Source organism: Puma concolor, chromosome A3, assembly GCF_028749965.1.
Source record: "Puma concolor isolate L17-30 chromosome A3, mPumCon1.1.hap2, whole genome shotgun sequence".
NCBI lineage: Eukaryota > Metazoa > Chordata > Mammalia > Carnivora > Felidae > Puma > Puma concolor.
In genome coordinates, this window is record NC_141669.1 from 132773296 (window position 1) to 132845073 (window position 71778).

The 71778-nt window shown below is 47.3% G+C and overlaps 1 long non-coding RNA gene across 2 annotated transcripts; it reads left to right on the forward strand.

The window, feature by feature from the left end:
- The first annotated feature begins 8785 nt into the window (after window positions 1–8785).
- LOC147582819 (uncharacterized) lies at window positions 8786–36586 on the forward strand. Of its 2 annotated transcripts, XR_015249545.1 has the most exons (4): window positions 8786–8914; window positions 24939–25044; window positions 28414–28468; window positions 35354–36586. It is a non-coding gene; the product is annotated as an uncharacterized LOC147582819 (long non-coding RNA). The 2 variants fall into 2 exon arrangements; XR_015249546.1 differs by lacking the exon at window positions 35354–36586 and having other exon boundaries at window positions 28414–32195.
- The last annotated feature ends 35192 nt before the right edge of the window (window positions 36587–71778 follow it).

Sequence of the window (71778 nt, forward strand, 5' to 3'; positions counted from 1 at the left end):
GCTGAACCAATAGGGATTTTCTTAGGAAGGAAGACACGGGTGATGGCTATTGGGTACCAGGGAAACGGTTGCGATCTAACCGAATTTGACATGGAACGATTCCTAGGTTATTTCTGGCAGGGGCGAGCGTTTCCACACGACCTAGCTACAAGTTACCATAAAATCCAGTCTGTCCAAATTTTGCTACCCTTATAACCAAACACTGATCAGCAAAGCGCGCGCCAAACAGTTTATACAACGTGTCGCGGAAGCTCCATGAAGCCTCAGCACTCCATTCCTTCATGGGCCCTGGTCGTGCCTTAAATGAAAGGTTCACGCAAGGCAGGCGTAACAGTACATCAAAAGCAGGATTCTGTGCTGTCTGCTTGGCATGATGAGGTCAGAAATCCTCCTGTCCAGTGGCTGGACACAGGCTCAATCGCGGAAGGAGAGGGGAAGGGTAGTGGTGGGTAAAGGGTGGATTGTTGTAGCCTATGAAGCATGCTGGTCGGCTCACATGTCTTGAATACCTTTAATTTCACCAATGCAAATAAATACACGTCTTTCTTCCCCCCTCTTACAAATCTATTTCTAATGTCAGTGTGCTCATGCTAGTTGTCATCAGTCCCTAGTTTCATCAATAAAAACCCTATTTCTGGGGCGCCTGGGTGGCTCAGTCGGTTGAGCGTCAGACTTCAGCTCAGGTCATGATCTTGAGGTTCCTGAGTTCGAGCCCCGTATGGGGTTTTGTGCTGACAGCCCAGAGCCTGGAGCCTGCTTCGGATTCTGTGTCTCCCTCTCTCTCTGCCCCTCCCCCACTCACGCTCTGTCTCCCTCTCTCTCTGTCTCTCTCAAAAGTAAAATAAACATTAAAAAAATTAAAACAAAAAAGCCCAAATACCCCATTTCTGAATTGCAAAAAGCACCTGTCATAGCTGCTGCTGGAGTGTGGTCCTTTCTGCCTTGGTGTTTGCCAGCTATCCCCAAACGATGCATTCTTGCTCGCCAGTTAGCTAACCACACTCCTGCTGAGTTTCAACTAACTGGACTTTGTGGACAGCTTATTGCACTGATCATACTGAAGTATTTCTCAAGTACAGACTGTGTAATGAAAGGTAACCACCTGTGTCTGCTACAGGACTCATTGCGGGAAGAGAGATGATACATTTAAAGTCATTTCGTTTTGTGAACCTTCAGCCCCGTGGCCTCCCGCGCTTATGTAAGTTTCTCACTTTCCGAGGTGCAGGTACAGATAAGGAAAATGCAGCACAGACGGAATAAAAAAACTTATCCCAGCCTCTGCCGTCAGTGAACCCGGGTTCAAACCTAGTCTGCACACTAGCTGTGTGCACCTAGGTAAAGTTGCAAATGCGCTCAAGGGGTGCCCTCGGGTAGAATATAGTGCTCTACGTTTTGCTGTCTGGAGGCCAAAGCGATGGCCTCATCCATAAAATGGGTGTAACGGTGATCGTGGCAATTAAGGAAGCCGGGCATGGGAACCAGCCCAGCACCCACGCATAGCGAGCTCTCTCCGTAACTTGTCTGCCGGTACCTAATTCTTCATTGGTTTTCAGATAAGATCCAGAGCTGAAGGCATCTTCCTGAAGACAGAGGCAGAGCCAGTGAAAATAATAGCCCACACAAAAGTCATATTCCAGGGGTTTGGGTGAGTCTTTTAGCTTAGGTTTTTCTAGAAAGTGAAGACCAGCTATCAGAGGTTCACGTTTTGCATTTGGAGGAGAAAGCTGGAACAATATCTAACGTGGCGTTTGGCCGGTAGAGACGGAGTCAGGTCGAAGAGCCAGTCATCAGAGTTCTTGGTCTTCTGTGTCCAGCAGAGAAAGTTCCGAGATTATGTGTCTGCGTCAGGTAGAGTGTGTTTATCATTCTTGTCTTTCCTCCACCATCTGAACCTGCTTCCTAAACCTGGGGAGTTGTTCCCCTTTGATTTCTGGAAAGCAGAACCCACCTATCACGGCAGGAGGGAAAAATGTAGATCGATTCCCAGGGCTCCTTGCAGCCAGGGTGTGGACACATGGCCTAGGGCTTGCCAATCAGAGGCAGCCGCCCCAGACTTCGGTTTGGAACCCAGCGATGCCAAGAAGGATGGACTGGGTGGAGCCCGCATTAGTGACTTGTGACGCTCACATTCCTTCATCCCTGGTGGCCTTGACTGTGGTTCTCATAGCAGAACCCGACATCCACAACCGGTGTGGGTGGTGGGTCTGGTGCAGACAGCAGGGTTTAGGCCGGGGGCTGGCAAACTTTTCTGGGAAAGGGCCAGATAGATATTTGAGGCTTTGCTAGGCAAGACGCAGTATCGGGCTGATGATGCAGATACTTACACAACCATTTAAAAATGTAAAACCATTCATAGCTCATGGGCCCTTAGACAATATGGCAGCCCGATTCGGTCCATGGCTGTAGTCGGCTGGCCCCTGATCTGGAGCCCTGAGAGGACATCAGTGCCGTTTTCACAAGATCATGTCAGTGTGGCTCCAGACGTAATTCCCAGCTGCCCCAGGAAAAGGACCTTTGCAGATGTAATCCACTTAAGATGAGGTGATACCGGACTGGGGGAGGGGGTTCTAATTCAGTGACTGGTATCCTTATAAGAAGAAGGAAATTCAGGGCCGCCCGGGTGGCTCAGTCGGTTAACTGTCTGACTCCGGCTCGGGTCAGGATCTCGCGGTTCGTGGGTTCAAGCCCCGCGTCGGGCTCTGTGCTGACAGCTCGGAGCCTGGAGCCTGCTTCGGGTTCTCTGGATTCTGTGTCTCCCTCTCTCTCTCTCTCTGCCCCTCCCCAGCTAAGAAACAAGGGGGAAATGCTATGGAAGATGGAGACAGAGATTAAAGTGATGTAGCCATAAGCCAAGGAAGCCAAGGTCTCCCTCTCAGAACCTACAGAAAGAAACAACCCACAGCAGCACAGTGGGCTGGGGCCCAAAGGCAAAATGCTCTTTGCTGTTTCCACCCTCATTGTTCCAGAAGCTGAAGTGGGTTTCCAGGGAAGGTATGACGTGTGAAATTCAACTATCTGAAAGAAAAGCTGCCTTGGGAAGCTGAATGCTAAAGGCATTTGTAAAAATGTAAAAACAAAGTCACTCTACTTGCTAAATTTGGGGGCAGGGGTGGAAATAGTTAATTTTCACGAAAATACGTTATTGATGTTAATATGTAAGATGTTATTTATTTATTTATTTCTAATGAACACTTATTCATTTTTGAGAGTGAGAGAGACAAGAGTGTGAGCGGGGGAGGGGCAGAGAGAGAGGGAGACACAAAATTGTAAGCAGACTCCAGGCTCCGAGCTGTCAGCACAGAGCCTGGCACAGGGTTTGAACTCACGGATGGTGAGATCATGACCTGAGCCAAAGTCGGATGCTCAACCAACTGAGCCACCCGGGGGCTCCTGTTATTGTTATTTTAAAATGATTTTAAAAAATTAACATTTCAAAAATGTCTCAGATTTGGTTTTGAGCAGGTAAACATAAATAGGTCTAACTTGCGTAGATAAAAGCTCCTTGGGGTTATCCGTGATTGTGAAGGGGGTTCAGGGGTCCTGAGACCAAAACATTTGAGAACTGTTGGCTTAGGGCAATGTCTTGCCTCCTTTCTTGGACATTTTACTGAAGGGAGACGATTTCCTGTCATTTCCCACAAAGCAAGAAAAAAAAAATTATTAAGAGTGCAGGCTTGGGATTCTGAAGGCTTGAGTCTAAAACTTTCTTCCAGAGCACGCAAAGCTGGTGATACGAAATCAGTGGCTTAAACCCTCGGAGCCTCGGTTTTCTCGTCTGTGAAGTGGGTATCATAAGACCCACCTTTTAGGGGAGTTCTAAAGATTAAAAGTCCTCCCTGACTGTGAGCCCAGTAGAAAGCCCTGTTCTGTGGAAGAAGGGGGTGGCCCAGACCAGCACTTTTGAGACTTTAAAGTGCACACAGATCACCTGCAGATCTTGTTAAATGCACATTCTATTTCCTTTCAATATCCATCATGATCAGACTGGCCATTTCCTTTTATTATTTGATTCGTTGACTGTCTTCTGCATTCAAATGCAAGTACCCATGCAGAGCTCAAGTCATGTCCGTCTTGGTCAGGGGCTCATTAACTACAGCTTGTGGTCCAGATTTGGCCTCTTGTCTCCTTTTTTGTAAATGAAGTTTTATTACAACACAGACCTGTTCGTTCTTTCCTGCTTTTGCTCTCTAACAGCGAAGGAGAAGTGTGAGAGCGACTGTATTGTTCACAGAGTGAAGATATTTACCCTTTCCGGGGCGCCTGGGCGGCTCAGTCGGTTAAGCATCCGACTTGGGCTCAGCTCATGATCTCACTGCTCGTGAGTTCGAGCCCTGCTTCCAGCTCTGTGCTGACAGCTTAGAGCCTGGAGCCTGGAGCCTGCTTCCGATTCTGTGTCTCTCTCCCTGTTCCTCCCCTGCTCGTGCTTCTCCCCCATCTCTAATATAAAATAAAATAAAATACAAAATTTAAAACAAGAGATATCTACCCTTTTCAGAAAACCCGTGCTGACCTTGGCTGTCGTCAGCTGCTCTAGTACAGTCTGGCCATAGTGGACACTCAGCAAATACTTACTGAGCATGTATTAAGTACGCTTTCCAGGTATCGTCCCATTTAATCCTCCGTGAGGCAGATGCCAGTAAGGGTCCACAAGCCTGAAATTCCAAAAGCTGTATATACTTTTAAAAAACAGCTTTGGCAGCAAAGTGAGCTGACCTCCCTCATCTGGCTACAGAACACGACTTGAATGAAGGTGAGGCTGTTGACCGTGGGCATCCATTCTCCCGAATTCAGTCTTTGCAGGTTTCTCTGCAGACTTGTGGATGAGGCAGATCCCCGGGCCCCGGCCGGAGATCCTGTGTAACAGGGCCGAAGCCCCACCTTACCTTTTTAAAATCTGAAAATTCTGAATTCCAAATCCTATTCGGCGCTGAGGATTTGGATGAGAGATTTGGACGTGTACTTTCCCTTATTTTAAGGCTGAGGAACTCAGAGGCTGAATAACAGTGCTCGTGTGTGGCAGAGCCCCGCTTTGAATCACGGAATCCGATCCCTAGGATGCATCCGTAACTGGGAGGCTATCTTAGAAGAGGCGGGTGCTGGTGCTCGTCGACTGGTTGAATTAACCAGTAAATGCAGCTGACTGAGCCTTGTTCCAAACCCTGGGCTGTTTACCTGCTGCTGGAGAGACTCCTGCTTTTTCCGGGAAAGAACGTCTTTCCAGGCCAAGCGCTGCCGCTGTAAATGTGCATGCGAAACACGCACGCATGCACGCTTGCGCACACACACGCGCACGCACGCTCATGCACGCGTGCAACACATTCACGCACACCCCCACACGCATGTGTGCACACACACATGCACGCGTGCACACACCCACACACGCACGCGCATGCGCACACACATGCTTGCACTCACACGCACACATGCATGCACACACACTCATGCACGCGTGCAACACATTCACGCACACCCCTACACGCATGTGTGCACACACATGCACGCGTGCACACATTTTCATGCACACACCCACACATGCACGTGCATGCGCACACACATGCTTGCACACATGCACGCACACACACTCATGCACGCGTGCACGCACACACACATGCACACACACAGACACACCAAGACTCAGAAAGGAGCTCTATGCTACTATATTTCCTAGAGCCTTGTGGCCGCCTGTTGTTGCCAGCAATCTCATCTTTATGAATCAGGTGACAAAACCCACTAGTTACCAGGCGGGGGAAAGAAAACAGGCGCTTTTCCAGCCAGGCAGCGTTGAGCTGAGCAGTTTGTCATTGTGGTTAAACCTCTTCTGCCTCCATCAGGGCACGGCACCTTGTAAAAAAAAACAAAAACTATTACTGCTTTCTCTCTCTGGGTTCGGGGGCTGCCCTGGTCCTGAAAACTCAAAGCCACGGCCAACAGGAAGAGTGTAATTTGTCTGTTGGGTACTCAGCCTGGAATAGGGCATTGGGGTATATAGTAATGCTGTTTCCAAAGCGTGAAAGCATTATTTCCTCTAGTCGAGAGAGGAAGTGAGCCCTCCCCTTGCGCGCTTGAAAGCTTCCTTGAGAAGATGTGAAGTTGCCTCTAGAAGGCAGTGGAAAATTAATGTGGTTCTAAGTGAGCCAGAGTGCCTTCAAAAAAGGCTTGGAGGCGTGAGATGGGCTATATAGCTTCACAGAGGCTGATGTTGATTAAAACATGGTTATAGACAGGTGACTACTATAGGATTTCCTTAAAAAGGCATGTATCTGCGTGTGTGTGTGTGTGTGCGCGCGTGTGTGTGTGTTTCTGTAAAAATATAGAAAAAAGAATAGGAAAAATACACTCCCCGTTAACACAGGAAGTAGATGAGAAGCAGCGGGGGCGGAGGAAGGTGTGTGTGTCAGAGAGAGAGGAGGGCAACTTTCTATTTTCACTCGTATATATTGCAATATTCTTCCTTTGGTTGTGGACTCTAAAAAAAAAACAGATTAAAATTAACTTGCAACAACAAACAAATAAAAAGCCCTCAAGGAATCAGCTTTATAATAATCAGAAAGCCCTATAGCTTCTAAGAATTAGAAAGCCCCAGGCACAATGACTTCCTGGTTTGGGCATTCCTAGTTACATCATGTTTGGAAAGTTGACAGAATTCTACCTTGTCCCTAGACGGTAGATTACTTAAAACGGTTATCGGCACTTCCTTGTTGAACAAAAGGGACACATTCGGTTCCCTCGCTCTCTGTCCTCTCTCCCTCTCTCGTACTCGGCTTAAAGTTATTAACCTTCTTTTTTTGAGAAATAAGAAGCATCTAAAATGATGGATGGTTTTTATAATGTATCTTTCAGAATACACATCCCACTCGCTTAAGGCCTCCAATTATATCTTTGCGGATATAATTCCGCAAATAATATAAATCCGATATAAAATCGGATCTCTTTCAAAGACCAAGACAGGGAGGCAGTAGATCCTGGAGGGGCCTTTTGATTAGGCACAAAAATATTTGGCCTTTGGTTAACCTGCTGTAAAGCAACCTGTTTGCCTTGTCACTTTCAGATGGTCATTTCGTAGAAGTTTCGCTAGATTGTTTGTGGCTTTTTTTTTTTTTTTTTTTGGATTGTCAGTTACTTTTGTCTGATTTATTCCTCATAAATCTGTTAAATAGAAAATAGGAGGTGGGTGAGGAGCCTGGGGAGGGTGGGATGGTGAAAGGGAGGAGCACACCCACCGCTATTTGCAAGATATCAGGAACTCAACACAAGGTGGCTGGTGACAAGCCCCGGGTTGAGAAGCGTTTCCAGCTTGCGGGTGTGAAACTGGCGTCTCGCGGGAGAACAGCATGCTTCATTACTGGAGCTTTAATCGTCAGCGCTGGAAGAATAAATGACCAGCATGGGTGGATCTTGATTAGGATTTGTGGAGCGGACACATTATTCTCTCAAGGCTGGGATTTCTAACTATATAGGATGCACCACTGGTCGGAAAAAGTTTGTCTGTGTCCCTCGGGTTTCCAGACTTACAGAATAGTACCAGAAAAGCTTATTTGCACCCACCTTTTGGCACATGCTTCTATTAAATGAGAATCTTGCACGAAACTTTGCTTTTATTCATCAAATGAGATGAAGATGTCCTTTGAAATGATCTTAATATTAGATTTGGTTGCTTTTTCCAAGCATTATTCTCCTATTATTTCTTTAAAAAAATTTTTTAACGTTTATTTATTATTGAGAGACAGAGAGATACAGAGCGTGAGCAGGAGAGGGGTAGAGAGAGGGAGACACAGAATCGGAAGCAGGCTCCAGGCTCCGAGCTGTCGGCACAGAGCCCGACGCGGGGCTCGAACTCACAAACTGTGAGATCATGACCTGAGCCGAAGTCGGTCACCCGACCCACTGAGCCACCCAGGCGCCCCTCTTTTTTTTTTTTTTAATTTTTAAAAGTTTATTTATTTTTGAGAGAGAGAGACAGAGTGTGAGCGGGGGAGGGGGAGAGAGAGGAAGACACAGAATCCGAAGCAGGCTCCAGGCTCCGAGCTGTCAGCACAGAGCCGGATGTGAGGCTCGACCTCACGGACCACGAGACCGTGACCTGAGCCGAAGTCGGAAGCTTAGCCGACTCAGCCACCCAGGAGCCCCTCCTATTATTTCTTATTGGATCATCATAGCAACCCGGAGGTGGTCAGAGTTAGCAACCTACACGCCATAGAAACTAAACTCATGCATGTAAACCATTGGCCAGAGAGCAGTTAGAATTCCCAATCTCTTTTGCTCAACACTTTCAGTAAAGACAGGCATACATTTTTTTTTTTTTTTTTTTTTTTTATCGGATGTTATGCAGGTGGAGTTAGGCACCTCCAGGGTTCCTGTCATGCTAAAGGTTCTGGAAAAGTCCCAAGAGCACACTAAAATCCAAAGAAGAGGTTTACCGAAGCATGAGTCACCCTAAAACACCTACTTCGGACTTTGAGGAAGGGACTCATTTTCCCTCTGTCGTCAGGTACACAGCGGCAGCGTTTGCAAAGCCCCGGCAGCGTTTGCAAAGCCCCGCCAGCAACGTGTCTATTTATACTTTGTTTACTACCCTAGGTGGCTGTACAGCTGTGCATTTTTGAGGACCGCACGAGGCTGCTGTGAGTTAATAATCCCAGAGAACCACAGGCTCTCTTTTCCTCCAGGGGTGTGGCCCTTCGTTTACAGAAAGGAAGGCTGAATCACAGAACGGAAAACGGTGACACATAGCCCATCTCCAGCAGAGCGGGAAAACAAAAGTATGGCCGTTCCCTGCTTCACCTTGAGTCGGCATTGTCTTAAAGGTAGACTTTGATCCCAAACTTGAGTCCTTTTGCATTGCGACGCTAACTCGAAGGACAGGATGTCCAGGTCTCTGTGGATGATCTCCCTGTCTCTGCTTGAGAGAAAACAGGTAACAGCGATCTGGTTCCTATGCAATTTAGGGAGGGCAAGGGATCGGTTTCCAGCATGCACAAAAGCGAGGTAAAGTGAACGATGATGACAAAATGTATGATAAGTAACCATCACGGCTCACTTACAGCTGTATGTTAGGTGCTGTAGGCGCTTTGCGGGTACTCATTCACTTCATGCTCGCATCAAACCCTCAAAGGGAGATGCTGTTATTTTTTAATTTTTATTTTTTTTAACATTTACGTATTATTGAGAGACCGAGAGAGACAGAGCACGAGCAGGGGAGGGGCAGAGAGAGGGGAAGACGCAGAATCCGCAGCAGGCTCCGGGCTCCGAGCTGTCAGCCTGGAGCCCGACGAGGGGCTCAAACTCACAATCTGAGAGACGGTGACCTGAGCCGAAGTCAGATGCTCAACCGACTGAGCCCCCCGGGCGCCCCAGGACATGCTGCTACTACCCAACTTTACAGTTGAGATAGCCAAAGTTCAGAGAGGCTAAGAAACTTGTCCAAGGCTGGTAATGTCCTCATCTTTGCCCTGGAGATGATTAGGAACATAAGTTTTGGCATCTACGATCGCAGTTTTAGTTGGCCGGGCCCATACTGGTCCATTTGGTGGCTTTGTGCTGATGAGCACAAATGATGTGCTGATGAGAAAAAGCGGCTCCCTCAGGGCAGGTGGGCTGATGGCTCCCACTTGGCAAGCGGAGGAAGGACGAAGTTTGGGCAGAAACTCACTTCTCTGCCCTGGGTGTCCTTGCGTAGGGCCACCCTGTATGCCTGCGGGGGCGTGTGGCTCCCGCACATGCTAGCTCTGAGACCACGAGCGGCACCCTCTGTGTCTTTGAGTCTCTGTTTCTTCATTTAAAAATCAGGTGGATGGGGCGCCTGGGTGGCGCAGTCGGTTAAGCGTCCGACTTCAGCCAGGTCACGATCTCGCGGTCCGTGAGTTCGAGCCCCGCGTCAGGCTCTGGGCTGATGGCTCAGAGCCTGGAGCCTGTTTCCGATTCTGTGTCTCCCTCTCTCTCTGCCCCTCCCCCGTTCATGCTCTGTCTCTCTCTGTCCCAAAAATAAATAAAAAACGTTGAAAAAAAAAAAATTTAAAAATCAGGTGGTGAGGGTCCGCACTGAATCTACCTGGCCTGTGGGAAGAACTAAGCAGGCAAAATCAAACATGAGATGGTTACATTGCACCTTCTGTGGGATCATAAACTCCTTGGCAACAGGAAGGAGTCATTTAGAGACTCGTTTTGAAATGCCATGGACTGTATATCACAGGAAAGGCTGTGGTGCTTCCTAAGAAGCAGATCATGTCTTCCATTCTTTTTTTATTTTATTTTATTTTATTTTATTTTATTTTATTTTATTTTTTATTTTTTAAAATTGACATCCAAATTAGTTAGCATCGAGTGCAACAATGATTTCAGGAGTAGATTCCTTAGTGCCCCTGATCCATTGGGCCCATCCCCCCTCCCACAACCCCTCCAGTAACCCTCAGTCTGTTTTCCGTATTTAAGAGTCTCTTCTGTTTTGTCCCCCGCCCTGTTTTTATGTTATTTTTGCTTCCCTTCCCTTATGTTCCTCCGTTTTGGCTCTTAAAGTCCTCATATGAGTGAAGTCATATGATTTTTGTCTTTCTCGGACTAATTTCACTTAGCATAATACCCTCCAGTTTCATCCACGTGGTTGCAAATGGCAAGATTTCATTCTTTTTGATTGCCGAGTAATACTCCATTGTATATATATATATCCCACATGTTCTTTACCCATTCATCCATCGATGGACACATGGGCTCTTTCCATACTTTGGCTACTGTTGATCGTGCTGCTATAAACATGGGGGTGCATGTGTCCCTTCGAAACAGCACACCTGTATCCCTTGGATAAATGCCTAGTAGTGCAATTGCTGGGTCGTAGGGCAGTTCTATTTTTAGTTTTTTGAGGAATCTCCATACTGTTTTCCAGAGGGGCTGCACCAGTTTGCATTCCCACATGTCTTCCACTCTTACCATTGAAAGATGTTGGTGCTTGAATCACTTGTACAATTAAGCTACGTTCCCAGGAAACTGCCTTCCTTGGATTGCTGCCTTGAATGCACTATATTGAAGTAACAGGGTCAATAACACTAAATTTAGGAATTGTCTTCAGAATGGCTTTCAGTGAGTCTGAATCCTTACAGATATTATGTGGGAAGCTACACGCGAGAGTGTGGGAGTATCAGATGGCCCCCTGTGCATTGCAGAGCCGCCCCTTAATAGCTGTGGGATTTTGGACACCTTTCTTTTTTTTTTTAATTTTTTTTAATGTGTATTTATTTTTGAGAGAGAGAGACAGACAGACAGACAGAGCATGAGCAAGGGAGGGGCAGAGAGAGGGGGAGACACAGAATCCGAAGCAGGCTCCAGGCTCCAAGCTGTCAGCGCAGAGCCCGACTCGGGGCTCAAACTCATGAACCGCGAGATCATAAGCCGAAGTCGGACGCTCAACCAACTGAGCCACCCAGGCACCCCTGGACACATTTCTTAGCCATGCTCTGTATTAGTTTCCTCTTCTGTGAAATGGGGATAATAACAGCCTCTCTCATAGACCTATGAGGGGTAAATGAGAAAAATTCATCTAAGATGTGTCACATCATCCGTGGCAAATAGTAAGTGCTCAAAAAATGTTAGCTGGAAGGGGCACCCGGCTGGCTCAGCCGGTGGAACATGCGACTCTTTTTAATTTTATCTGAAGTTCATTTATTTATTTTGGGAGAGAGAGAGAGAGCACGAGAAGGGCAGAGAGAGAGGGGGAGAGAGAGAGAATCCCAAGCACTGTGACAATGCAGAACCCGAAATGGGACTCAAACCCACAAACCGTGAGATCATGGCCTGAGTCAGAATCATGAGTTGGTTGCTTAACCTACTGAGCCACCCTGCACCCTTGCTTTATAGAATATTTGTACCGGCTCCCGAAAGTGGGTTCTAATTAGCTTAAACTATTTAGAGTGGTCCATTTCTTCTTATCAGTGATTAATTTATGTGATATATGACATCATTGATATATGACATCATTTTGGGCAATGAGATTTGAGGGAAAGTGTGACAAGGGTCTCAGGGAAAAAGTACTTTCTTCGTAAAGAGAGGCTCAAGAAACTGAAGAAAAAAAGAGTAATTTCTCTGCCTCTGGATGTGGTTGTGTGAAGACGTGATGGCTGGAGCCACGCAACAGTATTGCGAACATGAGGGGGGCTGGCTTGGTAAGACCAGGCCCATCTGCTGGGGTTTGTAGAACAGAAAGATGGTAGGGGCGCCTGGGTGGCTCAGTCGGTTGAGTGTCTGACTGCGGCTCAGGTCATGATCTCCCGGTTCCCGAGTTCGAGCCCCGCATTGGGCTCTGGGCCGACAGCTCGGAGCCTGGAGCCTGCTTCGGATTCTGTGTCTCCCTCTCTCTCTGCCCCTCCCATGCTCACACTCTGTCTCTCTCTCTCAAAAATAAATAAACATTAAAAAAAATTTTTTAATAAGAAAAAAAAGAACAGAAAGCTGGTAAAAACCCATGTTATTCAAGAGGCCACTGAGCTGCTGAATTAGCTGAAGCTTCTTCCAGTTCTTCCAGATTTTTTTTTTTTTTTTGTCAGCAGACAGAGTCCATACTGCTTCTCTCTTTATTTCTTTATTTTTTTATTTTATTTTTTTTTTATTTTTTTTTTTCAACGTTTATTTATTTTTGGGACAGAGAGAGACAGAGCATGAACGGGGGAGGGGCAGAGAGAGAGGGAGACACAGAATCGGAAACAGGCTCCAGGCTCCGAGCCGTCAGCCCAGAGCCCGACGCGGGGCTCGAACTCACAGACCGCGAGATCGTGACCTGGCTGAAGTCGGACACTTAACCGACTGCGCCACCCAGGCTCCCCTATTTCTTTATCTTTTAATTAAAAAAATTTTTTTAAGTTTATTTTGAACGCAGCACAAGTGGGGGAGGGGCAGAGAGAGAGAGGGAGAGAGAGAATCTCAAGCAGGCTCCCAGCAGCCAGCACAGAGCCTGATGCTGGGCTTGAACTCCTGAAACCATGAGATCGTGACCTGAGCTGAAACCAAGAGTTGGTCGCTTAATCCACGGAGCCACCCAGGCGCCTCTATTTTTTAAATTTTTACTAAGTTTATTTTTATTTATTTTGAGAGAGGGAGTGTGTGTGCTCATGTGCGTGAGGGAGGGGCAGAGAGAGAAGGAGAGAGAGAATCCTAAGCAGGCTCCACACTGTCAGCACAGAGCCCGTCTCGGGGCTCAAACCCACGAACCGTGAGATCATGACCTGAACTGAAATCAAGAGTCAGACGCTTAGCCTACTGAGCTATCCAAGTGCCCGTCTTTTTAAATTTTTATGAATTTATTTATTTATTTATTTATTTATTTATTTATCTTCTCCTGCTTCTTATTTTTCTTTTCTTAAATGCCTATTTTTGAGAGAGACAGAGAGACAAAGTGCGAGCCTGGGAGGGGCAGAGAGGAAGACGCAGAATCCGAAGCAGGCTCCAGGCTCCGAGCTGTCGGCACAGAGCCCGACGCGGGGTTCGAACTCACGAAGTGTGAGATCGTGACCTGAGCTGAAGTCGGACGCTCAACCGACTGAGCCACCCAGGCGCCCCTTGAACTTTTTATTTTTAAAGTAGTCTCTGTGCCCAGTGTGGGGGCTCCAACCCACAACCCCGAGATCACGAGTTGCACGCCCCACTGGCTGAGCCAGCCAGGCGCCCCTCTTTACTTCTCGACTGCCTCATTCTGTAGCATGTAAGGTTCATGAGAGCAAGAACTTTTTGGTTCCTGTTGATAGATAGGTCTAGCTCCCCATATAGTGCCTGGTACACAGTGGTTGTTTTCTCTCTCTCTCTCTCTCTCTCTGCATAATGAATGTATATACTCTGGTGATTGAGTGCAGAATTAATTTGGTTCAAACACACCTGACTTTGAACTCTGACCCTGCCACTTGCTAGCAATGTGGGCCTGGTCAAGGGTGCTGCTGGGCCTCAACTTCTTCATCAGGAAAATGTTTTCCCAAAACCTGTCTCGGGGCGCCTGGCTGTCTCCGTTGGTCGAACGCGCGACTCTCGATCTCACGGTTGTGGGTTCAAGCCCCACGTTGGGTGTAGTGGTTGCTTTAAAAAGAATCTCTGGGGTGCCTGGCTGGCTCAGTCGGTTAAGCAGCTGACTCTCGATTTCCAAGTAGGTCACGATCCCATGGTTTGTGAGTTGGAGCCCTGCGTCGGGCTCTGTGCCGACAGCACGGAGCCTGCTTGGGATTCTCTCTCTCCTTCTCTCTCTCTGCCCCGCCCCCGCTCGCGCTTTCTCTTTCAAAATAAATAAATAAAATAATAAATACAACAATAAATTTAAAAAGGGATAAAATAAATAAATAAAAATAAAAGAAGTAAAAAAATTGGGATGCCCGGGTGGCTCAGTCAGTTAAGTGTCCAACTTCGGCTCAGGTTCCTGAGTTCAAACCCTGCGTCAGGCTCTGGGCTGATGTTCAGAGCCTGGAGCCTGCTTGGGGTTCTGCGTCCCCCTCTCTGCCTGCTCCTCCCCTGCTTGTGCTCTGTCTGTCTCTCTTTCTCTCTCTCTCTCTCTCTCAAAAGATAAGTAAACAATAAAAAAAATTAAAATAAGGAAATGAAACTTAAAAAAGTATTAAAACAAATCTTCACAACAGCCTGCCGCATCCCCGAGTCGTTCGAGGTGTTCGAGACCAGGGTTAAGGAGTGTCAAGTTCTGAGGTGTCCTGGGGCCCCGCACCTGCTCGGCAGGAGCGTGACTTCTCAACAGGCAATAGTTAAAGGCACTTGCCCTGGACCCAGGAGCCGCCCTCTTTGCTTTTCCCAAAGTGAGTGTTTTGAAATATTTCATCGGGCAAAATGTGGGAGAATTGAGAAAAAGATGTAAACCTAAACAAATATCTCAAAACTGCTGTCCGCCCAGGTCAGCGGTAAGAAGCTGTGTGCATTCCGCACAAACAGATGTTAGTACAGCGTGGGGCCACCGGCCGTCTGCACCGCAAATCTTGGAATTCCTCTCAAGAAAGGTATTGCTGTCTCTCCCCCCCCAACCCCCCCCACCTCCCCAGGTTGACCAGCAGAAACACTGCTGACAGCAATGAGGGGAAAGGTTTATCCCACTTGGCTATTTTTAGCTCCCCCTTGATGTCTTGCATTTCACATATTGAGCTTGTTTGCAAAGTTCCCTTCCAACCCAAATAAACCAGGTTCAGTGATGAAAGGACGCAGGTTACTGCTTTCTGATTCTCCAGGGAGCAGGCAAGGAAGCCAGGTTCCCTGTGGAATGTTCTGGGAGGGTGTCGGCCTCCGAGAGGATCCTGTAAGAGGCCAAGCTTCCTTCAGCACCCAGCTTTCTCCGGCCCCCCAAGATAATCCTCTGGACCATAATCTTTCAGGACTTTCTATTCAGATTCCATAAAATCTTTTTTTGGGTTTTCCTGTCCCCTGCTGGGAGTATCACTGCCATACCTGGTGAAAGAAAATACACCATTTTTATTCATTCATTCATTCATTCATTCATTCTGCAAGTCAGCAAATAATTATCAGGTGCCTACTGCATGCCAGATACTGTGTTCAAGAGTCCCTGTTCTCAGAGCGCCTGGGGGGCTCAGCCGGTTGAGTGTCCGACTTCGGTTCGGGTCACGATCCCGTGGTTCGTGGGTTCGAGCCCCGTGTTGGGCTCTGTGCTGACAGCTCAGAGCCTGGAGCCCGCTTCGTATTCTGTGTCTCCCTCTCTCTCTGCCCCTCCCCCGCTCAGACTCTTTCTCTCTCTCTCTCAAAAATAAATAAACATAAAAAAAATTTTTTTTAAAAAGTCCCTGTTCTCATGACACCTCTTTCTTTTTTTTTTAATTTTTTAATTTTTTAAATGTTTAAAAAATTTTTATTAATTTTTTTATTTAACTATTTAACTTGTTTTATTTTTTATTTTTTTTAAATTTACATCCAAGTTAGTTAGCAACATGGCACCTCTTTCTAATAGGAGAGCTAATCAAGCACTAATAAGTAAAAAAAAATTTTTTTAATCAATCCCAAATTGAACAGAATACCGTTATATTTATTCTAATTACAATGCATAAAATAACTATTATTAATACACGACAACCTCAATATAGGACTTATTACCTGCTGGGTCGTATCCGAAACTCTTCATATACCAACTCATGTCATGCCATTTATAAAATAGGGGAAATTAAGAAACCAAAACCTAAGTATCTTTAAAAAAAAGTTTTTAATCTTTATTTATTTTGGAGAGAGAGAGAGAGTGAGTGGGGGAGGAACAGAGAGAGAGGGAGACACAGAATCCAAAGCAAGTGTTAAGTATCTTTTAAACGTCCTACGGCCGGTTTACTAACCAGTGGGATTTGAAGGTCAGCCGCGTGGATTTTAGAGTGCACCTTGAACCCCTACCACACACTCCCTATGATCTTGAAGACAGCACGTTGAATAAGTGACAAGGTGGAGTCAGGACCTGCCACGTCCCGTGAAGACGTCAGAGGGGTGATGACGGGGACTTGGCTTATGGATGGGGAGGGGGCCAGGCACAGACCGCAAAGATAAGAAGGGGTCAGAGGAGAGCCCTGCAGGTGCAGAGAGAGAACAGCAGATGCGAACACCAGAGGCAGGCAGGTAGGAGCCAAGCAATTTCAGGCACAGCGGCAGGCTCACGTGACCGGTGGGTGTGATGGGGACAAGCCGTATTGTGGGGACCCGAGGCTGCACAGGTAGGCAAGGGGATCTAATTCAAATACCACTCCTGGAAGAAAGCTGCCCGATGAATCGTCTTGCTCAGGCTTTGCGTCAGCTCGTGGGGGCTGGCCTTTGGGGCACCGCTCCAGGAGATGCAGAAAACCTGTTTCACATCATCTCTTGTGGTTGAAAACCTTTTCGAATCTTTCCTTTCTGAGCATCTGAGCATAATCGGGTCTCTCTGGAGTGATTGGTGGTCTGCCCTGGGCGACAGCTCCGGACCCGGTGACCTAAGATTAGCTCTAAAGAACTTGTAACGGTTTGCGCCACACTTAAACGCTAACCTCAGGACTTCCCCGAAGCGATGTTTTCTTGGTTGTGGTTTAAAGACAAATTCTGAACCCCAGGTTATTTTCCTAGTATTTCTCTCCATCTCTCTCTCTCTCTCTTTTTGAAGTAGGCTTCACGCTTAGCACAGAGCCCCACGGGAGGCTCGAACTCACGACGCTGACCTCGAGACCTGGGCTGAGATCAGGAGTTGGAGGCTGAACCAACTGAGCCACCCAGGTGCCCCTAATTTACATGATTTCTAAAAATGGGGCCCAGGGGCCAAAAATAGGAAGAAAGGAAGGTGAACTTCATACAGTTGGTTTCCAGTGAATCACGATTTTACTGTCAGCTGTGTATGCTTCCGGAGCGGGGACTCCTTGTGGACCTCTGGCTGTCACAGGTAGGTAACAGGTGTGAATGCAGGAAAAATAAATAGCCCGGCCGATGATCAAATATTTTGCAATGAAGAAATTATTCACTGGCCCTGCTTGGAATTGATGTAATTGGTTAATAGTCTGAGGAGAACAGCTGGAAAACATTGGCGGTCCTGACAGCCCATTTTGGTTGCTCTTCAGAGGGTAATATCTGGGGATTTTCACAGCACATTTGTTAAGAGGAAATGAAGAGTCCAGGCAGCCTGAGTGAGAATCCCCAGATTCCTGATTCTCAGCTATGTGACCTTGGTAAGTTACTTAACATCTCTGTGCTTCCATTTCCTCATTTGCAAAATGGGCATGAAAACAGCAGGGTTGTCCTGGGGATAATTGATACATCAGTTCATAACTGATTAAACTGATCTAAAGAAGGGGGGGGGGTGCCTGGCTGGCTCAGTCAGTGGAGAATGTGACCCTTAGTCCCGGGGTGATGGGTTCAAGCCCCACGCTGGGCATAGAGCTTACTTAAAAACAACAACAACAAACAACAACATACTGATGTAAAGAAGTTAGCTCAGAGCCTGGTATGAGACCTCAATAAACATTTCTATGTGTGTGTTTTTTAAAAATTTTTTTAATGTTTATTTACTTTTGAGAAAGAGAGAGACAGACAGACCGAACATGAGACAGGGAGGAGCAGAGAGAGAAGGAGACACAGAATCCGAAGCAGGCTCCAAGCTCCGAGCTGTCAGCGCAGAGACCCACACGGGGTTCGAACTCACGAAGGGTGAGATCATGACCTGAGCCGAAGTCAGACGTTCAACCGACCGAGCCACCCAGGCGCCCCTGTATGTTTCTTTTTCCATCTCACCCCTTCCGGCCCTCCGTCTGTGGCTGTAGCACTGCTGTCCCATGGCACGTCTCTGGATGACCTCGGGAGGGGGTGGAGTGGTGATCTCAAGGTCCACAGAGCAGCAACCAGGGAGGCCCTTGCAGAGAATTGCCCCCTTACAAAAGGGGCTTTGCCCAATGGCAGGGTTTCTATCGACATTCTGGGACAGACGATCCTTCGTTGTGGGGTGTCTTGTGACCTGTAGGGTGTTTAGCAGCGTTCCTTGTCCCTACCTGCCGGATGCCAGTGGTACCCCTGTCCCCACAATTATGACAGCCAGTTGTCAAGTGTCCCTTGGGGGGCAAACCACGTGATACCTTTTAGCTTTATTGTTAAAAACAATATTGAATTATATACCCTTCTCGCAGGGCAAAAAGAGAAAGAGAGCAGGAGAGTGAAGGATGAAAAGGGGAAGGGGTGGGGAGGAAGGAAGAAAGGAAGGAATCGTACACAAATGGGCAGGGTAAAACCAAAACGAATTAGAACAAAGCACTCGTATCTATCACTACACAAGTTTTATGAAATACCCTTGAAAACTAGTTTTCTTACGTGTGAGTTTGTAGATCGAAATATCCGTGGACCCAACCATGGCACGGATACTAAGAGCAAAGCCTCCTAGATCAGCAATGATGGGGGGGCGCCTGGGTGGCTCAGTCGGTCAGGTGTCCAACTTCAGCTCGGGCCGTGATCTCACAGTTCATGAGTTCGAGCCCTGCACCGGGTTGTCTGCTGTCAGTGCGGAGCCCGCTGTGGATCCTCTGTCCCTCTCTCTCTCTCTGCTCCTCCCTCGCTGGTTCTCTCTCTCTCAGAAATAAATAAATAAAAACAAATTAAAAAAAAAAATGATAGACTTGAATCTGAGCTATGTGACGGTGGCCAAGATACTTCACACCCCCAAACCTCAGTTTCCTCATCTGTAAATGGGAGTTACCATTCGTACCTAACTCAGCACAGTGCCTGCAACATTCACTTACTGTGGGCTCTTCGTATTTGCAAAAAATATTGCCAAGCACAGTGCTTTCCACAAATTAACTCAAGTACTGATCAAATGACCCTACGAATAACTATTGTTTTGTTCCCATTCTGTGGGTAATGAACCTGAAGCTTAGAGAGTAATGTTGGGGGTAGAGGGTTGGTGGGGGGGGGGGCGGCCACACAACTAGGAGACACGAAAGCAGGAGAAGAGCATGGCAGTTAGCCCTCTCAACCGTTCTGCTATCCTGCCATCTTGTTTGCTTTATATTATTCAGAATTCTTTTTTTTAAATTTTTTTTATATTTATTTATTTTTGAGAGACAGAGTGAGAGTGGGGGAGGGGCAGAGAGAGAGGGAGACACAGGATCGGAAGCAGGCTCCAGGCTCTGAGCTGTCAGCACAGAGCCCGACACGGGGCTCAAACCCACAGACCGTGAGATCCTGACCTGAGCCGAAGTCAGATGCTCAACCGACTGAGCCACCCAGGCGCCCCAGAATTCTTTTTTTTATTTAAACATTTTTTTTAATGTTTATTTATTTTTGAGAGAGAGACAGAGCATGAGCAGGGGAGGGGCAGAGAGAGAGAGGGAAACACAGAATCCGAAGCAGGCTCCAGGCTCTGAGCTGTCAGCACAGAGACCGACCCAAGGCTCGAACTCAGGAACCTCAAGATCATGACCTGAGCTGAAGTCCGATGCTCAACCGACTAAGCTACCCAGGCACCCCCGTAGAAAGCTTTTTAAAAGTTTTTATTTCAGGGGCACCTGTGTGGCTCAGTTGGTTAAGCATCTGACTTCAGCTCAGGTCATGATCTCGTGGTTTGTGAGTTCCTGCCCTGCGTCAGGCTCTGTACTGATGGCTCGGAGCCTGGAGCCTGCTTTGGATTCTGTGTCTCTCTCTCTGGCCCTCCCTCACTCATGCTCTGTCTGTCTGTCTCTCTCTCAAAAACAAATAAACATTAAAACAAAAAGTTTTTATTTCAATTCCAGTTAGTTAACATACAGTGTTGGAGAAAACTTTTTTTTTAATTGGAGAATAATTGACACACAATACAATATTAGTTTCAGGTGTAGAATGTAGTGAGTTAATATTCACATACATCATGGAATGATTACCCCAGTAAGTCCAGTTATGATCTGTCACCATACAACTTGTTACAATATTATTGACTATATTCCTTACGCTGTACATTACATCCCCATGTCTTATTTATTTTTGTACCTGGCAGATTATAGTCTTCCTCCCTTCATTTGCTTTATCCATCTCCCCACCCCCTCCCCTTTCCACGTTGTCACAGATGGCAAGATCTCATTCTTTTTTTTTTTTTTATTAAAATTTTTTCAACGTTTATTTATTATTGAGAGACAGAGAAAGGCAGAGCACGAGCAGGGGAGGGGCAGAGAGAGAGAGGGAGACACAGAAGCCAAAGCAGACTCTGGGCTCCCAGCTGTCAGCACAGAGCCGGATGCGGGGCTCGAACTCACAAACGGTGAGATCATGACCTGAGTCGAAGTCGGAGGCTTAACCGACAGAGCCACCCAGGTGCCCCGATCTCATTCTTTTTGATGGCTGTCTACTATTCCGTTGAATATATCTACCACATCTTCTTTGTCCGTTTGTCTATCGATGGACACTTGGGTTGCTTCCTGCCATGCCTTGGCTATTGTAAATAAAGCTGCGACGTAGGTGGGCTTTCAGTGTTTTTGTCGTAGAAAACTTTTATTTTTTGTATCTTAAAATTTTTTACATGTTGATTTATTTTTAAGAGAAGGAGAGAGAGAGAGAGTACAAGTGGGGGAGGAGCAGAGATAGAGGGAGTCAGAGGATCCGAAGCGGGCTCTGTGCTGACAGCAGTGAGCCCAATATGGGGCTTGAACCCATGAACCATGAGATCACGACCTGAGCCGAAGTAGGACACTTAACTGACTGAGCCACCCAGGCGCCCTTTGTTGTAGGAAACTTTTAACAGAGTACAGACATCGACTACAAAGTCCATTTTCATGACAGATTTAACCTCACATCGCAGATGATTAGCTCACTTGGAGAGGCGCTCTCGGGAAATATTATAAACTCCTTTCATGTAAAAGATAAGAAACACAGCCTATTAGGTCAGCCTCTACTTGAATTTAGATCTTAAAAAGCACATTAGCTAGAAGCCTCGACTCTGGTGAACAGAGATCAGACATGTGGTTCTAGAATTTACCATATGTAATGTAAGAATATGGTAAATTAGTAAACATTAGTATATCTGAATCCTTTAAAAGTACATGTTTGCTTACCCTTTGAGAGTCTTCCCTCTGCTGATAGGAAGACATGAATTTTTGATGATGACATTTACTTTTTTAGAAAGTTGTATTAGCTACAAGGCCTTGCATAATCTCGCTCCTACGCGGTGTTGTGACATAATCCCATGTATCACCGTCTAGGTGCCACAGGAGACTTTCTGACGCTCACATACAAGCCCTTTCCTACCTCAGGACCCTTGCACGTACCGTCCCTCTGCTTGGAATGCTAGTCCTGCAGACCACGTATCAGTGGCCGGGGACTCCTTGAATTTCTGTACGCTCATAATTTCTCCAGATGCCTTCTCCCAGCCCCTTCTTTTTCATTATCTGCTTTCGCTTTTCATAGCATCGCCACAACCTGATCTATCTTTACCTTTTAAATTGTTTATTGCCCATTTGCCCTAAAAACGTAAGCTCCTTGTCAAACATGTTTGCGTATCCCCAGGATCCCGGCACAATGTCTTGCGTACAGCAGGTGCTAAATAAATAATCTCTGACTTTGTTTTTGACTCTGTGAGTTTACACATAGGTGACCCACTTTGGGTTGCGATCACCTTTGATTTATAGGCAGCTGAATCTTGCTTATTTCCGGTTGCCAAGGGTTGCCTTCCTTGGCGTGACAGCACCAAAGCATTTGTCGTCTTGTGCAGCATGAGTGGGAAGCTGAAATGTCAGGTGACACCAGAGAAAGGATCGGTCCTGGCAGCTCCTTGGACATAGACACATATTAAACATTCAGGGCGTCAGTAGAGGGCTGGCTCGGAGAGAATTCCATCGTTAACACATGACAAGTTGGGGTTTGCAGTCAAAGTCCACTTAGCAAATGTTTATTCTACCACGCACTTTTCTTTTGTTTCCTGTAAGTATAGCTTCCCCCCCCCCCCCCCTTCCAGGATTTGAGGTCAGAAAAACACGAGGAGGCTATTAACATATCAATGGAGGGATCGCTTCGGAATCTAGAATTGGGAATAATATTTGCATCTCGAGCTCAGAAGCCGCCCAGGCAAGCCTGCTCATTGATGGCCTCTAATTTCCCCTTAAAACAGTGCCTGTTTCCGAATAAAAGATTAATACAGGAGGAGAGCTCCGTTTGTCGCGTGATTTATACTCAAATGCTGTCTCCTTTCCTTTCAGGAGCACGATGCATACGCGACCCCACCCCTGAGCCGCTTGCATTCAGTTCCTCCAGAAAGATAGCTGCTGGTCACCAAAGCCTGCCGCTTAATTGAATTTGTCTTTGTCCCCTTGATCTTCACGCTGACAAAAATGTGGGGTGGGTGGGATGTATCCAGAAAAACCAGACCTGAAAAACACAGCCGATCGCTAGGAGACGGAGCTGAGGAAAGAGATACAAAGTGCACTTCACAAAATGAAACTCAGGGATGCCATTTGGAAGGTGGGTCTCTGCTGTACTTCTCTTTGCGTTAGGCATTACCAGCTTCTCCAGTATGGCCCCAGTAGAAACAGGGCGACCTAAGAAGTAAACTACTACTCTAGCTTGGAGCCCTTCTACCATTTTTTGTCTTGGCTGGAATTTCCATGTCGTTTTGGGGAAGAAAAACCCATGAGAGGAGAGGGAAGATTTCTGTTTTGTGGGAAGTTTGGGAAACCTCTTTCTAGAAATGAATGGATGTGAGTAATACCAACCATCGCTACTGGCAACGGGTTATCAAACGACTATTTTTTTTAACCATCGCACTAACTGCCTTCTAGTCTTTATCTCGTTGGATATGGGCCCCGACACCGTGAGGAGGTCCTATTAATATTCCCATGCAGACAAGGCTTGGAGAAGTGCTGTCCAAGTCTGTAAAGAGGCAGAGCCAGATTTTGAAGCTGGGTGCATTTGATTCGAAAAATCTAAGGAGAAGTGGATGCAGGCAGGCGTGCCTCCAGGGACGTTTGTTTCTTTAACGTGGCAGACGGAGGAAGTGTTAGCTTTTCAGGCAGGCAGCCAGTTGGGACTAAAGGTCTTGAGCTTTGAATCCTAGGTGTGGATCCCGTTAACCTTGGCTTACCGACTAGGCACCACCATGTCCCATGGCCAGGTAGGATTCCTAAAGGCAGGTTTCTCGTAACGTGTTGACTTTGGTCATCCTACGTGGTCACGTGGTGACTGACGACACGGCAGAGATGCCCTGAGCAGAGAGGGAAGCTAGGTCGGTAAGAATTGGAATATGACAGTGACCCAGAGCAGAACTCCCTCTGACCCCGGCCGACAAGGACTACATCCCAGGGACTGATCAAAGGAATGACACTCCCAAGACGTCACTCACTGACAGTTCACAATTCTGCTCTGATCTTGGATAAACCCCACGATCCCCAAGGTTGGAGCTGCGTGTGTGAGAGGCAGCCACTGTGTCCTGTTTCCCTCCTTGGTGGGGGACACGTAGAAGAGTTTGCGATCTAGGGATCACAGTCGAGCTAGAATCGAGGCTCTGGTAGAAAGAATGAAATCAGATTTGGGAAGCTTAAAAGGGAACGCGCCTGCTTTTCTAGTTTGGGATAATGATTCCTAACTCCCTAAGTTTGTGACTCTCTGTACTTGCCATTCGCCTTTCCATTGATTGCTTCATGGACTCAAACCGGAAAAAAAAAAAAACAACAAAAAACAAACAACCCAAAAGCAAAACGAGATATTGGTGGAGCTTTGATATGTGTACCCTCTGTTACAGATACTGGGCCTAAGACAGGAGGAGAGACCAAGCTGTAAACAGATAACACAGAACAAAGAATTCCACAAATAAGAACTTAACGGCCATTTTGATGCATGCTTTGAAAAGAAATGAATACAGGATGCGGACTCTATTTGAGCTGCATCTAAACCTCTGTTTATACGTCCTGTCTGCCTGGGGTCCCTTTTCTGTTTCCCTCCCTGAAGCATGTTGCCTAAACTCGTAGACTTACTGTTCAACCGCAGGGTTTTGAATCCTGTATTCTCACTCCGTGGCTGCGTGACCTTGGAAAAGTTACTGAACCTATCTGAGCCTTAGGTCCCTTAGGTGTAGAGTGAAAATAATAGAAATACTTCCAGAGTTATCATTAACAGCAGATGAGATGACTTAAGTAAAGCACTTAGCCTCCGAAACGGGCACAAAGAGGGTGTTCATTAAGTCTAATCGTTGTCCCCGGTCTCTGAATGTGATAACCATGTTGTTTTCCCTCCCCCGGGCTGAAAGGCACCAGACTGCTTGCTCAAGATGTGACGAGGAGGGGGATTTAGACAAGAGGGTCCAGAAGCCTGGACCCTGCCCAACAGCTGTGTGTCCTTGGGCAAGTCAGATGGCCTCTCTGGGCCCCCGTTTCCTTCATCCATAAAGGGAAACTCATAAATCTACTGGAGAATTCGAGTTAATTTAGCTCAGTAAGCGGCAGCTGCTATTATCATGACTTCTTATTACTGTTTGACTCCGTGCAAAACATAATAATGCCCGACTCTGCCTTTTAATCCCACAGTTTGGGTGGTGTTTATGCATCAGTCTACAAAATGAGATTCTGAAAATCCTTCTCCGTAAAGTGAATTGTCTTTACCCCTGACGCTTCTCCTGAGACCTCTTATTCGGTGAGTGAATTGACAAGAGGGGTGTTAGATAAGGGATTTCGTCCTTCAAACACTTCCTTAATCTCCACAGTTGCCATGGAATTTGTGTCGTTTTTGCTTGGGCGATCAGATTACGTTTCATAAACAATATCTCCTATGTTTAAAAATCTTTAAACGGCCACTTGTAAGCGGCTTGACGTGGACTACAGTTAATGCCTTGTTTGACTTGGCTCTTCCTTTGTCCGTGGGGCTGACGGTCAACTGGTTATGCCAGCGCCGGACTCCTAAGCAGAGACCCACGTTTTCCAGAAGCTTCTTGCTTGAAATAGTTCCTTCGTTTTCAGCACATCAGCCATCCCTTGTAACTTTCCAGAGATGGGCGTTTTTGGTGCTTTCGTAGATTTCTTGTTTTCCCCGGTATTCACCCTCAGTGTCCTTCTCCCGGCACTTTCCAAGTCAAAATTGTCAGCTCACCTGACCCGTCAGCACCCTGGGGCCACTGGGCAGAAGTGGGTATCTGAAGGTGCGTTTGTCACTGCAATTTTCACTAAGTTTTAATTTTCAAACTGAGGGATTAACCCCCCTTTTGTTTGGGGCGCCTGGGTGGTGGCTCAGTCGGGTAAGCCTCCGACTGTTGATTTCGGCTCAGGTCACCATCTCACGGTTTGTGGGTTCAAGCCCCGTGTTGGGCTCTGCGTGGACGGTGTGGAGCCTGCTTGGGATTCTCTCTCTCTCCCTCTCCCTCCGCCTCCTCCTGTTCTTTCTCTCTCTTTAAATAAGTAAACATTTAAAAAAAAAGTCCCCTTTTGTTCATTGGAGCTCGTGTTTATGGGCTTCTCCTGTATGTGACTCGCTGGATCTGAGCTATCCACTTAATTCTCCAGTTCTCGACAGCATCTAGCGGGTTCTACCTGCAAAAATATGTCCCCCCCCCCCCACTCCGCTCCCACTACCGTGATCCGCTCTCAACCTACCTGCTTCGTGCTGACTCTCCTCGATCCATCGCTCACAGAGCAGCCCTAACGGCTCTGAAAAACGCACAGCAGATCATGCCAGCTCAGTGTTGAAAACCTTTCCATGGGTCCCCATTGTACTTCAGGCAAAAATGAAAATTTCTCTCCAGGAGGTCGGGCCCTTGCTCCCTCGACACACGGATTCCAGCCACCCCTGTTCCCGCTTGGAGCCACACTCCCCTCCTCTCTCCTGGACAAGTCAGACTTGTCTTGGCCTCAGGGCCTTTGCCCTTGCTTTTCTTTGAGCCTCAAGAGCCCTTGTCCCAGACACTAGCTTGCCGGGCTCCCTAGTACCTGTTAGCCGTCAGCAACACTGGCCTGTCCTCCGAGAGCCTTCTCTGGCACGGCCTGTCCCTGCCCCAGCTCAAACAGCTGCCCTGGTCATTCTGTCCCAGAGCACCGAACAACACGTGGCATTGCCATTTATTTGTTTTATTCTGGCTTCGTTTTCTCTCGGAGCGAGCTCCGAGCCTCAGCCCTACTGACATGGGGCGCGGGCTAACTTTTCGTTGGAGGGACCGTCCTGTGTATCGTGGGGTGTTTAGCTGCTTGCGTGGCCCGCTAGGTCCTCCCACTAGATCCCAGTGGCACTTCTCCTGTGCCCCCCACTCAACCCCCCCCCCCGACTTGTGACAACTAAAAATGTCCCCAGACATTGCCAAATGTCCTCTGGGGGGCAAAACTGGTCTCGGTGGAGACACGCTGGTCTAGAATCTGAAGTCTTACCTTGGCCTAAAACAACGCCTGGCACAGAAATGAGTAGGCAGGAGTTTACTTGTCGGAGCGAAAGAGCGTTCCTACCCGGTACGGTAGGTGATCCCGTCTCCACCACACAGAGCTGCGGAGGCCCCGGAACCCGCGTGACCTGCCTGGGGACACAGCCGACAGGTGTTGGAGCTGGAGGCCACCCAAGGCGGTCAGACATCTAAGTTCAATCTCTTTGCTTCAGGCCACGTGAACACGCAGCCAATACGATGATAATGCTTTCTAAGCCTCTCCTTACCAAGCACCACGGAGTGCCACCATCAATGGCCTCAATTTACCCTACATTCTGTGCAGGAGAGACCATTCTCAGCACCTTCTTCAGCGGATTTCATCTACTTTGTACCTAGTGCCGAGAAATAAAAATAGTGTTTTGACATCTGGTAGCAACACCCTCTTACAGAGAGAATTATTGTGGTTGTAAACACGTTGCTAGCTCTTTAAAACAATTCAAGCTTTGGAATAGTTGTCACATCCACATGGTTTGAAAAGAAAACAGTATAAAGAGGAATATAGTGAGAAGCCCCATTCCTGTTTCCATCGGACCCATCCTCTGATTCCTTTTGATGAGTTTGCTGGGTGTCCTTCAGAGCTGTCTCTTCGTTTTTGTTTTTTTCAGATTAAAAAAAAATTTTTTTTTAACATTTATTTATTTTTGAGAGACAGAGAAAGGCAGAGTATGAGCAGGGGAGGGGCCGAGAGAGAGGGAGACAGAGAATCCGAAGCAGGCTTCATCCAGGCTCCGAGCCACCAGCACAGAGCCCGACGCGGGGCTCGAACTCACGGACCGCGAGATCATGACCTGAGCCGAAGTCGGATGCCCAACCGACTGAGCCACCCAGGCGCCCCTGTTTTTTTTAAGATTTTATTACTTAAAATTGTTTTTTATTTAAAAAAATTTTTTTTAAAGTTCATTTATTTATTTTGAGAGAGAGAGAGCGTGGGGAAGGGCAGACAGGGAGGGAGAGAGAGAATCTGCACGGTCAGCACACAGCCTGACGTGGGGCTCGAACTCACAAACCGTGAGATTGTGACCTGAGCTGAAACTAAGAGTTGGACACTTCACCGAATGAGCCACCCAGGGGATCCTTCCTTCTTTTTTAGAGCTGCAGAATATTCCACATAGGATCACAGTCAAATGTATTCAACCAGTTTTCTGTTGCGGGGTATTTGGGTTGTTTCTTTCTTGTCTGTGATGAACAGTGCTGACACGAAGAACCTCGGTGTCCATTATTTTCCCGAACCTATCGGAGAGACACGTGTGCGCGTGAGCCGGGAGGGGCAGAAAGAGAGGGAAAGAGAATCCCAAGCAGGCTCTCCGCTGGGGTTCGGTCTCATGAACCGTGAGACCGTGACCTGGGCCGAAACCAAGAGTTGGACGCTTAACTGAAGGAGCCACCCGGGGGCCCCACCCCCTGTTATTTTTAAGTGCTCTGCCACGGTACATCTGTTAAAGGCTGTTGGGCAACAAATAAACAAATCTTACGTTAGCATTCAAAAAAAATATGAGTAAACCTGCCGAAAGATGTCTAGGCTTCTGTTATTGTCACACGTGTCTTTCTATGTCATTAGAACCAGCTCATTTTTACTGTTTGTATTTTCTCTTTTTCTAAAGGTTAAAGCAACCCACCAGTTTGCCTGAAAGCTGTTTACACCGGGAAATGTTAAGGGTAAGCCGGCCACACGCTTGTATGATAGCCCTTCCTGCCAAGTGCCCAGCCCATGTTGGGAGGGCTTGCATTGCCTGTTAGCAAGAGGACCTGTCTCTGGAAATGGTAGCTTTCTCTCGATCGGCATGAAAGGCCTGCTTGGCTCTTTTCAAGTTGCTCAAATTCCTAGTAGGGCTCTGGTCCTGATTTCTTCCACCTGCTTTTCAAAATTGCAGGTGACTTCTCTCCCGGGTGCCTTGGTTGGTTACGTCTGCCGTAGGACGTCCATCGTGTCTGAATCAAGCTTCTTCACTCTGCTTCCCGGGGCCATTTCCCTGCAACTTGCTTGCATGCTAATTTCCAGTGGAACACTTTTTTTTTTTTTAAATGCGTGTGACTCAGGACTCAGGCTCAGTGCAGCACTTAGGTGTGCGTGAGGGAATGCTAAAACGTTCTGGCCAGAGGAGAACAGCATGGCCACGAAGAAGCTGAGATCATATGCTGGGCTCAGATCATGGTGTGTGTGTGTGTGTGTGTGTGTGTGTGTGTGTGTTGGATGGCTACAAATTTATCTGGGGACTTGTGGAGAAAGGTATTAAAACAAATAGCCTCACAAGGAATTACTGCCATGCAGGGCAGTGTTACATAGATTGGTGAATCTTTATGTATTTTGACATGTGTCAGTCTTGCTGGCTTTGGCTATGACCTACATTAGGCACTGACTCAAGGTTCTTCAGGGAGATGCATTAACCTACCAAGTCAGAAGGCATGATGGTTGAGATGGGCCAGCCAGCTATGACCCACAGGCCGAATCCCATTTACGTCCAGTTTAGTAACTTAATGGTCATGTGGGGGCTGCATATTTGAGCAGGATTTTGCCAGGCAGGTTGGGGAGGAAGAACACCCTCGCATGGGTTGGCAGACTACAGTCTGAGGGCCAAATGAGGCATACCGCCTGTGTTTGTAAATAAAGTTTTATGTGAACACAGTCAGACCCCTTTGTTAAAGTATTGCCTACAAACTGCTTTCGCTCTGCAAAGGCAGAGACCGTATGGTCCCCCAAGCCTAAAATATTTGCTGTCTGGCCCTTTACAGGAAAAACTGACCCTGCCCACCGCTAGGGTTGGGATTAGGCACTGAAGCTATGAATCAACAGCTTGCCTTCCAATCTCAAGGTTACTTGTTTCTGTGTAACCTTGGTTACATACCTATAAAATGGAAATATGCATATTCCTGGGTTGCTGTGAGAAGTAAATTCAATAATTATCATGATTCATTTTAATGAAAGACTTCCAGAGTTTTTCCCATATCCTTGATGCCCTGGATTATAATCATGCTGGATCTTTTCTGTCGTTATAAAATTTAAACGTCAAAAATATTTGAGGAATTTGGGCTGCCACCCTTCTCGTTCCAGGAATAAAAGTTCCCGAAATGCTTGCAGCGTATTTTCGGGGTATTTGATGTTGATTAGTGGAGCCCGTGGCAGCTTAGGAACTGTCCATTGGTATGTCTTTGGTCTAGTTGGGATCTCGTTTCGAGACTAAACCGTTAAGGTATACAGGTGAAATTTCTAGGACACAGACAAACTGGTAAGAGGGGATCAAGGTTCGCAGTGGTCTCCGTAGAGTCAAATAAAGGATTTGGAGGAAACAAGAGAATATTTACCAGGGATTGATGTGGATTCTGGCATCAATTATTTAAGTCTGGGAATTGGGAGACTTGGCCAGACAGCAGTTCCTGGGAAGTAGATCTGGGGCTTCTAGCTGGCCACAAACTCAATTTGAGCCAGATGTATACAGCTGACAAGGAAACAGTTTTAGCCTGCATTAACGGAGTCGGTATACGCCTCGTGGGTTCAAGGAAGGTAAAGCAAGAAAACAACTGAAATGAGCTAGGCAGCCCACATTTGAAGAAGCAACGTTAGTTATGGAGACAAATCACACGTTTGAGTGGAGATGTTGCCGAAGTTGTGTAGGCTGAGGGGGAGCTGGGGGCATAGTCAGGTTGTTGAGTAATCTGGGAACCGTCATACTGAGGAAATGCCTGAAGGTTCTACGGATGGTTCCCAGGAAAGGAGATGACCACAAGGGAAGAAAGAGCTTTTCAAAAGCTCTGAAGCTGCTTTGCTATCTTTATTGGGTTTTTGGGGGGAGGGTGTGTGGGGGGGAACCTTAGGGAGATAAATGGGAGGTACTCCATTTTGAGGGCATCAGCTCAGCTCACACTTTCCCCACCCCTCCCCTTGCACCCAAGCCCACAGTTGCAAGTGGGAAGTCCCTGGCAGCCATGTTTGGTCATCACAATCCTGCCTTCCTGCTGACAGCTGATCGGACAAGGGAGGGAGGCCTGCTGGAAGCCAGAGGTATCGGATTCTGTCTCTGGGGAATTTGAGATTTACCTTGAGGTACTACCAGGCAGTCTGTCCATAGAATTGGACCTGTAGTGTGTCAATCTGGGGCACCTGAGCGGCCATGTGCCAACACGACAACGGAGTAGCCGAGAAAATCGATCTACGGAGAGAAAAGAATGAGGCAGCCATGCCGAGAAGCAGAGGTGGAAGACAGCGGGTCTTGCCTGGCCGGATTCTTTCCAGCTTCCCATTTCTTGGTTTCAGTTCTCCCTAAAGCCTAACTGCCTTCCTGGACATGGGCTTCACGCGATATCCTATGTCCTTGTTATAAATGTCCCCTTCTTACTTACGCTAGGTCCACTGGGTTTCTGCGTTTGTAACTGAAAGCGCCTTAACTCCTTCCGAGTAGCTCAGTGGGCAGAAGACATCATGGTAAATCCTGTCCAGCCGTTGAAAGAGTAGCCTCGGGAAGGAAGGATATTTCTGTTTCTGGGATCATTCAAATAGAAGCTGAATGACCAGAGAACTGGGAGTCACTTGGGTTGGGCCGGGCTTGGGTTTCAGGAGGACCTGGAATTGATTCTGGGCTCTGCCACTTTCTACTTGGGGCAATGTTCTTAACCTTTACCGACCCCACTTCTTCCGTAGGATGCGGACAATAGACCGTATGGAATTGCAGTGAGGACGAGACGGCCTCGTGTAGAGTTTCCTCTTGCTGCTGTACGAAACGGCCACGAAATTAGTGACTTAAGACAGAAAAAATGTATTCTTTTATGATTCCGGAAGTCGGAGACCCCCAAGGGGCCTTACTGGGCTAAGGCCAAGGTGTTGGCAGAGCTGTGTCCCTCTGGAGGCTCTAGAGGAGAACCCACTTCCTTGGCTTTTCCTGCTTCTAGCGACCAAGTGCATTCCTTGACTGGCGGCCCCTTCCTCTGTCTGCATGCCCCCCTGCTGCGACCCCTCCCGTCTCACGTCTCACACTCCTCTGGCACTGACCTCCGGCCTCCCTCTTTCACTCGCAAGGACCCTGTGGTTACAGTGGACCCATCTGGATCATCAAAGATAATCTCTCCATTTAAAAATCCTCAACTTGGGGCGCCTGGGTGGCTCAGTCGGTTAGGCGTTTGACTCTTGATTTCGGCTCAGGTCACGATCTCACAGTTCGTGAGTTCAAGCCCCACGCGGGGCTCTGCCCTGATGGCACGGAACCTGCTTGGGATTCTGTCTCCCTCTTTCTCTGTCCCTCCCCTGCTTGCCGTGTGAAAGAAATAAGAATAAATAGATTTAATAATCAATCAATCAATCAATCAGTAAAAACAAGCATTCAGAAAGAAAGCTTTCTTGAAGCAAAATGAATGAATGAATGAATGAATGAATGAATAAAAACCCTTCCCTTAATCACATCTGCAGCATTTCTTCTGCCATACAAGGTACCCTAGGCACGGGTTCCAGGATTAAGATGGGGACACCTTCAGGAGGCCATTCTTCTGCTTCCCACGCCTAGTGATGCAAAGAGCTAACCTTTATTGAAAGCCGTCCACGCCTTGGGCCCTGAGCTCCATGCTTTTAGGCAGATGGTTTTATTTGGTCACCACAGTTCCGGGCGATGGACCTAGAAAGGTAAAATTATTTGTTCTAGGTCACCCAGCTGGGCAGCAGCACTGCAAAGAACTGAGACTCCTCATTTCACTCCGGAGCCCTCCTTCGTAACCACCAGTGACAAATGGCAAACCCACAGGCCTTACTTCAGGCGGGTGGAGAGTCTGCGGTAAACGGGGAGGCCTCGCGCTGTCTTACGGGGGCAGTGGTTCCATAACCCCAGCCCAGAGGCGCCAGTCTTCCAACAGACGCCGTACGTTGGGTTATTCATGTGAAACGTCCCCAGTTGGAAATGCCAGAAACCAACCCAGATATTAAAAAAGAAAAAAGAAAAAAACGTGGTGCGGCCACGTAATATAGGCAGATGGGTTCATCTTGCTGTACACGACCAATGGAAGCTATCTTCAATACTATACTATTTTTAAAAAAATATTTGAAGCTATGTGACTCATCATAATGGTTAACAGTTATGTGGCATTTATTGTATGTCTGGCATGCTATCACAGGCTCTGCTGTCTTATTCACTAGGATGTTCTTTTTTTTTAAATAATTTATTTTTTAATTGGCATCCAAGTTAGTTAGCCTTGAGTGCAACAATGATTTCAGGAGTAGATTCCTTAGTGCCCCTGACCCATTTCGCCATCCCCCCTCCCACAACCATTCCAGCAACCTTCTGTTTGTTCTCCATATTTAAGAGTCTCTTCTGTTTTGTCCCCTGCCCTGTTTTTATATTCTTTTTGCTTCCCTTCCCTTATGTTCATCTGTTTTGTCTCTTAAAGTCCCCGTATGAATGAAGGCATGTGATATTTGTCTTTCTCCGACTGACTAATTTCACTTAGCATAATACTCTCCAGTTCCATTGACGTAGTTGCAAATGGCAAGATTTCCTTCTTTTTGATTGCGGAGTAATACTCCATTGTATATATATAGACCACATCTTCTTTATCCATTCATCCGTCGATGGACATTTGGGCTCTTTCCATACTTTGGCTACTGTCGATTGTGCTGCTGTAAACACTGGGGTGCATGTGTCCCTTCGAAACAGCACACTGGTATCCCTTGGATAAACACTTTCCACTAGTATGTTCTCAATTAAGAATTTAACTCCTTGACTGGGGAATTACTTTTGGTTTTTATAGGATTTTTATTGGCAAGTTGAAGACTTCTATGAGGGGTCTGAAAGAGTAAAGGCTCAGTTGATCTTGGTTTCTGAACCTGGCTCCAGCATGTGTGATGGTGGGCAAGTAAGTGAATGCATCTCCCCGGAGTTACCTCTTCGTCTGCAAAATTTGTTCCTAGTTCTCTCGCAGGGTTTCTGTGACGACACGATTGTAGGTAGAAGCACTTACAAATACTGCTTGCGATTCATAGATCATTCACCCCAAGAACATAATCAGCAGGTAAACAGAGACTGTGGCCCTCTTGTAAATAAAAATTGGCGATTCAAAAACACAACGCAACACAAACACAACACAAAAACCCTTGAGATGAGAGGCAAAGTTTTCAGCTAGGACTAGGCACACGTCAGGGCTCAGGGCGGCACGGGAGCCTCCCCTGCACAACTTCAACGGCCCTGAAGCAAAGATGAACACGTGTTGAGTGGAAGTTGCTGTGGTTTTACTTCAGGGCCCTGGGCGGTGCCTTCTTGAGCTTTTACTCCCTTGGAAAGATCCGCTTTCAACAGCGGACACATATCTGAAATGGCAGCGAAGGCCGGGTCTCAGGGCCTCTGGGCGCTAGCTGCAGAGCGGTCGCTAATTGGACGGGCGTAGGACTTCTTCCTTTTTGAGGTTCCATTTCCCACCCGGCAAAATGGGGCAAATCGGAGGAGCTCACGTAATCCGTGATCGATTCTGTTATTTTTAAAAAGAGGCTAAAGGGGCGCCTGGGTGGCTCAGTCGGTTAAGCCTCCAACTCCCGATTCTGGCTCAGGTCTTGATCTCGCGGTCCATGAGATCGAGCCCCGTGTGGGGCTCTGTGCTGACGGCTCGGAGCCTGCTTGGGATTCTCTCTCTCTCTCTGCCCCTCCCCGCCTTGTTCTCTCCCTGTCTCAAAATAAAGAAATAAACCTTAAAAACAATTCTTTTTTTAAAGAGACAAACTAAAAAGATACAAGGAAGTTCCTTGCCAGTGAATCTTAGAAGTTTTTATATTTTCTTAAGCGGTTTCTGTTTTGGAGAGTGGAATGGTGGTGATCGGGGGCTGGGGGTATGGTGAAACGGGAGACGTTCTTTACCATTACAAACTTACAACTGCTAGAGAAATAAATCCTGGAGGTCTAATGCACAGGGAGGTGATTATAGAAAACAACACTGTTAGAAACATCAAGCTTCCTTAGAGACTGGGTCTTAATTATTCCCAACACAAAAAAAGAAGCCTTAATTACGGGTCGTGATACAGGTGTTAGCTAAGGCCACCATGGCAGTCACACATGCCATATATTCATTTATCACGTCGAAATGTTGCGTGCCTTAAACTTACACAAGGTGGTATATTTCAGTGTTTAAAAAGTGGCTTCCGTTTTGAAGGTATCTGGACACCGGGAAAAAAAACGTAAGCCGAACTTTGGTGGTAATATTTATGTTTTAAGAGTCAAAAGTTGGAACAGGTGAAAATGAAGTTTCCCTTCCTCTCTTGGTCACACCACAGTTACAGGTTTCTAGTATGTTCTTCCAGAGATGTTCTAGGCCAGCGGTTCTCAGCTGGGGAGGAGTTGAACTCTCGGGGACGTTTGGCAATATCTGGAGACAGTTTTGGTGGTCACAGCTGAGGGAGGGGGGCCACTGGCATGTGGAGGGGGGAGGCCAGAGATCTTACGAGGCACAGGACAGCCCCCCATAGCAAAGAACTGCCTGGCCCCAGATGCCCCTAGGGCTGAGATTTAGAAATCCTGCTGCAGGCATAGATGAGCAAATACAAGTGTTAAATCATTATATTGCATACCTTCTGTCTTTTAGGTGACCTAGCTTCAAGCAATTACACGCTGTAACCAATTCTAATTGCCAGCCATTCATTTTTCTTTCTTTTTTCCTTTCTTTTTTTTCCCGATGTTTATTTATTTTTGAGAGAGACAGAGGGAGAGCATGTGCAGGGGAGGGGCAGAGAGAGAGAGGGAGACACAGACGCGGATGCAGGCTCCAGGCTCCGAGCTGTCGGCACAGAGCCTGATGTGGGGCTCGAACCCACGAACTGCAAAATCACGACCCGGGCTGAAGTCGGATGCTCAACCGACTGAGCCACCCAGGGGCCCAGCCATTCATTTTTCGGCAAATATCTGTTCTTCGTGTCGGGCACTAGGGCGGGGTCCGGGGAAGAAGAACAAATCCTAGTGTCTACTTTCGAAGGGTACTCAACGCACAAGAGACAAGCCAAGGCACAGTTTGCACGACAGTGCGATAAATTCTGCGAATTCGGCTGGCGCAGAAAGTCACTTCACCCAGCTTTTTGTTTTCGTGTGGGCCCTGGGTGTGTCCGATCTTCTACTTTGTCAAAAAGTCCCCGGAAAATAGATTTTTCTGTGACAGCTCCTCATTTTGAAACGCTGGTAAGAAATTCCACAAACTTAAAACCGTTTGAGGGTCTAAGAACTCAGATCTGAAGGTCCGGCCTGTGGACTGCCAGCTCTCAGCTCTCTCTTTCGGTATTTTTGTTGCTTCTCGAGGAAACTAATGGATGCAGAACCTCCTGCTGCCGACAGCAGGGCTCCGGTGTGTGTTTGCAAGGGGTTTTACGTCTTCAGGATACATCTTCAGAAGGGCAATTGTTCAATAAAATAAAATGAGAGGTTTCAAGACACACACTGTAAGTCCAGACACAACGCACACCCTGGCTCCCAGAAAATGATGCTAATTTCCATTTCCACCCTCAGTAACAAGAGTACTGGGGTGCCCGGGGGGCTCAGTCTGTTAAGCGTCTGGCCCTTGGTTTCCACTCAGGTCATGATCTCACGGTTCGTGAGTCCGAGCCTCACATCGGGCTCTGTGCCGACAGCCAGGATCCTGCTTGGGATCCTCTCCCAATCTCTCTCTCTGCCCCTCCCCTGATTGCTCTCTTGTCTCTCTCTTTTAAAATAAATAAATGAATTTAAAAAACCGAACAAAAACCAAGAGTACTTTCCTCCGTACCCTTGCCAACGCTGGGTGTTAACAATGATGATTTTCTTCTATCAGCTTTACAGTTAAAAATATTCTCACTGTTATATTACTTTATTAGTTATGATCTTCTCTGCTAAAATTAAAATACTGACCTTACCAAGGGTTGGCAAAAATGTAGAACCGAAACACTCCTTCACCACCGGTAGGAACGCAAAAGAGTACAACCACTTCGGAAAATAGTTTGCCGGTTTCTTACAATGTTAAACATACACCTAATCTAAGATCCAGCCCGTTTACCCTTAGGCGTTTACCTTAGAGAAGACGAAATATACGTCTATAACTAGGCGAGCATAAACGTTTATAGTGGCTTTAATTGCAATAGCCCCGAACTGAAAATAACTCACATGCCCATCAACTGATGAATGTGATAAGATTGGATGAATCTCAAAATCATTATGCTGAAAGGTGCTAGACAGAAAAGAGCATATGTTATTTGATTCCATTTGTATAAAACTCTAGAAAGTACACACGAATCTGTAGCAACAGAAAGCAGATTTGATTGCCTATACTGGAGGGGTAGGAGGGAAGGGAAGGATTACAAGGAAACTTTTGGGAATGAAGGATATACTCACTAAATTGATTGAGGGTGATGGTTTCCTATATGTCCATATACGTACGACAGAATATAGCAAGTTTTATCTTTTAAATATGCACAGTTTACTGTATGTTATGTACATACCAATAAAATCATTTTTAAAAATTCCGCCAAGTATTGGGGCGCCTGGGTGGCTCGGTCGGTGAAGCGTCCGACTTCGGCTCAGGTCATGATCTCATGGTTTGTGAGGTCAAGCCCTGCATCGGGCTCTGTGCTGATGGCTCAGAGCGTGGAGCCTGCTTCTGCTTCTGTGTCTCCCTCTCTTTCTACCCCTCCCCTGCTCATGCTCTGTCTTTTCTCTCTCAAAAATAAATAAATGTTAAAATCCCACCAAATAGGGGCACCTGGGTGGCTTAGTTGGTTGAGTGTCTGACTTTAGCTCAGGTCAGGATTTCACAGTTTGTGAGTTTGAGCCCCGCGTGGGGCTCTGTGCTGACAGCTCAGAGCCTGGAGCCTGCTTCTGATTCTGTGTCTCCCTCTCTCTCTGCCCCTCCCCCACTCATCTTTTCTCTCAAAAATGAATAAACATTAAAAAAAAAATCCCACCAAATATTACAACAGGGGTGCCTGGCTGGCTTAGTCAGGAAAGCATGTAAGCTTTTTTTTTAGTTTATTTGTTTTGAGAGAGAGAGAGGATCCCCAGCAGCATTGCACTGTCAGTGCAGAGCCTGACTCGGGACTTGATCTCATGAACGATGAGATCATGGCCTGAGCCGAGATCAAGAGTCGGACGCTTAACCGGCTGAGCCATCCCGCACCCCAAAATATCCTTTTTAAGTGAGCCCAGTGTGGGGTTTGAACTCATGACCCTGAGATCAAGAGTTGCATGCTCTCCCGGGGCGCCTGGGTGGTTCAGTCTGTTAAGCATCTCACTCTTGATCTCAGGTCAGGTCCTCACCTCACGGTTTGCAAGTTCGAGCCCCGAGTTGGGTTCCATATTGGCAGTACAGAGCCTGCTTGGGATTCTCTCTCTCTCTCTCTCTCTGCCCTTCCCCTGTGCGTGCGCACTCTCTCTCTTTCTCACACGCAATACATAGACTTTAACAAAAATATTTCAACGTTCTTGTTCTCACTTTCATTACTCTTATCGTTGTTGCTGTTTTCTAAGCAGGAATACCGAGTACGGTCACGCTGGCTGTGAACAACACGATTCTGAGAGTGCAGCCCCAATAGACTGGGGTGCGAGCACCCCCTCCCCCCCTCCCCCCGGAGGTGCGCAGTGGGTATAATTGCCTTACTAACGAGCTGAGCATTACAGTGCGTTCATTTATTAGCCTCCCCGGTTTCTTTTTACGGGCGTTGCCTTTAAAAAAACTCATCTATGAGCTCTCTTTACATATGAAGGCTGGGAGAGTGTCCGTCAGACCAGTTACAAAGAAAATGCTCTCCGGCTTTGTGGTTTGGAGCTGAGTTTTGATGCTAGGGAACCAGTGACATCGACTTCTGATCTGATAAATGATTTCTTGGCAAACGCTGCCCCTTGAATTCCTTTCTTGGCCCCGAGGAGCACTTGTAATTTGGAAACGGGTTTGTTCAGCAACTTGGCTTTGCGATCTTTGTGCTGCGGGCTTACAGGCCGAAGGCATTAGGCTCCAATGGACATTCTGAGGGACTTACCAAAAAAAAAAAAAAAAAAAAAACCCAACTCAATAAAATAACTGCCAAGAGTGTTTCCTCTTTTCTCTTCTTCTTCTCTTCCTTTCATTTCACTTACGGTGATTACCATCATTTTCTGAGGGCTCACCCCCCGTCCGTGTGCCTGTGCCTGGCCCTGGGTTCTGGGCTTTGTATGTCATTTACATCTAATTCTTGGAACCCTTCAGTCTTGGTACCGTGGGCTCCATTTTTTCAGGTAAGGAAACTAAGTTTTTGAAGAAGTAAACGAAAAAAAAAATCTTATTCAGGATCACAGAGGGAGGAGGTGAGGGAAACTGAGTTTTGACTCACATTGGCCAGACTCCAAGATTCAGACTGCCTCTCACTTAGCCACCCCGGGTTTCCGTGAGCTGCTTATGAGCTCGTCTTTCTTTGTCTCAAAAGACCAAAGACAGAAACGGGCTTCATCTTTTTACCCCCGATAACGAACCTGAGATTTTTGTGCAGAGTAGGCTTGAGATCTAACCAGGCTGAACAGGGAAAATCACGGTCGGTGGGGGCTGGCGGGGGCGGAGGGGTGGGGCTGAGCAGGTGCTTCTGAAAGGTTTTCACTCCAGCTCTACCCACAAATATACATGGTGGATCGAAAAGTGATAAGGAAGTAGGCTCAGTTGGCCACACACCCCTTCAATCATCAGATGGTGTGCCGTTAACGCCATGAGCAGAGCCTCTCAACTGGGGCGCTCTTGACCTCTGGGGCCGGTTGTTCTGTGCGGTGGGGGCCGTCCTGTGGGTTACAGGCCGTTCAGCAGCATCCGTGGTCTCTACCCGCTAGACACCTTGTTGTGAAAGCCCAACACGTCTGCAGACATTGCCAGAAGTCCCCTGGGAGGAAGAATTGCCCCTGGTGAAGAACCGCTAGTCCATGATTAATAAAGGCTTCCGGTGACTTTCAGAGCTCCAAAGAAACATCTTTCGATTACAAGGCCAGTGGAAAACATGCTGGGACGTTTATTCCTCTCTCTCCCCTCCCTTAGCAGAACTTCCTAGTGGAAGCTAAATGTTTGGTGAGCACACTTAGAAGACTGAGAAATGTTTACTTAAACATGCGCTTGATTAAAAGAAAACATTTTTATCAGCCTTCGCTCATTGCAAATGCTACTTACCGAGCTCAGGATATTTGCCAATCTCAGTGCTAAGTCCCTGGATGCATGTTATCTCATTTAATACAGCTTTTTAAAGTAGACATAAACTTCACCCCATTTTTATCGATGAGGACACAGAGATTCGGGAAGATTAAATAACTGCTCCGAGGACACGCAGAGAAGCGGGCACAGGGGAGAACTTCACCCCAATTTGTTTTATGGCCGGGTTCATTCACCATGCTGATCTCCGAGGTCAGTATTCATTCACAGTAGTGCATTAAAAACATCTGAAAACAAAAAGAGGAAAATAAAGTCGTGGCTAATGTTGCCACTTAGCAGTTACCAGTGTCGACATTGTGTTGTGAATCCATCCAGTCTTTTTTTTTCTGAGCATTTAAAAACATATATACTCTGCGGGCACCTGGGCGGCTCAGTCGTTTAAGCGTCTGACTTGGGCTCAGGTCATGATCTCACAGTTCATGGGTTCGAGCCCCGCGTCCGGCTCTGTGCTGACAGCTTTGAGCCTGGAGCCTGTTTCGGATTCTGTGTGTGTGTGTCTCTCTCTCTGCTCCTCCCCCACTCCTGCTCTGTCTCTCTCTCTCTCAAAATTAAATAAACATTAAAAAAAATTTAAAAACATATGCACTCTAGAAAAGATGGGGCATGCTTTTCTTTTGACACTTGGGACTACTTTTCCATTACATTGTTCAATATTCTTCCCTAGCATCATTTAAAAGGACTATATCATATTGTAGGGGGGAACATTTAAACAATCTCCCGTTGTCAGAATTTCTGGTTGTATTTTTTCTCTGTCTCCCTCTCTCTCACCCTCCCTTCCTTCCCTCCCTTCCTTCTTTCCTTTTACGTGTCGTTTACCCAGGATGGAATGCTGGAGTCATAGTTGTCATTTATATATTTTTTTTAATGTTTATTTTTATTTTTGAGAGAGACAGAGACAGAATGCGAGTGGGTTCGGGGCAGAGAGAGAGGGAGACACAGAATCCAAAGCAGGCTCCAGGATCTGAGCTGTCAGCACAGAGCCAGACGCGGGACTCGAACTCACGAGCTGTGAGATCATGACCTGAGCCGAAGTCGGACACTCAACCCACTGAGCCCCCCGGGCGCCCCAGAGTGGTCATATTTTTCAGGCTCGTGATACATGCTGTCAAATTGCATTCCCATCAAAGGTTGTGTTAATGTATATTTTACCTGCGTTGTATAGAGGGGTATATTTGTTTCTTCCAAGAAACACAGGGCTTTTAACTTAAAACACATCTAACTTGCAGATATAACAGAGGAAATCATATTTGGTTTTTGTTACATTTCTTTGACTACTAGGGATTTTGAAATTTCTTTAGGAAACATACGAGACATTTACGCACTTAAAAGAAAGCAGTGGGGCTCCCGTACTGGTGAGAGACAGACTTCTGTAATATGGGGAATATCCAGACCCATTTCAAAGAAAAAAAATCCCGTAGACTCAGAATGTTACTATATGTATTTCATTATACAACGTAAACGCACAGCAACATGAGACCGCTCCTTATATTGGTAGTTCTTAAAGAACAACAAAAGCAAAGCCAGTTGACCAATTAATACAAACAAAACTAGGAAAACTGTCATACCCAAATTGGCAGCAATGATTTAACACGGTGGCTGGAAGACAGCAAGGAAGTGAACTCTTGCAATTTCTGCAGGCAGGACCGAGGCCACGGAGTCACCATGCTTTCTGTTGTCTTGTGCGGTGACTCAGCCCGCCCAGCACGTTTCTCCTTCGGAACCAGAGAGAAACAAAGCCTTCCTGGGACACGCATGCCATCTTGTTCGCGTTCAGCCTGCCTCCCCTTTCTTCCCATTCGACCCACAAATAAAGCTCAAATAGTACTCGGGGCCAGTAATTGTAAACCCAAGTTCAGGAGGAAGCAGGACGCGCAGTTAGAGTCTGGAAAGATTATTTTTAGATTATTTGCAAAAGGGAACGGGACACGCGCCCTGTTTTCTTACAGGCACCTCAAAAACCGTACTCGGTTCAACTCTGAAAGCCTGTAGAGGGAGGAGCGGCCACGCCGTGAGCAAGTGGGAGCCGCAATCCTCTTGTCTGTAAAATGCAGCAAACAGTATCTGTGTCATGGGATTCGAGCACATTGAGCGAGAATTAAAGCGCACAGGCCGCTGAAAACATGCAAACTATTATTAAAACATGTTCTCAGGGCCTCAGTCGGTTTCGGAGGAATTTTAAAATAACTTAGACTCTGTTGTCTTTACGGAAAAGAACGTTGCATTCTAAAACAGGAGGATGAGTTATATGGGGGGAGGGGGGAAGCTCCCAAGACAAAGATCCAATGTTCCATGATCCCCACTTTGCCCCTAGCCTAGGGCTAGCAGGACGGTTCTCCGCCGGGATTTATTTTATTGTCACTGGTACATTCAATCTGAGCCAAGAGAAGTCTTCTCGGTCTCCCCGATCAAAGAGTCAGATGCCTTGTGAGCAATTCTCCAACCAAAGGAATTATTGGCTTTTATGCAGCATAAACGCCAGGAACCTGATTCACAACTTTCTGTGTGAGGTCTGACTCCTACAGAAGGCTCCCCGTGGATCTTTCCTTTTTTTCCTGCCATCTGACTCCAGTATGGCATCCAAGCCTCCTCCTACCAGCAAACTTAAATCCCCACGACCCCAGCTAGCTGCAGGGAATTTACCTGCACATTTTGTTGCTGTTTCCTGTGTGTCTCTTGGAAACGTAAATGAATGATCCTTCTTTCTATCGTAGCCGGGTCAGGTAAGGACACATTGAGGCTTTCGCGTTCCCCCAGGGGCCCCCATCAGACCGCTTCTCTAATGCTGTGACTCACGGAGCATCACAACGAAACCCTGCCAGTTCTTCCAGACCTCTCTTTGAAAGCCTTGGGGAGCCTGTCTTTGTTATTATTATTATTATTGTTATTATTATTATCATTAATCGGGGTCCAATTTGCATACAATAAATCATAAGGATTCCAAGTATGCTTTTATGAGTTTCAACAAATGTAACCACCTTGTAACCACCTTGTAACCGCCGTCCTAATTGGTAGAGAACCTTCCACGGTGTTTGTACGATCCCTCATCCCTCTTTCCAGCAATAACCCGCCCGCCTCTGTGGTTTTGATTTCTAGCCCCATCGCTCAGACGTGCCAGCGTCAGAGCCTCATGAAAATGGAACCAGTCGAGATGTATACTCTTTGTGTCTGGCTTCTTTCAGTATCATAATGTTTTTGAGATTCATTCATTCTATTTGTGCACCCTTAGTTCAGTCTGAAATGATTCCCCGGGCCGTTGTGTGGATGTACAGCGCTTTGTGTATCTATTTGTCGCTGAAGGATAGTTATCATTTCTTTTCCAGTTTTTGGCTACTGTGAATAAGGCTCCGGTGGACGTATCTGTGTAACTCTTTTTGGAGGGCATGCATGTTTATTTTCCTTGGGGAAATACCTAGGAGTTGAATTCCTGGGTCATAGAGTAGGTATGTGTTTAATGTATGTATAAGAAACTGCCAGGGTGCCTGCACGGCTCAGTCGGTTAAACCTCTGGCTCTTGATTTCGGTTCTCACAGTTTGTGGGTTTGAGCCCCAGGTCAGGCTCTGTGCTGACAGCACGGAGCCTGCTTGGAATTCTCTCTCCCTCTGTCTCTGCCCCTCTCCTGCTCACTCTTTCTCTCTCAGAATAAATAAATAAACTTAAAACAAACACTTAAAAAAAAAAAAAAGAAAAGAAACTGCCAACTCTTCTCCAAAGCGGGGGGCTTACTCGGTTTTGAGGTTCCTGATCAAACTGTGTCTTCATTACTTGCTCTCTAATAGCACATAATTTATTTTGTTTTGTTTTTATTTGGGCAGATGGGTTGTCAAAAGATGCTGTATCTCTTTACCCCTGCCGACAGCCATACCCTTTGCGATATCATTCTGGTGAGGCCGTCCATCACGGGGTAAAGTCTGCCTGCCACTCCTGGAATATCAGTTGGATTCATGTCTTGCTGGTTTTTTTTTTTAAGTTTATTTATTTATTTTGAGACAGAAAGAGAGGGAGCACAAGGGGGGAGGGGCAGAGAGAAAGACAGAGAGAGAGAGAGAGAGAATCCCACTTGTGCAGAGATTCATGCGGGGCTCTATCTCATGAGCTGCGAGATGGTGAACCGAGCCGACATCAGATGCTCAACCGACTGGGCCACCCGGGCGCCCCCTCGTGTCTTGCTTTGACCAACAAAATGCAGTGGCAGTGAGCAGTTGAGGCCTCTGGAGGCCTCATCCATCCTATGCATATTTTGGAAGCCTGCTGCCGCCATATGCACAAGGTTGGCACAGCCGTTCTAGAGACTTCCATCCCAGTGGAAGCCATCACGGGCTGCCTACTCAACAGCCGGCAGATATCCTACCAGGTGAGAGAGCGTCGTCTCCACTGGTAGAGCTACCTACTCAACCCGCAGCTGACGACAGACGCATGGGTGAGCTCAGCTGTGAAGGGGACCCCTTGGTTAAGCCCACCGATCCATAAACAGTAAGAAATATTTATTATTTTAAGCCATTGAGTTTCAGGGTGATACACATCACACAGCCATACCTAACTGACACATTTCCATGAGGACAGATGTCTACCTCTTCTCTCCCATTCACTTGTGTGAACATGGTCAATTTAGCGAACATTTCTGAACCCAAAGATACCTTGAATTGTAATGATTATTTTACACAACTGTTTTGGAGATTAGACTTGTAACTGAAGGGAAAAACACAACAGTGCCTCGCTGATAGTAGGTACTCGCTAAATTCTTGCTACAGTAATAATAATGTTATTTATTTATTATTTTTAAAAATTTTTAATTTTTTTTTAATGTTTATTTACCTTTGAGAGAGTGAGAGAGTGAGCACAAGCAGGGGACGGGGAGAGAGAGAGGGAGACACAGAATCTGTAGCAGGCTCCAGGCTCTGAGCTGCCAGCATAGAGCCCGATGCCGGGCTCGAACCCACAAACCATGAGATCATGACCTGAGCCGAAGTCAGATGCCCAACCGACTGAGCCACCCAGGTGCCCCCCCCCCCGCCTTTTTTTTAAAAAAATCACTGTGTGCTCTTTTTGCCTTAACATATTTTCTTGTAGCAGAATCTTCTATGATTTTAGCAATAGAAGGGTCTGGACAGTCTCAAAACTTGTCCTTCCAGGTAGGAAGATGAATGTGTGTGTTTTTTTTTCCCACCAGACAGTTCGTAGTCACATGATAGCGTTGAGCTCTTCATTTTCATTGATTGAGAAAAACATAATGGCAAATGCATAATTATAAATTCCCAAGTGCTTTTGCAGTGGGCTTGTATTTCTGGAAATGACGATAGCATTGCCAATACCTTTCAAAGCTGGTGGGATCCAAAATATGAGCTGCAATTATTTACTTGACAGACATTACCTTGAGTGGATACCAAATCATGGGATCTTTAGAGTAATCTCCTATCTTTGCAAATTCATCAACTTCCACCACCACTGGGACTATGGCCCAAAGTTGGAAAGCACTGACCAAAGTCAACAGTGGCCTGTTCTACAGGGCCCTGGATAGACCAGGCTTTCCTCGGGCTTGCTTAATTCTGGCTCTTATCCTTCTAAATGCATCTATTACCACCCTCTCACTTATTCATTTTGCTCCATCCATGCTAGCTAGCCTTCTGGCTATTTCTTAACCGTGCAAAATTAGTTCTTTGCCCTTCTTTGCCTCTGCCTGTAAAGCTCATCTCTAAGGTCTTATATTCAGATTGATGCTCAAATATCGCCTCCTTAAAGAGGCCTCCTCGGTCCTCCTTCTGCTCCACTGCTGTCTTATTTCCTCTGGTTGTGTTTTCTTCATGCACTTTTCCAGTGTTATTTCAATGGTCTTTTTTTTTTTTTTTCTTTTTTTAAGCTGTACACCCAATGCAGGGCTTGAACTCATGACGCCAAGATCAAGAGTCACATGCTCCACTGACTGAGCCAGCCAGGTGCCCCTCAGTGGCTTAGTTCTTGGTCTTTGTCTTGACTGTTTGACCCCGCTACACTGCAAGCCTCATCAGAAAAGGTAAACTCTGAGTGATGCCCCACACGACGGCATTTAGTAAATTTTATTTAAAATTTTGTTTAACGTTTATTTATTATTGCGAGACGGAGAGAGAGACAGGGCACGAGCAGGGGGGGGTGGAGAGAGGGGGAAACACAGAATCGGAAGCCGGCTCCAGGCTGCAAGCCATCAGCACAGAGCCCGACGCGGGGCTCGAACTCACGGACCGCGAGATCGTGACCCGAGCTGAAGTCGGACGCTCAATCGACTGAGCCACCCAGGCGCCCCAGGAAATTTTAATGAATGAATCTTATTTTACAGACGAGGACCCTGATGTCCAGAGAGAAAGAGGACAGCCGACGTCACATAGCCTGTTAGGGGGTTAACATCTAGGTTTCTAAATCACTTGGTAATGCTTGTCCAACCTGAATTGGTGAGGTTTCAGGTTGGATGCAAGACAAACAGCAATTTTAATGGTGTAAATGCGGTAGAAAATGATTTTTCTTTCAGATCGAAGCTTAAAGGTAAGCAGTCGTTCTGGGTATCGCTGAGTAAAAACGACATCGAATTTAGCGGCTTCCGTGAATAACTTATCAGGGCACCTGGGGGGCTCAGTCGGTTGGGCATCCGACGTGGTGCACTGATAGTTCAGAGCCTGGAGCCTGCTTTGGATTCTGTGTCTCCCTCTCTCTCTGCCCCTCCGCCTCTTACGCTCTCTCTCTCTCTCTCTCTCTCTCAAAAATAAAAAAAAAGATTGAGCTCTTGCAAAGAGCTGAGAAGCAGGCCATTTATTTAAGAAATGGTTCACTCTTTGGGAACAGAATTTTACATAATTTCTGCACAGTATCAACCAAACTTGGACGTGTAAAAGATAGAGAAAGCCTTAATGGAAACATTTTATCCGTTCATTCATTTATTCACACATCATTCATTCATTCATTCCTTAAACAATATTATTTGGGCACCTACCGTGTGCCAGGCGCTCTGGGTGGCATGGGAGCCAGGGGAGACCAGAAGTCTGCTTCCACGGAGCTGACACCGTAAAGGGCCCAGAAGGACAGAACAATCATCACGTGTCTAATTAGCTCCCACCAGTGTGATGGGGCCTGCGGCAGAATGCACGGAGAATTTCCTGACCAAGTACCGCCTGGCTGAGATCCGGGAAGGCTGTGTAGGCGCTAAGTAGGCCAAGAAGAGGGAGGGGGGGAACCCCAGACTCAGGCTGTGCTGGGCTGGGGCCGCCCACGCAGGCTCGTGAGGACTGACTGTCAACTTTTCAGGAATTGTGTAAGTCGGTCGTTAAACACAGCCATTAGTAAAAATTAAGTTCTATAAACTTACAATTAAATTATACTAAAAGCAAAGGGAAGAAATACCTCCAGCCCTGCTCTCGAGGTTGTAACAGGTGGGGCCTGTGGGATGCTTACGCCATGTCAGGATAGCGGTACCTGTGCAGTATTTCTAACCGACTGTGTTTCCAGCCTTACTTGTTTCACCAGGGAAAATGCCTACCAGTGGCAGCGTCCCTTTCCAGCAAAGCCTCTGGTGTAGAATTCTAGAACAACACCGGAAGTACTGAAGGGCCTACTGCTGGCAGGTGAGCTCCTGATTAGGGTCCTTCAAGTGACTAACTCATCCTGGGCGCAAAGTCAAGGTGACTTACGCTCCTTCCGAGGCCACACTGTACGCCCCAGTACTCTTACGCTGAACAACCCCAGAGATACGATCCCGGTGTCTGACACGGCCATTTTGTCCCCTATTTTGTGCAACCTCAAGATTTCTTCCATTTGGCGCTGGATGGAGAAGGCGGGTTGTATTTCGGGGCCGCCTCATTCAAATTTTCCGAACCTTCCCCGGCATCACACTCAGGGAGGCGAGGTGTTCCGGTCACGAGAGGTAGGAAGGACCCGGGACCCGTCAAGGGAACTCGGGCTCATTCCTGGGCTTACAACGGCTGACAAAATGATTCAGACCCAAGCGGCTCTCCCTCTCTCCCCCTGCTCCACCCGGAGCTCGTGTAATTTAGTTCAAGCACATTTTCTGATTCTAATGCCCACCATCTTCCTGATCGTGCTTTGACTTGCAAATTGATGGCCGCTGAGCCCAGCGCTCATGGAAGCTACCAGCTTGGAAATCGCGGGCCTGTGGCGTCCTTGTGGGGCGGTGGATGAATCCCCTGCTTTGCACGAATGACTCCCTCTTGTCCAGTGTCTGACGAGTCCTAGCTCCAGCTTACCACCACCGTGAAGCTGGCCAGGGTCATCGTTGCCTCCGGCGTGACACGTCTCCTAGAGGTCAAAATACGTCCGAGATGGGTGGTGTCCACAGAAGGTTAAAAAAAAAAAAAAAAAATGAACCAAGGGCACTTGGTATGAACAACAGGGAACAGTGGGACCTGAGCCACCTGGGTCCCACGGTGCTGCTCAGGCCGGTTGTTGCTTGCCATGTGGGACCGGGGCCCCGTGTAGCCAAAACTCCTGATCTTTAAAGAGAACTGGGGCGCCTGGCGGTGGGGGGGGGGGGGCGCGGGGGGGGTGCACTTAGTCAGTTAAGCATCTCACTCTCGACTTCAGCTCGCGTCATGATCTCATGGTTTGGTGAGATCGAGTTCCGCATCGGGCTCTGTGCTGACAGCACGGAGCCTGCTTGGATTCTCTCTCCCTTTCTTGTTGCCTGTCTTCCGCTCGCATGCTTTCTCTTCCTTTCTCTCTCTCAAAATATATAAACTTTTTTTTTTTTTAAATAAAGAGAACCAGAAATCTGGATTTGGGGGCCAGATTTCTATCCTTCGATGCTGCAACTGTTCCAGATTGTAAAAAGACCCCCGATAGACAGGCTACCAGTCACAGTCCAAGTTCAAGGTGAAACTCTGCTGAGTCTGAAGAGCGGCCTTTTCATCCTCAAGTCCCCAGCGCTCAGCACGGAACCTCGCACAAGGAGGCATCTAGGAAATGTTTGTTGAATGACTCAACGAACAAACGCATCCATCAGGAAATTAAAATTCTGTCCGTCCTACATATACCATCTCAATCTATCCGCTTTCCCTTGGGTGCACGAACAAAAGCAGGCACTTGCCAAGGGGCAAAGAAGCTGTGTATTTGCTCACCAGTAAGCCCAGCACCACGGCACAGGCTTTCCCCTCGTACGGATCACTGTAATGCTTACTTCATAGAACTACTCCAAGAGGTGGGTTCCATTATCAGCTCCATTTTTCAATTTTTAACAAATGTTCATTTAGTTATTTATTTTGAGAGAGAGAGAGAGAGAGAGAGAGAACATGAGTGGGGGAGGGACAGAGAGAGAGAGAGAGAGAGAGAGAATCCCAAGCAGGCCCACGTGAAGGGCAGAGCCCGACACGGGGCTCAATCTCACGAACGTCAAGATCACGACCCGAGCCAAAATTGAGAGTTGGAAACTTAATGGACTGGGCCATGCCAATGCCCCCAGCTCCGTTTTTAAAAAGAAGACACATGTGTAAAGCTTAGAGAGATCAAGCCACCTGCCTGAAGCCATATGGTTGGCAAATGTCCTGTCTCCATCAAGGGAGAAGCCAAAGTCTGTTCTGGTTCCACAGGTCACTTTTCCCTCTGCATGGCCCTTCCCACGGCAGCTCCTGTCTCGTATCCTTAGAGCTGCTTCACCGGCATCCTCAGATACCACAAATGTCTGCTGGCCTCAGGGCCTTTGCATTGGCTCTGCAGGGGATGCTCTCCTCTAAGATCTTCATTTGGCTTTACCTTGAGATCTCTTCTGGACGCCCTGCCCATTTAAAATGGCAACTTCCCATCACTTCCCATTTCTCTCTCCTACTTGCTTTACCTTTCTGCATAGTTTTAATCATCTCCTAAATACTGTATAATTTGATTTTTCATTTTCTGTCTTTATCACTATAAGGTTACTTGCTATGGGGGCAAGGACTTGTTTTTTTTTTTTTTTTTCCTGTTTCCCTCCCTGCCATGTCTCTAGTTCCAGAACTATGCCTGGCTTAGGGGAGGCCTCAGGAAATATTTGTTGGATGAGTGAATGCTGGGGTTTGAGCACTTGTTAGGTGTTGACCGATGATTTAAAAACTTGTTTCCTTAACCACCAACCCTTGCTGACTCAAGTAGGGGCAACGTGGTTCATGCCGGGCGTATGTGCTCTGGATTGACCTGCGGGTTCTGGTGCCTTTTGAATCCACCCAGAGGCTGTGGGCGTGCCTCACAGAGTTCATGTTCTAATGACAGAGAAGCTCCTAAAGATTTTAACCTCCGAATTGAACTTGGATCCCAACTCTCCACGGCCGAGAAGCTAAAGATACAGAGAAAAAATTGGGGCACCTGGGTGGCTCAGTCGGTTAAGTGTCCGACTCTCTCTCTCTCCTTTTTTTAAAATTATTTTAGTGTTTATTTATTTTGAGAGAGAGAGAGACAGAGGATGAGCGGGGGAGGGGCAGAGAGAGAGATAGAGAGAGAGGGTGACACCGAATCCGAAGCAGGTTCCAGGCTCTGAGCCGTCAGGACAGAGCCTGATGCGGGGCTCGAATTGTGAGATCGTGACCTGAGCCCAAGTCTGACGCTTAACCGGCTGAGCCACCCAGGTGCCGCTTAAGATTTGTTTTAATATTTATTTATTTTGAGAGAGACAGAATGTGAGCGGGAGAGGGGCAGAGAGAGAGGGAGAGAATCCGAAGCAGGCTCCAGGCTCCGAGCTGTCAGCACAGAGCCCGTCGTGGGGCTCAAACTCACAAACCTCGAGATCATGACCTGAGCCGAAGTCGGACGCTGAACTGACTGAGCCACACAGGTGCCCTGAGGGTCTGACTCTTAATTTCGGCTCAGGTCATGATCTCACGGTTCGTGGGTTCACGCCCTGAGCTGGCATGGAGCCTGCTTGGGATTCTCTCTCTGTCCCTCCCCCACTCGTGTTCTCTCTCTCTCTCTCTCTCTCTCTCTCTCTCTCAAAATAAATAAACTGAAAAATAAATAAAGGTACAGGTCAAAAATTGCCTTATGGAATTTTGAGCAAAAAGAAAGATATCAGAAATGTAACAAAGCGCTCCTAACCATCCAGTGTTACCTGCTCTTTGACATTAGGCTCCTACTGGCTCCCTGCTTAGGAGCACAGTAGTTACGTGTGGCTCCTAGAACCCGTGTTCAAGTCCCGCCTGCACCGTTGGCTTTGTGGAGGTTGGGCCATTACAGAAGTGAGTTAACTTCCGCGAGTTTCAGTCTGAGCATCTGTCAACTGGGGATAACAATGTCACATGTCCTCCAATCCGAAAAGCCACTGAAAAGCAACCTTATTGTATGAACCGCAAAGAAAGAAAACAATGTTACTGATTATAAACAGCCCACTGATTCTAAGAGTTATATAGACTTTAGAAGTGTCATCAGTAGAGTGGCCAGATAAAATATGGGACATCCAATTAAATTTGAGTTTCAGATAAAGAAACGAGCAATGTTTTAGGATAAATTAATCCCATTTGGGGCATGCTACTCGGTGCATACCTACACTAAGCAATTATGCAACTTTTATCTGCATTTCCAATTCAGTTGAAGTCCTGCATTTTGTCTGCTAACTCTAGTTACAAAGCCAAAAATATACATCCTAGACTCAGTGAGATAACGTAGTGTGTGTCTCACTGGAAGGTGTGGTTGGGGGTGAATTAATGGAGGAAAAGCCTTAGATCTGGGTCTGGAACAGAGTAGGTGTTCGATACAAAGTAGGGGTTGTTATAAGACAGCTTGTACACTTTTTTGTTTGTTTATTTTGAGAGAGAGAGAGAGAGACCATGTGCATGCAAGCAGGGGAGGGGCAGAGAGACAGGGAGAGAGAGAGGGAATCCCAGGAAGGTTCTGCGCTGTCAGCTCGGAGCCCGACGTGGCTGCTCGAACTCACAAGCCCTCGCATGATCTGAGCCATATCAAGAGTTGGGTGCTTAACCCGCTGAGCCACCCAGGTGCCCGTAGTTTGAGCCAGTTTAACAGACCCACTTGTACCAGCCTGGAGCTCTTTGAGGGCTCACCCTTCCCCCCCCCCCCCCCCCCCCCCCCCGCCCCGGGCTTGGTGCGGGCCTTCTCATCCTGAAAGAATCCCGTATTTATTCATCCAATAGAGACCTCCCCTCCTTTTCTGCGCTGACGTGTTCATGGCTGCAGCCCCTGAATGCGCAGGGGCGGTTGGTTGCAATCTTCTCTGAAGCCTGGAAAGAAAATACTTTTAGATAAGTCCCTGCAGCGAGTGCCTCTCCCCAGCGGGAGCCTCCACCCCTCCAGGCTTCTAGCATCTACCTTTGAGAGCTCAGGTGTCCGCTACCCATTACATTTCCATCCTCCTCGTGAAACTACTGCTTAATTAGCCTAATTGCAGGATTGCAGGCTTGGGGCAGCAGGCCCCCTTGGGAAGGGGTATTAACCCCGAGCTCCCCAGGCCCGTCCCAGCCTCCCGGCGTCCCATGGGGCCTGTCTGCCAAGTCGTTCCCTTGGACTGGCGAAAACACACTCGTCTGTCCTGAGTCTGCCTTTTACAAGACAACAACGACAGCAACAATGGAGTAATAATAACAGCAACACGTACTCGGGGCCAAGACTTAAAAAGGACCAAGTGTAACGTGAGACCCAGGGGTTGCCTGAACGCTTGTCACCTGCATCTCAGCTCTACTCCCTGGAAGGTCCCAGTTGCTCCCAGTTTCTCAAAAACACAGGAATGTTCTACGCACCAACCGTCGATGCAAATACAAAGTCTGTAAGCCTATGTGCATATGCGGGATGTATTTAAATTTTTGATGTACAGCCCCAGATTGGGAAATACGGTCTTTGTTCTAGCGATACTTTGTTTTTCTGAATAATAGCACACAACAGAAGTTGAATGCTGATGTACATTCACTTTAAGCACGTGGCGTGTTCTATGTAGATGTGGTCACCCGTAAATGTCTGCACAGTTGATTTTGCATAAGGGGAATTACACAATGTACACCCAGAGGTGACCCGCCTTGGTCGCTGAACATACATCCCGGCCGTCTTTACTCTCTGCACGTTAGAGCCGACTCATTGTTTTTTATAAGGCCGCACGATATTTGATGAGGAGGGACACGTCCTAATTTATTTAATGAAGCATTTAGGCCACTTCCAGATTTGTGCCATGAAGCAAATAACATGCAAAGAGGCAAAGGAAATGTGGAAACGCCCTTGAGTCTGTGGGGACACAGCTTCAAGGTGAGGGCAGGTCAGGGCTCTCGCCAACACCAATCTGAGGGTGGCTGGCAGTCGGTGGGGGTGGGGGCAGGGTCTTGGGGTCCCCCGTGAAGCCCAAGAGAACCCTTCAATCTCCAGATGCTGGGAAGCTCCGGATGGTTCCGGGGAGAGGCGAAGGCAGCCTGGGTGGCGGCCCAGGATGGACCGGCTCAGGGAAGCAGCTGTTGGCCAACTGGTGTGGAAACCTTCCTACGTTTCCACCACCATGATGGTCCTCCTGCCCATCCTTCTCGAATATTGGCCCTATTTGAGTATATCCACGGGTTTTGAATCCTGGAATTCCTGGGACAAATGGTATGAACTCTTTTCATTTCAATTGGCCTATTAGCAAACTCTTCCTTGGAGTCTTTTTTTTTTTTTTTTTTTTTTTTTGGTGGGGAATAAAAAAACCCATAATGGTATTTACGAGAGCTAAGTCCCAGCTGAGTGCTTCCTGGATCACGCAGCCTGCCATCTTCCCGGAGGTGCTACAGGACAGGAACTTTTATCACTCCCATTTTACAGATGGGGAAAGTGAGACTCCAAGGCCATGGTGGGATTCGAGCCCGTTCCCCCAGCGCCCGGCGGCTGCCATTCTATGGACTTTCTAAATCCCGGTGGAACATGAAAAGATGAAAGGGAGGCTCGCAGCTTCCGTGAGCAGGTGCGTGTGCACCTGCACTGAGGTAGATGGAGGCAGGAAGCTGGGGTGAAGCCCGGGGTTGACAAAATAGGTAAAAGAACGAGACAAATGCCAGTCGCATTCAACGGGAATTTGTGGCCTAATGAAGGGCACGTCCAACACCGGTGACATAGACTTGACCTTCCTGCGCCTCAGGAAATGGGGACGGCAGTCTGATCCAGCAGAGCCACTGACCTGAATTAAGTTAGCACATATGAGATGCCTGTGGCCCCACAGGACAACTCACGGTTACTCTTGGGTCTGTGTGCAATCCCAAGGGCCTCCCCTTACACTTCCAAGAACATAATGTCATAAAACCATAACCGAGGAGGAAGATCGTCCTTGAAGGATGGTCCCATCCAACGATGCCCTCTGCCAGTCGCCAGTCACACTAATACCAGTCCAAACGTTTGTTTCCCCAGTTCGATAACAAATTCTTATTTACTCGGAAAAACATTCAGAAAACATGATGCCGTTTTACAAAGGCAAAAGTGAAAGTTGACTGAATGCAGTCTACGGCTAACCTTTGGCACTCATATTTATGTCCTTGAAAATGGCCCCAAATATTCCATCACAACGTACACACCGCTAAAGTGGTACCGCCTCCCGCCTCCACCCCCACCCCCAGTCTCTTCCCCAAACTGCAGCCCGCGTGGCTTTCCCGGGACACAACAGGAACCACTTCCGGCCTTGGATTAAAACCTCTTGGTGGCCCTCGCCGCCCTCACTATCTACGCTCCTTGCCTGAAACACAAGTCCGCACGTTCTGCCTGGTCATCTCTCCCCACCTCGGTCTATGAACCACATGAAGGCAGCCAGCCGCGTTTTGTGACCCGAACTATGTCCTTAATATCTAAGGCAGGTACTCGGCATGGATAGACTCAGGGTGCACTTGGTAACGTCAGGGGCAGACCTGTGTCGCTTTCCCTTAATATGACACCCAAAGGCAGCACGTGTGTGCCTCTGTGCTCCGTGGGAAGTCTGGGAAGGGGCGAGTGAAGGACTGAACTGGGAACGTGTCCCTCCACGGGCATATCTTCGACCCCGCACCGTATATCCCGTGACAAGAGTTGTGCAAATGTCCAGCATTATGCGTGTTCACCCCGCACCGAGCACTGGCCCCACCGCTAGAGTTCTTGCCAGAAAAGATCCAGGGAAACGGGAACAACAGTGCTGATTAATACCGCTCAGGGCTTCGCCATATGGTACCCAGATCCTAGAAGTCATTCACCCAGTGGCTGGGACACAGAAACCCAAGTTTCAATCACGTTGTTAGGCACGCAGATTTCTTCTGACGGCCTCATCACCACTGCTTCTCGCAAGGCGTGCAAACAGGCATCTTGCTTTATTTCTCAAATATTTGATGTGCGGTGGCATCCTGAAATCGGTCCCGATGGTCTCATAGGCAGACGACATCCAGGAAGCCTTGGGGAAGCGGAGGAGGGCTCGTGCTGGATGTGTGAGAGTGCGTGGGCGAGAGTGAGCAAAGGCATCTGAGGCTGGTGAGCGGATGTGTGTTCATCCACAAGAGAGGGGACGGAGATCCAAGGACTTTCCTGGCTTGGGAGAATCGTCAGCGTCTTCCGTGGGTGTCAGCGGCGTTTCCATCTTTGTATGTGTGAATGGGCAAATGCACCGGGGAGTAAAACCTACTCCAGAGGGAAAGAAGCGGGACAAAGAAGCAGCAGATGTCAGAACTCAGCTCTGGAAAACAAAATTCATACTGTGCTCACCGTCCAGAAATAACTGCTGACAACGTGGCTGTGCATTTTCTTGGGAATTGTTCTCTGCGGGGGCGCCTGGGTGGCTCAGCCGGTTGGGCGACCCGCTCTTGATTTCGGCTCAGGTCATGATGTCACGGCTCTCGAGTCTGAGCCCCTGGTAGGGCTCAGCCTGGAAGGCTCCGAGCCTGCTTGGGATTCTCCCTCTCTCCCTCTCTCTCTGCCCTTCCCCTGCGCATTCTCTCTCACTCTCAAAATAAATAATAAATGAACTTAAAAAAAAAAAACAGAATAAATTGAAAAAATTCTGTGTGTGTGTGTGTGTGTGTGTGTGTGTGTGTGTGGCATCCTTCATATTCTAGTCAAACACATTAGGAGCACCTTTTCTTTTTTTTTTATTTAAAAAAAAATTTTTTTTAACGTTTATTTATTTTTGACACAGAGAGAGATAGAGCATGAATGGGGGAGGATCAGAGAGAGAGGGAGACACAGAATCTGAAACAGGCTCCAGGCTCTGAGCGGTCAGCACAGAGCCTGATGCGGGGCTCGAACTCACGGACCGCGAGATGGTGACCTGAGCCAAAGTCGGCCGCTCAACCGACTGAGCCACCCAGGCGCCCCTAGGAGCACCTTTTCATGCCATGAAATATACTTCAACTCCCCCCGTTCTTACGGCTATCTCGTATTCTGCTTCATGTGGGACTATAAAGTAATATTGCTCCACGGTGAACTATACAGGTTGTTTCCCGTTTGTCACCATTTATTACGGTCCAGTCCGGCATTTAAAAATATCTACTTACTGGGGTGCCTGGCTGGCTCAGTCGGTGGAGCCTGGAGCTCTCGATCTCGGGGTTGTGAGTTCAAGTCCCATGTTGGGTGTGGAGAGTACTAAAAAAAATAAAAATAAAAATACCTACTTACCAAATGAAATAGTGTTTGGGAAAAGCCATGTGGAAATTTAAGGTTTTCATGTTTTTGTTATTTGCATTGTCACCGTTAGCTTACCCGAGTGCGTCGCTCTCTTGGCCCTGACCCCATAGGAAGGACTCTGAGGGCGAAGACAGTTCCTCATTCCTGCCTCGAGGTCTCCCTACCCTGTACCGCTCTGAGTACACGTGGACGCTCCCCTGAACACGTGTGGCCGCTCCGCGGAGACATCAGACGGGAAGCGGTGACAGGTCGCCCCTGATTGTTAAAGCCTCTTGATAACATTGATCACAGCCTGTTGCCTCTTTAATTAAGAACTAGATGGGGGCATCGGGTGGGCTTAGTCGGTAGGGCACACGGCTCTTGATCTCTGGGTTGTGAGTGCCAGCCCCCTGTTGGGTATAGGTTATTTAAAACAAATAAATAAGAAAAAAATAAATTTGTTAAAAAAAACAAAAAGGAAGTAGGGGCGCCTAAGCGGCTCAGTCGGCCGAGTGTCCGACTTCGACTCAAGTATTCATCTCCTGGTTTGTGAGTTCGAACCCCACATCCGGCTGGCTGCTGTCAGGCCTGCTGTCCTCCCCTCCCCCTGCCCCTCCCTTGCCTGCACTCTCTCTCTCTCTCTCTCTCAAAAATAACAAATGAAAATTAAAAATAAATAAATAAAAGAAGTAGATTATTAAGAGAACGATGTTGACCTTATTTAAAATTTTTATTATGCATACATACATTTGGAAACATGTCGGTTTCCAAACAGACCTGAAACAAGCCTGAGTGACCAGCTAAGGGAGAGAGACCTAAAATAGTCTAGCTTTCCAGAAACTCGCGTGTACTCCCCTATAGTCCATGCGTGCATTTCTGTTTCGTTTCATTCGGTTTTCTTTTGTGGTCATCGTAGGTGCCTTTTCTTTTTCTCCTCCTTTCTTTTTCAGATTCAGCCTTTGCACATGGAATCTTGCCCACAGCCTTGGGAGAGCAAGCTCTCCTATCGGTCAGTTGCTGGGAAAAGTTGCTCTGGGCAGATAAGGGGGGCTGTTGATGCAAATGGAAGAAGACAAAAATCCAACAAAACTTCAGCCGTTTAGAACAGCTGATGGTATGCAGTTGGAGGCTGAGAACACCTACAAAAATGTCATCCTTCTAACCTCTTGGTGTACACCCCCGTGGGAAAATTCATACTCGGCATGATGTTGTTCGGTATTTAGCAATCGATCATACATTCAGTTCATTTTCCTTCTTTCGTTCCATCCAACACACATATAGTTTTAAAGCTTATTTGTTTGTTTTCGAGAGAGGGGAGGGGAAGAGAGAGAAGGAGAGAGAATCCCAAGCAGGCTCCACACTGTCAGCACAGGGCCCGAGGTGGGGCTCGATCCCACGAACCTTGAGATCATGACCTGAGCCAAAATCAAGAGTTGGATGCTTAACTGACTTAACCACCCAGGTGCTCCCATCCAACAAATATTTTGATTGACTTCCTGTATCATATAGACAATTTGGGTGCTGGGGAGATAGAGCCGGAATCGAAATCAATACAGCGCCTGCCCTCAGGCACAGACAAACAAATGAATAAGAAAGACATACTGCATGCTAGGTAGGCCTGGTGCTACCTAAAATGTTGGGAGTATTTGGAGGGGACAGGAATACCAGTGAGTCCACGTGAAAGGCCCTATTTTCTACAGGCGGTCAGAGAGGGCTCCGTACAAGGAGGTCTTGGGCGGCATGACGGGCAGCCCAAGAAGAGGCGGGCCGTGTCTGAGGAAGGAGAATGGGGACCACGTGGTGGGAGCCAGAGGGTCCAGATGAGCCGGAGGAGGAGCCTGAAGATGGGGTTAAACTGGGGGGGGGGGGGGCGGGTGACAGGTGTGTGTGGAGGCGGGTGGTGACCCAGACCGCGGAGGCCCTTCTAGGTTGTCTTGGGATTTTGCATCTACTCTGGGGGAAATGGTGAGCCACGGGAGGCTCCGGAGCACAAGACCTGGTTTAGATCACAAAACCACTTTGACTGCTATTGAGGTATTTACGGGAGGGAAGAATGGAATCAGGAATACCAGTCTGGAGGCGAGTATAACCATCCAGGTGAGGGGAGATGCTTTTTTCCCCAGCTATTCATTGTTTAAGAAACCATCCCCAAACTTGTGGCTGGAAGCATCAATGGTTTGTTCTTTCCCGGGGGCTCTGTGGGCCTCCTGGGCAGCTCTGCTTCGCAAGTGTCGGCTGGGTCGTGTTTTCCTCCATTTTTGCATGCCTAGTAATTTTTTTTTTATTGGTTGCCAGACGTGCGCTTTACTCTGCTGCAGGATGTTTTTGTGTTTCTGTGACTAGTCTCAAGCTTTGTTCTTAATATTCTCAAGCTTTGCTCAGTGGCTGCTGAGGATGAAACCCTTCTCCACAGGCATCCTGCTAAAGTCACATGGCCCCGTGGGGCCGGGAGTTCAGTTACCCAGACACGGTTTGATGCTCTCGGGTCTTGCTTTTAAGATTTTGTTAGATGTGCCCAGAGCTGCACTTAGTGCCTGGGGGCATTGCCCCCCCCCCCCCCATCACCAAGGCAGGACCCTTCTGAGGTCCCGGCTCGGGGCTCCGTGAGCTGTGAGGTTGTCCAGGCTGGCTGGGGGAGCTCCGGTGCGGTTGTCTGTAATCCACGGCGGGTCCTTCTGCAACCTCAGAAGTTTCTTCTGGCCTGTGTGCTATGAGTACTCAACGGAAGACCTCAGGTGGGCCCTTTGTGGATGTCTGGCGTTCTCTCTTGGCATTCTGCTCTCCCAGTCCCTGGTGGCTGAAGGCCAGTGACTCCAGGCCTCTTAGTTCTGTGTCTTCAACCCAAGAGAGCCTGTCCTCCTCTTGCTGGGTTTCCCCTCTCCACACACGCTGAGTGTGAGATGCCTCTTAAGCATCCCCTCCCACCTACCACCCACCCCCCCGGAGGTTGCTTGCAATTTGTCTGGAAGAGGGTCCTTGCAACACCCAGATTGCTAACGTTCCAGATGAGTCAAAGACTCCGGTGGGTCTCCTCTGGAATGTAACGCTGCCTACCACGTGATTGCCTTGACATTTGGGAATCTGACATTGGGATTAAGCTGGCATCTGTAACTGCTTATAGTTCAAGTATTAGGTCTTTGATTTGGCCACTGAGCTTTGTCTCTTCTTTGTTCAGCTGAAGGAAAACAGTAGATTGGTGCCTCTGGTAATTCTTTATTTAAAAAAAAAAAAAAACACGGAAGGGCGCCTGGGTGGCTCGGTCGGTTAAGCGACGACTTCCGCCCAGGTCATGATCTCATGGTTCATGAGTTCGAGTCCTGCGTCGGGCTCTGTGCTGATGGCTTAGAGCCTGGAGCTTGCTTCGGATTCTGTGTCTCCCTGTCTCTCTGTCCCTCCCCTGCTCTGTCTCTGTCTCTCTCAAAAAGAAATCAACATGAAAGAAAATAATAAACATGGAAGAGGGAAGCCTGGGTGGCTCAGTCAGTTAAGCACCTGACTCTTGATTTCTGCTTAGGTCATAATCTCCTGGCTTGTGAGATCGAACCCTACATTAGGCTCTTACAGAGCCTGCTTGGGATTCTCTCTCTCCCTCTGTCTCTGCCCCTCCCCTGTTCATGTTCTCTCCTCTCTCTCAAAATAAATAAATAAACACGAAAAAATATATAAGAAAAAATACATGAAAGAGATTTTACTTTTGGCTGAGGGGCTGCAGGGCGGCTGTTTGTTACTCACGGGAGCTCACGTAGTGGCATTGGCAGATGATATGCTTCTAGAAGATATTAGAACACATTTAAGGGATTCTTGTAATAATATCACCCTCGCTTGCCAGCTTCTGGATTAGCCAAGACTCTTGCTTGCTAAAAGTGGAAGTCCAATTCAAACTAGCTTAAGCAAAACTCTTTAAACAGACCTCCCCCCCACTACAAAAATGGAATTTATAGGCTTGCTTAGCTCAAAAGCTTTAGCGATAGGGAGGTAGGGCTTAAGTCAAACAAAGTCTTCAGATTCCTGTCTACACCTCCGCTTAGTTCTTAGCTGTCTCTCCCCGTCTTCATTACCAGCCTGGCAAGACCAAGTTTTTGTTGGCCCTAAGGTTTTGATTTCATAAAGGAAGAGAGAACACTTTTTCTGATATCTCTGGCCAAAGTTCTATGTGGAGGGATACCCCAGTTGGCCAGGCTTGGGTTTCATGCCCACCATTGGTGCTGGGTCAGGAGGTCAGGCCCACAGGGTCATGGGACTTGAGCCAGGCTCCTGGGGAGAAAGCTTTCTCATTCTTGGCAGCACAGATATCCTGGGTCTTGTAATTCGTTGTTGTGGGGCCGTCCTGTGCGCTGCAGATGTCTAGAAGTTTCCCTGGTGTCTACCCACCAGACACGGGTACTTCCTACCCCCTTCACCCATTGTGACAACCAAAACTGTCTCCAGATGTTGCCAGATGTCCTCTGGAGGGCAAAATCGGCCCCGTGGAAAACCACTTCTATGGCGGGAGAGGAATTTTCTATAGGAAGGGATGCTGGGTAGACATACAGGCTCCCGCCCAACCCAACGTGTTTGCTGAGAGCAGTAGGAGGTAGACTGCACCTGGCATCTGGAACCACACCACAGACCATCGTGGAGGTTACCGTTCAGTGTGCTGCTTTTACCTCACAAAGTAATTTTGGGAAGAGGTTCATAAAGGCTGGGGGACCCTTGTGACGCTACATACACGAAGGTCAGAGCAGAAGCAGACGAGGTGAAAACGCCACAGTGTCGTGGTCAGAACTTTAATCCAAGACTGAAACAGCAAGGTTTATTTTGGTTCATTCTAGTGCTAGGTGTGGGATCTTCCTTAAATTCCTTAATCTCCTTAATCATCGGCTTCCTTCAATATAAAATATGATGAATGGTTTCAGACAAACCAATCGATAATGTATGTGAGAGCCTTGGCTAAGCTGTCAATGTCGTGCAAATGGAAGGTTCGAGGAGGAAACCTGTACTCTTCAATTCATTGAAACGGAAGCTACTTGGGTGATTTCTGATTTTTGAGAATAGTCCATCCACATGTTATTTCCGGGTTATTTCTTCTGTAACTGCTCAGCGTCATAGTGTGTTTTTTTTTAACTTCCTTCTTTCTTTCTTTTCTTCCTTCTCTCCCTCTCTTTCTCCTCCCCCACCTTCTTTTTGGTTTGTTGGTTAACGTAGAGATGTCGAAGCTATGAGAAAGAGGATAGCTATTTTTTTTTCTAGTATATTCCAAGAGGCAAAAGAATTGCTCACCTGGTTAATGACAATTCTTTCCTGTTCTTGCTGTTAAAAAAAAAAAAAAAAGGAAAAAAAAAAATTCCAGTTCATTGAGCTAACTGTGCGTAAGAGTCCCAGAAAAGATACTATCCCTATGAAGGCAGACATTATGTCCCAACACTGCATGGTAGGTATGTTCTCTGTTTTCTGGCTCTGTTCCACCTGGGTAATAACCCAACCGGCTAATTCCGTGGGGTTTAAGCTTCTGGTCTTTGTCTGAACAAATCAGAAATTGCCAGAAAATGTTTGAACAAATCGTGGAGCCCAGTTATAGTCAAGGGTAGAATATATCCCAGAAACAAACAAATGACCTAATCCCATGTCAGATGCAGGGGCTAAATGATTCATCTCTTAAAAGACACTTAGACTCAATGTTTACTTCCCAAGTGAACGAGAGAAAATTTGCTTCTTGATCTAAACCAGTTGTAGAAAAATTTCAGAGTGTCACCTTTTGGAGCAAACATTGTTTGACTTTTGGATTAGATTCATGATTTATTATGCAAGACCCTCCTTCGAGTTTTCAGTTAAGAATGCTGTGTTTGTTCCTTTTCTGTTGTAGAAACAGGCTTTTCCTGGGTAACATCTCTTGTGATCATTATCGGTGGATCGTTTTTCATATTCTTGTTTCAGATCTAACAATTGCTGAAATGAACACATACATTTCTCAGCCAATAAAATATCTCCTAAAAGATGCTTTCTTCTCAGCAGGAAGCTTTGGATACTTCCGGAAAAATTCAGCAGTTTTGAAGTAGGAGACCACGCTGATCCTCGTCACGATTTACATGTGAATAGTACAAACTACAGGAAATCAGAGAGAGATTGAGAGAGAGAGAGAGAGAGAGAGAGAGAGAGGAGAGAAGGGGGGGCGCAGGAGAGAGAGGGAGAGAGAAAGAGAGGAAAATTTTATTATGTGCTTGGCGAGGAGTCTCGCAATGTTTATAGTCTGGGAACGGATACAGCAAAAGCCTTTCTGCTGTTGTTAGGGAGGGCCCACATTCCCGTCCCACCCCCCACCCCCATCCACAGCCTCGGAGTCAAAATAACACTCTTCCTACACTTATTAATTTTGTTTTTTTTTTTTACCGCCCCCTCCCCCCCCCCCCCGGATTATTTCTACAGCTGGAAATTAAGGAAGCAAGGGAACTGATTAATCATTTTCGAGTTAAGCACACTCCTCTCTACCTCTGCCTCCAGTTCTGTTTTGTTTTGTTGTAAGGACCTATTTCCTTTCTAATGAAATTTAGGTAGGACCTTTTTGTTTCATAGTTTGTTTCTGGGTCCTTGGATGGAGTGGGGGGGTGGGGGGGGGAGTGGTTTCCTTTACTGGCATTGTCACTTTGACCTGAGAGCTGATCCTCTGTGGACTTCTGCAGACATTGGGGATACACTGAGGATCAGTGCGTGGAAGGGGGGGGCAGGGAGGAAGTCATCACTTCTGCTTTTCCAAATAGGTCCTCAAACGCACATAGCCGTCTACACCCGGAGTAGAGTGTAGAACTGGTTATTCCAACTGCTTCTGGGCTTTTTGACATGACAGCCAACAGAAAAAAATAACCCAAATCATTCCTCTTATTCAAGGATATCTGAGAACTTTGGCCACAACCTTATTTTTAAAAGCAGAACGTATTCGTAACTCAAATAAAATTCTTTCCCAGGGCTCCCTGAGATAATGCCTCCCTAAAAAATGTCTCCAATGTATGAGTCAGTCTCAGGAGCTGACCATTAAGCCACTGGCCACACTTGTATTTTTTTCAGAATCACTGGGAATAACTGGAAATAATTTCAGAAAATAAAGGAAATACTCTTTGTCCTGTCTTTCCCCCCCCCCCCCCGTTCTTTTGGGGGATGAGGAGAGACAGAGTCTTTGATTCAAGTACGGCCAAGATCTAGGAATAAGACAAATACAGTAGAATTCTCTCCTAAGTGGTAGACACGGCCCGGCTTCCCACAGCTTCGGGATCTGGTCTACATCAAGGTTTCAGTGTGTTGGCTTTGTGTCAACAACACACTACGATCTGCGGTGTACCTGGGCTTCCCTAAATATGAAAGCAAAAGCGCTGAAATGATTTATTTTATTGGGTTTGAATTCACTAAATACAGCCCTTGAATCATGTACAAAATCGCATTGTTCTGCGATCAGGCCTGTGTCCAGTGTCAAGTTCAATTAAAAGGCGGTGAGCCCGTGGCAACGGTCTGTGATGGAACCCACCACCTAATAACAGCTCTTGGATTGTGCACTCCTGACATTTTAAGGGCTTCCTGATGATCAAAGTTCGGCCATAGTTTATTGTTTCAACAGTTCCACTGCTTCAGTTTTTGTTTACTTTCATTTCCCCTGGGCAGAACTTTCTAATCTGGGCTTAAGTTTTTATCCCATACTTTTGAGAGGTGCTCAAATTACCCCGTTCTAGTAACAGCAGTCCTCTTACTACGGCAGATTTTGTAAGTGCCTCTGCTCACTTTAAACATTTATTCCGTAGATCCAGGAAACACAATTATTGTTTGGCATTGAACTAGACCCCGAGGGACATGAAGCTCTGTTCAGTCCCTCTCCCCCACCAACACCTGCCGGCCGCACCCCCCCCCCCCCCCCCCCGCCGCCACCGTAGCATCGGACATGAGTTGTATCAGAATTAAATAAAAATGGATGATGTGGTTGCAAAGAACTCCAGAGAAGAGAAAATCTATCTGCAAGATCTTTATTACTTGTGCCTAAAGAAGATTGTTCTCTGATCATTTGCTGACTGTTTGTAGGAGAAAATCATTATTCTTGGCTCTTACGTCTAGAAGACGATCACACAAGGAAGTACAACGCACTTCAACCGTTTTTATCCCCACAGGCTCCTTATGAGTTTTCAGGCAATATTTTGGCTGATAATGCAACGAAACAGCAGGCTCTAAGCAGGTTTTCTAGGAATCGAGATTTGTCTACTTCTTAGGATAATCAAATACTACTTCCTCAGAGAGACCCATCATGAACAATCTCCGTGAAATATTGCCAGGACCCCACCTCCCATCTCTCCCCATTTTCTTGACCTGCTTTGTTTTCCTTCAAAGCATTCGTCACTTCTAGAACAGCACCACCCAATAGAGATACAGTGCAAGCCACATACAAAATTCAAAACTTTTTAGGGATCCCATCAAAAAGGTAAAAAGAAACCAATGCACTTCATTATAATAGCATGTTTTATTCAACTCCATGTGTCATTATCATTTGAACGTCAAATCGCTATGAAATGACTGTTAATGAGATATTTTCATATTTATTTTTTGGGCCAGGTCTTCAAAATCTGGTGTCTATTTTACACTCCTAGCACACCTCAACCTGACGAGCCACATTTCAAGTGCTCAGCGGCCACGTGTGACTTGTGGCTGCCATATTGGAATGTGTAGCTCTAGGATATGATGTTAGGCTGATCGGTGACTTTGTTTTATTCGCTAAGCACCCACTAAGTACACAGTGAATAGTCAGTGAAATAGCAAATTATTATTAAAATTATAAGGACCACCACTATTTCCCCGAAGGTCTGTAATATTAGATGTTTCCCAGCATGCCGCAATGCCTTTGGTTTTTCTCTTTTTCTAACCTTTCCCTCTTGCCCCAAGAATATCAAAATGCAAAGAAAGATCACTTTGAACATTTGTTCCACTACCTGAACCAGTTTTGCTGGGAAAAGTCAATGCCGTATCCTACGGTGACCGCACACATGCCCTTCAGGATGGACTCATTAAAGTCCTATGTGTACTTGATGTTGCCCCTCTCGATGCTACGTTCCCTCCTTTTGATCAGTTCTCGAGCTGCCTACTCAGCAATGGTTCGGAACGTGTTAAAAAAGATCACACCACCCTTGAGGTTTTGGCAATGCGGGTCTCCAGCAAGTCCAGGAAGCGAAACACGCTTCTGGCACCGTCTTCGTGCCACATGCCATTGAACGGGTGCTGCAGGGATCCCTCAGGGCAGCATAGACACTGCCCTGCCTTTGAAGAGCTTTCAGACCTGCGGAGGAGAAAGACGAGCGAATGGTAATTACAGAGATGACACAGGAGCATGTGGTGGCAAAGTTACAGGCTCTGGAGACGCACAGAGGGGGTTCAAATCCCCAACTGCCACTAACTGACGGTATGGGCTTGAGCCGCTCACGATACAGCTCTCTGCCTCAGTTTTCTCATCTGTAAAATGGAGATAATAATAGTAGGCAAGGCACAGTGTTGTTGTGAGGGGATAGATGGGTATGTTCACTGCACCATCACACCCCATGTGAGGGGGTGGCCTTGGGTCATTGCCAGCTGTGGTTAAGAGACATTTATTTCTAATATATCAGACATAGGAGAAGTGTGCCTGGCATTGATACTTAGAAACTTCATAGTATTAGCTGTTATTATTACTTAATTTATTTATTATTTGAGAGAAAGAGCTGAGCAGGAGAGGGGCAGAGAGAGAGAAGGACAGAGGATCCAAAGTGGGCTCCGTGCTGACAGGCTGACAGCACAGAGCCCGATGTGGGTCTCGAACCCTCGAACCGCGAGATCACTACCTAAGCCAAAGTGGGACACCCAACTGATGGAGACACCCAGGTGCCCCTATTATTATTATTATTATTGTTGAGAGAAGATGGCCCTTTCGGAGAATTCAGAGGGCACCCCAGCCTGGACCTCAAGGCTCAGGTGACATTTCCCGGAGGATGTGTCATCATCGCTGGGGGAACCTGATGATGAGTCCCAGGTGGCCAGATGGAGAGTTTAAGTGGGGGAACAGCATGCGTGAAGACCTGGAAGCCACAGTTCTCGGGGCAGTCTGACGGACAGAAGAATGTTGAGTCTGGCTACAAGTCCAAAGGCTCCTGGGGGCCTGGAAGAACATATCAGAGTGAACCACATGAACTGTTGGTATTACACTGTCTTCGAACTGTAAGAATGGAAACTGTCTACGATTTAGCCTAATATTATGGCTAAAGTGTGCTGTGTGTCAAAAACAAAGATATAACCCAAAACAACAGTAAGCTCCTTAACAAACGGTCTGATGAGGACACTGGCTCTCACCGGGACCCCTGTTGTCACCGGGCTGACAGCAGTGGTGTGGGAGAAAGCACCTGAGCATTGGGGGTGGGGTGGGGGGGGAGGGGGGAGAAGGCGGGGAGGGACTTGATGCATTGCTGGCTGCAGGTGCCCCCTTGGGCTCCACGCCCTTGGTGATGCCCGCTTTTATTTATTTATTTATTTTTTATTAAAAAAAAAATTTTTTTTTCAACGTTTTTATTTATTTATGGGACAGAGAGAGACAGAGCATGAACGGGGGAGGGGCAGAGAGAGAGGGAGACACAGAATCGGAAACAGGCTCCAGGCTCTGAGCCATCAGCCCAGAGCCCGACACCGGGCTCAAACTCATGGACCGTGAGATCGTGACCTGGCTGAAGTCGGACGCTTAACCGACTGCGCCACCCAGGCGCCCCAATGCCCGCTTTTAAAGAAGAACCCCGGTGGCTCGGTCGGTTAAGTACAGCTCTTGATTTCGGCTCAGGTCATGATCTCATGGTTTGTGAGTTCGAGCCCCGTGTAGGGCTCTGTGCTCACGGTGCAGAGACTGCTTGGGATTCTCTCTCCCTCTCTCTCTGACCCTTCCCTGCTTGCGCTTCTTCCCCGCCCCCCCCAAATAAATAAACTTAAAAAAAGAAAAGAAAAGCCCCCAACGTGAACTTTTACAGGTTGTCTTTTGATTTTAAGATTAGCTCACTTTCGGGGGAGGGGGGCACAGCAATTGTTGATGGAATGTGGCTCCCTAACTGTGAGCTGATCTTCATCCTGGAGTTTGGTCCAGGATGGTGGGAATGAGGACTTCTAAGTCCAAGAAATTTTTTTTTTTCCAGGAGTTCCTTATTGAATGCTTTTCTCACTTTCCTTTGTGCTGCCTGCTGCCACCATCATTCTGAATTGCTCCCTTCTGGGGCACCTGGCTGGCTTGGTCCGTAGAGCATGCGATTCTTGACCTCAGGGTTGTAAGTTAGAGCCCCACGTTGGGTGAACATACTTAAGGATAAAAATCTTTAAGAAAAAAAAAAAAACAAAATTGCTCCTTCCTGAAGCCCTCCAGTGGTTTCCCACCACACCTGGAATCACATTCAAACTCCTCACCACAGTTTATAGACGGTACCTGATCTGCCCTGGCCACGGCCCTACCTCCCCACTCTGCCCCTTCCCATGGCGCTGTAGCCACACTTAAACCCAAGCTCCTGATTGATTGATTGATTGATTGATTATTTTTTATTAAAGTTGAAAAAAAAGTGTTCACTTATTTTTGAGAGAGAGAGAGAGGGAGCGAGCAGGGGGAGAGGGGAAGAGAGAATCCCAAGCCCGATGCGGGCCTGAAACCCACAAACCATGAGATCATGACCTGAGCCGAAACCAAGAGTCGGACACTCAACCAACTGAGCCGACCAGATGCCCGTGGTCCTTATTCTGTCTTATTCTTTATGGCCAACTTTTCCCTCCTCCCTTCCTTCCTTCCTCTCTTCTTTCCTTTCCCTCATCTTTCGTGCACCTTCTCCCTACTATTTTGTAAAACTGAGCCGGGTTTTGTGACGGGGACAGGAGACAGGTGGGAAAAGACACACACCCGTGGCCTCCATCTTTGAGATCTAGCTTTAAGATGCTGAGGGCAGAGAAGCCAAGGGGTAAGTGAGCGCCAGTCGTTCAATCCTTCCGCAAAAGATCCCGGAGGTGAGGAAGCTGCCAAGGTTATGGCTGCTGGACGTCCCGCTCTGTGGCTGAAGGTAAGGCCAGGGTGCCGGGTGCAGCCGTTCGAGGAAGCAAAAGTATCTCTTCCTGGCCGAGAGGCCTGAGCCAGTGAGCCCAGCTGTGGACCCACACATCCAGCCCGTGTCCGTGTCCAAGAGCCGTTTCTTTCTCGTCCGAGGAGGGTGGCACTTTCCCAGGCTGTGCGTGGCTGTGGTACTTTTTTAGTAGTTGCCCTAGAATTGGCAAATATGCATTTATATACATATACATACGCTTTTACACCTGACCACAGTCTACTTTCATTTTTTCAGTGTTTTATTTTTTTAAATTTTTGCTGTTTATTTTTGAAAGAGGGAGAGACAGACACCAAGTGCGAGCAGAAGACGCGGAGAGAGGGAGGGAGACACAGACTCTGAAGCAGGCTCCAGGCTCCGAGCAGTCAGCACAGAGCCCGACGCGGGGCTTGAACTCACGAACCAGGAGATCATGACCTGAGCCGAAGTCAGATGCTTCACCCACCGAGCCACCCAGGTGCCCCAACAGTCTACTTTCAAGTAACGCTATGCCGCCTCACAGATAGTGACAGCTGACCCTTGAGCAGCACAGATTCGAACTGTGTGGGTCCACTTATATGCATTGTGTGTGTGTGTGTGTGTTTTATAAATACAGTACAGTACTCCAAACGTATTTTCCTTATGATTTTCTTAATAACATTTCTTTCCTCTAGCATACTTTACTGTAAGAAAGCAGTACACGATACATATAACATACAAAACATGTGTTAATTATTTATGTTATCAGTAAGGCCTCTGGCTATCAGTAGTTAAGTTCTTGGGGAGTCAAAGTCATACATGGACGGTCGACTGCGTGGGGTGTCAGTGGTCCTAACCCTCATGCTGTTCAAGGGTCAGTTGTGGTAACAAAGCCCTCTTATTCTCTATATAGTTGCTGCCCTTTTCCTTATCCATAAGCATACATATATACACACAGGAGAATACGTAATTGAATACATTGTTTCAACTGTTGTTTTGAATATACTGTTAGATCACTTAAGAAGAAGAAAAATAAGGGCTCCTGGGTGGCTTAGTCAGTTAAGCTTCCGACTCTAATTTTTTTTTAATGTTTATTTGTTTATTTTGAAAGAGAGAGAATGAGCGGGAAAGGACCAGAGTGTGGGGGGGGGGGGCGGAGAGAGAAAGAGAGAGAGAGGAGAGAGAGAGAGAGAGAGAGTGAGAGGAGAGAGAGAGAGAGAGAGAGAGAGAGAGAGAGAGAATGAGTGGGGGAGGGGCAGAAGGAGAGGGAGAGAGAAGGAATCCCAAGCCGGCTCTGTGCGGTCAGCACAGACCCTCAACGTGGGGTTCAACCCCGTGAACCATGAGCTTATGACCTGCTCGGAAGTCAAGAGTTGGACACTCCACCGACTGAGCCACCGAGCTGCCCCTCAGATCCACTCTCTTAACGACTCTCAAATATACCACACGGCAGTTAACTACGGACATCATACTGTACATTACATCCCTAGTCCTTATTTATCACACAATCAGAAGTGTGAACTTTTTGACCACTTGCATCCAAAGGCAAAGAACATCTGTCAGCATTTCTTGCAAGGCCTATCTACCAGCAACGGATCCCCTCCATTTTTGTTTGTCTGAGAAAGTCTTGATTTCTCCTTCCCTGTTGAGGGATAACTTTACTTTTTTTTTTTTAATTGTTTTTTTTTCAACGTTTATTTATTTTTGGGACAGAGAGAGACAGAGCATGAACGGGGGAGGGGCAGAGAGAGAGGGAGACACAGAATCAGAAACAGGCTCCAGGCTCTGAGCCATCAGCCCAGAGCCCGACGGGGGGCTCGAACTCCCGGACCGCGAGATCGTGACCTGGCTGAAGTCGGACGCTCAACCGACTGCGCCACCCAGGCGCCCCGAGGGATAACTTTATATGGAGCAGAATTCTAGGCTGGTGGGTTTTGTCTCCCAACACTTTAATTATTCCACTCCACTGTCTTCGGCACTCTCTTGACTTCTGAGGAGTCAGACTTCATGGCTATCTTTGTTCCCCTGTAGGTGGATGGTTTTCCCTCTGACTTCTGTCAGCATTTTCTCTTTGTATTTGACTTTCTGTCACTTCAATAGGGTATGGCCGGATGTAGGTCTTGGGGGGCACTTATTTCTGCTTCGTATACCTGAGCTTTCTAGATCTGTGGCTTGGTGTCTGCCATTAACTGGGGCAGGAGGTGGGGGGAGGGGTTCAGAGTCATTATGGCCAAACACTCCCTCTGTTCCTTTCTTTCTCCTCTGGTATCCCGACTGCGTGCATGTTACACCTTTCGTAATCGTCCCGCCGTCCTGGGGTATTCCGTTCTGCTTTTTTTCAGTCTTTGTTCTCTTTGCTTTTCAGTCTCCCTACTTTCTGTCGAAATCTCCTCAAGCCCAGACGTTCTGTCCTCAGCTGCATCCAGTCTACTGGGAAGCCCAGTCCTCATTTCTGTTACAGTGTTTTCTCTGTAGCATTTCTTTCTGGTTCTTCAGAATTCCCGTCTCTCTGCGCACATCGCCTCATCTGTTCCTACATGCTGTCTACTTTATTCATCAGAACTCTTAGCATCTTCGTAAGCGTGGTTTTATATTCCCGCTCTGCTCATCTCAGCATCCCTGCCATGTCGGAGTCTGGTTCTGATGCTTAATCTGCTTCTTTCAACTGTGTTTTTTGCTTTCAAGTATGTCTTGTACTTTTTTCCCTTTTTTTTTTTTTTTTTTTTTTTGCCGATAGCCTGACATCATGTGATAGGTAGAAGGAACTGTTATATAATTAGGCCCGCTGACAGCAGTGGTGAGGTGGGAGGGGGCGGGGAGCGTCCTAGAGTCCTGGGATCGGGTCTCAGCCTGCTGGGGAGCCCATGCCTCAGTTCACAGAACTTCACAGCTGCTTCTCAGGCCGTCAGCTCCACGCAGTGGTTGGGACAGGATGGCTAGAGGAGGCTGGAGTTGTGTATGTTCCCTCCCTACATCGGGTCTGATAAAACTCCAGCCCTGATGAACTAGTTTCCCCTGAGGACAGACTTTCTTGGGAGGAACGAAATACTCTGGGGTACTTCAGAGCAGTTACTGTCCCTTCTCCTTCTGGGAGCGCAAGAGGACTTCTCTCTGATCCTGACTGGGAGTACTTGGTCAAGTTCTCGGAGGTTAAAACCTGCCAGAGTGTCCCTTATGCCTGGAACCCCCGGAGGTGTTGACTCCCGGGTCTGTCCACACCGAGCCTCTGGCCATTCACCAGTTCAGGCCCCCCCCTCCCCCCCCCCCCCCCC